Here is a 72,089-nt window from a genome sequence, read left to right on the forward strand (position 1 = left end):
TCATTGAGCCATGTCAGAAGAACATTGTGACAAATACAAGATTTTTCTGGGTTTCTTGAAGGAACACAAGCTTTGCCCTGCAAAGAATAGAATCCAGCTCTCAAGAGGAAGCTGGGAAATTACTACCCAGTACCCACTGGGCCTTGCTTGATTTAGGAGTTAGAATATTTTCTATCACAGAGGTTGCTTGGCATAAGCACTGTTATTTTAAGGATAGCCTCCATCTTACAAGAAGGTATTTTAACTTAGACACCTTGTGTTTTAAGAACTGTTTTCCTAGGGGTTGGAGGTGAGGTTCAATTCTTACTCAGATGAGTAAGAATGGTTTTTCTGAGTTTTTGCTTTTTACAGTTATCTAGGTTTTAGTTATTGCTCAGGTAAATTTTTAAACACATTCAAACTAGCTAATTGCACAGATTGTGAAACTAAGTTCTGACTAATCAGAACAAAGGGCAGTGACATATTAGGCATAAAATGCGGATGGCCTTCTGGTTCAGAGTACTTGCTTACTTGGCTTCCTGTATAAGAGAACTTTGTCTTGCTGAGTTCAAGTTGGTGTCTTTATTCTTACATGTGTGACATCTCAATCTCTCAACATATTTTCAAAACTTTTAGGACCCATCTGGGATTTTTTGGCATTGACTAAGAGGATTAAAGAAAGTTTTTGTTTAGGAGGAGACATGGTCTACTGCCCAACCTCAGCAGCCTCCAGGTCTGGTTGATATTGGACCTGCAATTCAAGGTTAATCGGGAATGTGAGGAAGAAACCACAACAGGGACCTCAATAACTCATGACCCTATGTATGCCAAGACAGGAATAATGAGACTACAAGAACTGAGCTTTTCAGTGGCCAAGTGTATGTATGACTGAACATATGTCCAAGGAAAGAAGCTAGACAAGACACTGTCTCATTATTTGATTCTCCAACTAGGGAAAAAAATGTTGGAGGTTGCGGCAGCAGTCTCATTCCAGATGAGAAATCTCAGTAGCAGAGGTCTGTATGAAAGGGGACACAAGAAACTTCCAATTAGGGAAGTTCAATATGGACCTGCTCAAAATGAGTAGAGGGGTAGACAAAGAAGAATGAGGAAGGAGAATACCTTCATAATCATCCATGTATATCTTCTAAGGAAACAAGGATAAGGGTGGCTTGCAAGGGTTGGAGGAGATAGTGAAAGGAGTGATATGGATTTGGATGCTGTAAAGAACATAAATTGATTGGACCAGGTCCTGAATGATATCCACTTTTTTTCTGCCAGTCCAGTTCAGTCCCTGAAGGTCAATAAATCTATTGGGATAGGTCAAGCTAGGACATGAGGGAAACCAACTTGATTAGGGTAGGCTAGGACAGAATAGGAAGGCCCCAAAGGACAGCAATTCAATTGGGCCAGGCTATTTTAGACTCTGAAGATCAACAATTGTATTGGGCCAAAGCATTCTAGGTCCTCAAGAGCAATAACTTTGTTGTATTAGCCAGGGAAGGTCAGATACCGAAAGACAACCCTATTGGGCCAGTTTAGGCCAGGTCAGTCCCTAAAGGGTGACAACTTAATTGGGCAAACACAGGCTCTGACGGACTAAAACTAGATTGAAGGATGACAACTATTGAGCCTGGCCAAGTCCTGAAGACTAACAAGTAGATTGTAGAAAGTAAAGCACCACAAAACAATAATAAGGTAGGGAATGTGGATATTTTTCAAGGTCCCATTAAGAAGAAGAAATTTATATGGAACCACAAAAGATTCTGAATAGACAAAGCAAATCTGGGTAACAACAGTGATGAAGTTATAATTTCAGTCCTCAAACATTTCTACAGAACTATAATAACAAAACAGCTTTGTGCTGAAGCCCAATGGAATAGACTAGAATGTCCACAATTAAACCCATACACTCACATCCATCTGATATTTAACAAAGAAACCAAAAGTATGTGTTGGAAAAAAAAGTAAGTTCCCCCCAAATTGGTGTTGAGAAACCTGGATATCCAAATGTAGAAAACACAGATTGTGGGCTGGGAAGGTGGCTCAGTGGTAGAGCACTTGCCTTGCATGCCTGAGGTCCTGGGTTCAATTCCTCAGCACCACATAAGCAAAAAGAAAACAGAGATAGTGATTCAAAATGGATCAAAGACCTCAACATAATCACTGAGACCTTAAAACTATTATAGAAAAGACTAAGAGAAACATTAGGATTTCTTGACAGTCAGGGACTTTGGATTTTCAGGAGCACCAATTAGAAATGAAATAGACAAATAGGATGGCACCAAAACAAAAAGACTCTGCAATGCAAAAGAAAAAAAGACAGCCTGAAATATGGTATTAAAATCTTTACCAGCTTTGCTTTACAGGATATTAGACAAGGGCTTAATATGCAGAATATGTAAGGAGTTTAAGAAATTAATCCCAAATCAATAATTTAATTAATAAATGTCAAGGAGCTAAATAGAGGTTTCTTGGAAATAAGCATGAGGAAATTCTCAGCATCCCTGGTCAAAAAGAAAATGTAAATCAAAACAGCATTAAGATTCCATCTCACCCTAATACGATTGGCCATCAGCAAGAATACAAACAAAGCTGGTGGGAATGTGGGGAAAAGAAACATTATTATATTGTTGGTAGGAATGTAACGTAGTGCAACTGCTTTAGAAGGAAGTTTGGAGATTTCTTAATCACTAAACATAGAAGTACACACTATGTTCCATCAATACCACTCTTGGGTATCCATCCAGAATATTACCCAGAATAGAACGGGTTGGATATGCTTGTTAGGTAAATTCAATTGGTAGCTGAGTAAAGAGAGTAGCAAGTGGTATTCAGGCAAGGGAAAGTTTTATTTGCAGGGTGCCTCTTTGTCAAATTGGAAGCCTATGCAGCAGGAATAAAAAAGGGTGGAACCACAGTCAGGCCAGACTTACCAAGGCCAGGGGTGGAAGAAGGTATAGCCACACCGGATACAGATGTGACCTGAGCAAGGGGAAATGCTTAAGTTAACCAAAGTTACAGAAAGTGCCTTAGCTTTTGCAAATCCAAAGCAATCTTTTACCAGGAATCAGCTGCATGTGATGGAGGCAAGCAAAACTCCAGTCTACTTTTACCATGGTGGAGGTATTCAACATGGTCTAGGCAGGAGTGAGGCCTGTCTTCCAGGTTGGAAGAGATGTACTGGATCTGGACTGCATGTAGACTGGCTGGCACTGAACTCCAAAACTAAACTGAACAGACATCAGAAATCTCAAACAATTTAAGACAAATAATTTGATTACAATGACAGATAACATGTTTACACAGACAGACACACACATACACATACACACTGAATACATTAAGTATTACAGCATCCAAAAATGAATGACAGTACTACTGTGACATTATTTTGTCTAATATCTAGAACCATGTGGTTGGTAGTAGAATACTCAACACCAAACAAAAAGGCAAAACTTAAAACCTAAAATTTTGGACAACAATGTTTAGACATCTTTGCTAACAAAGCACATCAGATGGTTGGGCCTCAGTTACCAGGGCCAGTAAAGAGGCAGCAAAAAATGGGTGGAGGAGTAGTAAGCTTTTTGGAAGGTTAAGGGTCAGATGAGACCAAACTCTTAACCCACCATGTGGCCAAGATGGTGAACTCGAGATGGCAAATTTCTGAAAAAGTGCACAGAAAACCTGAACAAATAGAAACTCTGACAATTTTCAAAGCTAGCATAGCTAACTTTTGAGAGGGCACCTTGAGGGGGGACCCCGGGACCCAGCGTGCTTCTCCCTCTTCAGGGCACAAGCCAAAACATTGTAGAAAAGAGAAAGGGAGAGCTAGGGAAAGTTGGACAGGATTGACAGAGAGAGAGCTAAGAGAACCTGAAAGTCAACAGATTTCTGAGCATTTACCATTGCAGTGGCAAAAACTGTTGAAATCTGAGAATGGCATAAAAGTTAGGTATTCTGGCTTTCCAGGGAGCACAAGAGGCATTTCAAAGAGGTTTCACAGCTAAGGCTTGACTTGCAGCACCCCATTAAATGTGTAGGAGAGTCAGTCTGGTGAATGAAGGAGAGCTGACCAGGCAGAAGCATCATGCTGACTTCCCCCAGAGCTGTCTAGAGAGAAATGGCCAAGCCCCAAAAACCAAGTGTCCTCGGCTCCAGAGGTGACCAGCCTTTTGACTAAAGGCAATTGGAGCTCTCTGGTGTGGCACGAGTCTGGACAGAGACTGAGCAACAGAACCGTAGAGAGTATTTTCATTCACAATTCAGCTGTGCTCTTCTCATTATTGGCATCCAGGAAAGCCATTGATATCTGAGAGTTAATTTTATACCCTGCTATTTTGGCAAAGTTTCTGATCAACTCAGGTAATGGGAGTACAGTCTATGGGGCTCTTTAAATACAATATCATGTCATCTGCAAAGATGGAGAGTTTTACTTCATCCTTCTCTATTTGGATCCCCTTTATGTTTTCATCTTGTCTTATTGCTGTAGCTAGGCATTCTAATACTAGGTTGAAGAGGAATGGGGAGTGTGCACACCCTTGTCTCGTTCCTGAATTTAGAGGAAATGGCTTTAACTCTTTGCCCGTAAGTATAGTGCTGGCTATAGGTTTGTCATTTATACCCTTTAGTGTCTTGAGAAATGTTCTATGGGTTCCCAGATTTTCCAGAGCCTTCATCCTAAAGGGGTATTGGATCTTGTCAAATGCTTTTTCTGCATCTATTGAGATAACCATGTGGTTTTGATCCTTGCTCTTGCTGATGTGATGAATCATATTAATTGTTTTGAGCATATTGAACCAGATTTTCATCCCTGTTTGATCCATGGTGTGATTCTTTTGATGAGTTGTTGAAGTCTATTAACCAAGATTTTGTTGAGAAGTTTTACGTCAATATTCATTAAACAAATGGGTGTATAGTTCTCTTTCTTTGATGAGTCCCTGCCTGGATATGGGGTGAGGGTTATGCTGGTTTCATAAGTAGAGTGTGGTAGTGAATTTTTGCTTTCCATTTCATTAAAGAGATAGAAAAATATTGTTGTGAGTTCTGCCTTGAAGGCCATGTAGAATTAAGCTGTAAATCCATGTGGTCCTGGATATTTCTTGGCTAAGAGGTCTTTTATTGCTGCTTCTATTTCGATGCTTGATATGGGGCTTTTAAGTTGTTTTAAATTATCTTGGTTTAGTTTGGGCATACCATTATTTGCTAAAAATTTGTCCATATCTTTCAGGTTCTTAAATCTATTAGTGTAAAGGTTTGAGAAGTATCCCCTTATTATATTTTAAATCTTGGCTGTTTCAGTAGTGATGTTTCCATTCTCATCATTGAGTTTGTTTATTTGGGTGTGTTCTCCTTTTTTGCTCACAAGATTTGCTAAGGGTCTGTCAATTTTATTAATATTTTTCAAAGAACCAACTCTTTGTTTTGTTAATTCTTTCTATAGTTTTTTGGACTCTACTTCATTTAATTCAGATTTAATTTTAATTATTTGTTTCTGTCTACTGGATTGGGGTTTAGCTTGTTGTTCTTTATCAAGGAGCTTTAGATGCCTCATTAAATTGTTGGTTTCAGATATTTCCAATTTCTTGATGTAGGAACTCAGAGCTATAAACTTGCCTTTGGGTACTGCCTTGGCTGTGTCTCAAAGGAGCTGGTAATTTGTGTGACCATTTTTGTTGAATATCATAAACATTTGAATTTCCTTTCTAATCTCTTCCATGACCCATTAATGGTTCAACAGTGTGTTGTTCAGCCTCCATGTGTTACAGGATTTTCTTTGGTGGCTTTTGGTGTTGAATTCTAATTTAACTCCCTTGTAGTCTGAGAGAATTCAGGGTATCATTTTGATGTTTCTGAATTTGGACATATTTGCTTTCTGGCCTAGAATGTGGTCTATTTTGGAGAATATTCCATGTGCTGCTGAGAAGATGGTGTTATCTGATGCTGCTTGGTGAGATACTCTGTAGATGCCCATTAAGTCTAGTTAATCTATGCAGATTTTAATATCTGAGGTTTCTCTGTTCTGTTTTTCCCAGGTTGATCAATCTAGTGGGGATAGTGGTGTACTAATGTCCCCCACAATTAATGTCTTTGTATCAAAGTGATATTTGAGGGAAAGTAGTGTTTCTTGGATAAATTTTGGTGCTCAATTATTTGGTAAGCAGATGTTTAGAATCGTAATATCCTATTCAAGGTGAGATCTCTTAATTAGCATATAGTGACCTTCTTTATCAGTTCTCCTTGATTTTAATTTGAATTCTATTTTATCTAATATTAGGATTGCAACTCCTACGTGTTTATAAGGGTCATTTGCTTGATATATTCCAGCCTTTCACTTTCAGATTTGGTTTATTTTTGTGGGCAAGGTGTGTCTCTTGAAGACAGCAGATAGAAGGATCTTGCTTTTGGACCCAACTGGACAATCTATGTCGTTTAATTGGAGAGGTAAGACCATTAATATTAAGGGTTAGAACTGAGAGGTGTTTGTCTGCCCCTACATTTGCATCCATATTTGGGGAGGAAACTGCCTTGGATGCTCTTGTTGTTATTATGTATTTCTCTGTTTGTGGACCGGTTCATTGCCTATAATCTGTTCTTGTTGAATGTCTTTGAGGATTTTTTGGAGAGTTGGTTTGGTAGAGATATATTACTTCAGATTTTCCTTTCTGTGGAAGGTTTTCATTTGTCCTCCTTCTATGAATGAGAGCTTAGCTTGGTATATTATTCTTGGTTGGTAGTTATTTGACTTTGGAGTGTGGCATACCTTTTCCAGGCCATCCTTCCTTTATGGTGTCTGCTGAGAAGTCTGAGGTAATTCTGATTGGGTTACATTTATATGTGATTGTTCTTTTCTCCCTGACAGTTTTAAGAATCCTTTCTTTAGTGGCTGTTGAGCTGGGAGGGATTATAATGTGGCTGTGGGATGACCTGTTCTGGTCTTGTCTATTTGTGGTTCTAAAGGCATCTTGTATCTGGATGGGCCTAACCTTTTGTATATTTGAGAACTTCTCTGCTAGGATTCTGCTAATTTCTAATCCACTGGCTTTCCTCTCCAGGCCCTCTTGTATACATATTATTCTCAAATTAGGATTTCTGAATGTATCCTGTATTCCTCCAGTGATCTGTAATGCTTCTTAGTTTTGTTATGAATAATTGTGTGCTCTTTTTCTATGCACTCTAAACTGTCTTCAGCCTCTGATATTCTTTCTTCAGCCTCCACCATTCTACTTTGAAGGCTTTTTACTTCAGTGTCTATCACCTTTGCTGCTTGCTGTTCTTTCTTAAAAGTGGCCTGCTCCTTATTAAGGTTTTCTTTTAAGTCTTGAACAGATTGCTTTACCTGCTGGAGTTGATCCTCAGACTTTTCTTTACACTACTCAATCTGGATTCCTATCTTTTTAATAGCTTCTTTCTTCCTCTGCTGGAGTTCCTTTATCTTTATATTTGTAGAGGCCATGAAGTCATCTATAGCCTATGGTTGGCCTCATTGCATTTTCTGATAACCCTATGCAGGGTGTCCAATTTTTCATAGAGCAGGTTTACCAGCCATACTTTTAATCTATCATGAGCATTATCCTCTAGGTCATTCTAGGGCTGCTCTGTAGCTTGTTTATGTGGAGATGGTGTTTGGATTTGTCGATTGGCCATGTTGCTTGTGTTTTGGTGGTTAACTCTACCCATTTGGAGACAAGAACCACACTGGTGCGATGTAAAACAGTCTTTTTTATTTTGACCAGAGCCAACCTGGTGCTGTGTAGATGTATAGATCTTAGGGTTTCACAGTTATGTGTATGTGTTTTCCCATTTAGCTCTCTTTTTCTTTGCTTAGAGAGGGATATTGTGGCTTTGGGGTCGAAATTATGTTGCAACTTTTGAGACAACCTGGGTATGGCTGAAAAGTAGTTTTCTCCTTAGAGTTAACAAGAAGGGTCCCTTGTACTCAAAATAGTCAAATGGAACCAATTTTGTGGTCAAATATAGAACCAACTGTAAGTTGAGTCTGATATAAACCATTAGGGATCAATGGGCTGGAGCAGATGGAGAAGTGAAGAGTTAGGATTGGAGAGATATGAATTCAAATTCAGAAGAGAACTTGGGTATAATGATAGTAGAGGGGTAAGGACAGATTAGTGGAGGGAGATAGGTAGATAGATAGATAGATAGATAGATAGATAGATAGATAGATAGATAGAGTTGGTAGGAGAATATAGACCTTGTTACTAAGTATAAGAGGTGGAAATGAATTCAAAGAAAGGTTATGTAGGTAGTAGCTTAGAGATCTAGATGAAGGTAAGAAAAAGAAGTTATATATAAATGTATTTGGGAGATTTGCTGAGATTAGAGAAAGATTGTTCTGATATTATTGGAGAATCGCTGAATCTAAGTTAACTCCTGTAATTATTGTTTACACACACAGAAGGAGACCTTACTTTGTGTATAGAACTAGGCAGGGTAGCTCTGATGACATAGTAGTATAATTTGGAGAGAAAGGAGAAGGGGAGAGTGAGAGGAAAAGACAGAAGGAAAAAAATCTTACAAATTAGGAGATTGGAAAATGAAGAAAAAACAAATAAAAATGACAAATAGAAGCTTTAAGTGGAATAGCAAATCCTAAATCACAATACACATAAGGAACACATAGAAATAAAAACAAACAACAAATGATCAGGTATAAAAACTAACAAAACAGGGCTGGGAAAGTGGCTAAGTGGTAGAGTGCTTGCCTCACATGCATGAGGCCCTGGGTTTAATTCCTCAGCATCTCATAAGCAGAAAAAATGCTGGAAGTGGTGCTGTGGCTCAAGTGGTAGAGCACTAGCCTTGAGCTGAAGAGCTGAGGTACAGTGCCCAGGCCAAGAGTTCAGCCCCCATGACAAACAAACAAACAAACAAAAAACCCACAAACGAGAATAAAAAAACTAAAAAATAGGTTTTTTGGGTTCATTGGGGGAGCTTTAGTCTTCCCATAGTCCTCAAAACAGATTTCTGATAGAACCTTGTATGCCTTGCTGTAGTCCACTTTCCTTGTGGCTTGGTTGGGAACAGATGGCCTTTTGATCGGGGAGGCTACCTGCTATCTACAGTCCCACTCTCAGGCCTGATGGAAGGGAGTTTGGGGGGTTTCTGGTTTGTAGATTGCTATCATACGCCTGGAATTGTATTCCCAGGCTTTCCCTGGTAGCCACAGGAACCTTAGGAACAAAGCTTATGTCCGTGTTCTGTTCTGGAATGATCCCTCCCTTTTGGAAGGGGGTTTGGGTCAGAGGGCTTTGGAATCCCACAGGAAATTGCCTCCCAGGGAGTGGACCCAGTTGGGTTACTCACAAGGTCTGTAGCTGCTGGTGTGCTGGACCCAGAGCCTGTGCTGTGGTGGGTTGGATGGAATTGGCAGGTTCTCATTCAGAGGGTCTGGGTGTTGGCAGGTGCAGGTGGGCAGGGGAGGGAGGTGCGGCTCTGCTGATGCTGAAGGGTCTCCTCTGTGGCGGCGTGGGGAGTCCTGGCACTGGGAGGACAAGGTAGAGGTTCGAGGAGCACGCTGGTGTGGACTGCAGCAGGGGGAGGCATGCTGGTCTGCAGCAGAGGTGTTGGGAGGTGGCCGCTGGTTGGAAGCCTTGGGTGTGGCTTCCTGGGGCTGCTAGGTGTATTTGCAGAGATGACTGTAGCAGTTTGGTGGTGCCTCAACTGTGAGAGCCTGGGGTCTCTCTATGGTTGTCTCTTATGTCAAGTTCTTTTCTGCCTTTTCAGTGAGTACTTGCCTCAAAATGTTATCTAGAATGACTAGTGTATTTGTTCTGAATAGTATCTAGCCATTAAAAATAAATGGTAATCAAGACCAAATACATAGGATGAGGAGATAGCAGGAGAGATAGCAAGACATGTGTAGTATCATTTTTATAGTTCAAAGAAAGGGTTAGTGATACTATAGTTCAAGGATCACACATGCAGTTCAAGGTTTGAAGTAGGAGAACAAAGAAGAACAGACTCTGTAAAAGACACAATTTAGATATGAAAACTGGGCTATTTAAAGAAGTCAATAGACTGTGTGAAAAATCCTAGAATCCAAAAATAACATATCCAACAGACACAAGTTTAGTTCAACAATGTCCTCAGCAAAACACCTGAGAGGGATCCAAAAATCTCTGATTTGGACCTGAAGTGAATAATTTTTTCTAATTCACTAACTGTATACAAATGGGGTTGGAATTTGAAAACCGTTTGTAGTCATCATCCCATGCTTTATAGAGAATACATATGGAAAGAAAGATCAAGATGCAGACCTGTGCTTCTTCCGTTGTTGTGATAGCCAGACTCTTTCTATTGAACTGACTGGTACCATTTTCCATATTTCATAGTCCATCCTGTAGTGGGATTATTTCAATCTCACAAATGTTTGCTAATTTTTGTTTTTTGTTCTCATCTTTATTTTTGACTAAGTAATAAATGAGTATCATACTAAACACATACACAGCAGGAGAACCCTACTAGTATCAGACAGACAGGTATTCCTAGTTGTCTGCCAAAAAACATATGCCTTTGTATATATTTTGGCACAGGGGCAAACTACCACATAATGCTCAAATGGAGCACAGGCTTCTGCATTTAACAGCTTGTGACATAACTCTCTAGATTTCTTTTTTGAAGCCTCTCAATAGTGTGTACATATATACATATATATACAGAGATTTTTAAAATTTATTTTTGCCAAGTGAAATTCAAAAATTATTGGATACATGATTCTATAGCACTTATAGTCTAAGATTTTTCTTTACTGCTATTTAACTGTTAAGGGGCTGGTGCCACTATGATATATATAAGTTGGACTCTAAAACACGGTTGGAGCTTTTGCTCTCTAATTGATCAATCTTTTAATTTTCTAGAATTTCCTTGGTTATCTTGCTCATAATTTTTTATTATTACGTTTAAGTAGTTGTACAAAGGAATAGTTTCTGAGCATAATATATCTTGAGCAATGTCACCCCTTCCAACATTCTCATCCTCCTTTTTCTACCCAGCCCTTCTCTCACTCTTCTTAATTTTATAGGAAATACATTGGATTCTTGACTGCATTCTCCCTCTATTCTCTTCATTAAGCTACCCCTCTTCCTCTTGACCCCACACTTTTGAGTACACAAAACTTGGTGTTTAATTTTGCTGAACTTTGGGTTTTGTCTGTCTAGGGAATTGAAATATTTGTCATCTGACATGTAAACATTAAAATATTCTTCCAGAAAATTTGTGTTATGTACATCTTTGAATAACAGCATATTGACATACTGACAGGAATCATCTACATTTTGATTTTATCAATCTAAAAATTAAGTCTTTTAGTGATACTTTAAAGAGGTGTTCTGAGTTTTTCTGACTTTCATTCTACAGTATTTCATTACTTTTCATTTACCTTTTTATGAAAAACTTTCTACTTAAAATATTTTATTATCTTTAATTTTGATGTGTTACAGAGGCTAGTATTTCTTCCAATATGTCCTCTAATCATCTTATTAGTTACACTAATAGGACTAATATTAAGTTCAGGTTTTATACATCAGGCCCTGATATAGTCATTACTTTTTTCATTTCCATTGAGATATTAATAGCCTATGTACCTTTTGTTTTTGACATATTTAAACTCAATATTTATTGTTGTTATTAAGGAGTTGTACAAAGAAGTTATAGTTCCACAATTCCGATTATGAGTACAATGGATCTTAGGTAATATCCACCCTTCCTTCACTTTCCCCTTATTTTTTCCTCTGGTCCCTACCCAAAAGTACATCATTCATTTTTAATATAATGTTTGTTAAATACCATAACTACATTTGCTCATCATCCCTCCATTCCTGTGTTCCCTTTTTGTTTTCATCTTTTTAAAAAAATAGCATGATATCAATTTTAAAATTAAGATTCAGAAAAAATGGCCTTCTTTATTACTTCCTAATAGAAATCCTGAGTCTATTTTGTTTTGTTGACACTGATGTAAAAAGCACCAAGAGTTGCACCCCATGGCATCCTTTTTTTGATTGTTTCAAACTCCTTTCTCAGTGAATGCATCTCGGTATCCATATGCTCATATTCCCTTATAAATCTTTCTTTAAGCATTTCTTCTTGAATCCACAAAATGAAAAAGTAAACCCTGAAAATAAAACTTACTGAATATCAAGAATTTTCCCTTAACAACCCTAGGAGCTAAGGATGTCGCTCTCTCTCTCTGTCTGTTTCTCTCTCTCTCTCTCTCTCTCTCTCTCTCTCTCTCTCTCTCTTTCCCCACACTCCACCACAGTGTTTTTGACACATTTGTCTAATGTTTCCTCCTGATTCATGGGTAGTAAGAACATATGTGCTCCTAGCTCCCTGCGATTCTCTCAGGAAGGTGGGAGGAGCTGGCAAAGGCAGGCTCACAAGTATCCTTGTGATATATCCCAGGCCCCATCCAGACTCACCTTCAGCTTGTGTTCCAGCTTCTTTTCCTGATCTCTTATCAGATTAAAAAAAACTCTCTTTCCCTTTCCATCTTCTCCTGTAGTTGGGCCATATTTTCCTTGTAGCTTTTCTCTTGGGCCTCCATCTTTTGCTGCTGCTCCTTCTGTTCCTGTCTTAGCACCTCCTTCTCCTTCTCAGCTGCTTCCTTTGCATCCCGCTCAGCTATTCCACATTGGTTTTAGAGAAGAAAAACAACAAGAATCAAGCTATAATCCTCACCTCCTGGGCTCAGGAAGAAATTGTCTCTGAATTTTTCCAGCGATCAAACCCAGGCACATGTGAGAATGACATGGAAATGTGCTGCCACACTGGCTATGAGTAGACCTGACCTATTATTTTTCAGATTTAGCATCTTGTACATTCCAGTGTAGAACAGGAAGCTCCTTTCATAAAGATCTTCATGTCCATCAGTTAAGGTTTTCAGGAACCCACTCCCTCTTCTGAAAGCGTTACCTTGCCCAGTACCTGCTATGGCCTTCACTCCATCAGTGAGAGCTTTGTCTGACTGTAGGATCAATTTTTCTATAGCATCCTGGGACTGCAGGAATGTCTGGAGAACCTCATTTGCCTAGGAGACCAATAAACAAGTGGAATATGTCAAAGAACAAAAGTTTATTCTGTTGTTGCAGAAATTATTTCCCTCTAAATCCTGTAAAATTTCACTTGTCTTCAAGATTCCTCTGTGTCTGTTCCTTCTTGAACCATAATAGCAAAGCAAATCTCTCTTGTTGTGCTTAGAAACATTTTATAGCAGCCTCTGCCCTAGCTCTCCAGTTTTTTTTTTATTTACTGTGGGGCTTGAACTAATGACCTGTCTTCTCCTGACCTTTGTGCTCAAGACTAGCACTATACCATTTTGAACCACAATGCCACATCCGGTATTCTAGTGGTTAATTGGAGACAACAGTACCACAGACATTCCTGGTGGCTATGAACTGCAATCCTCAGATCTCAGCCTGCTGCATAGCTAGGATTATAGGCATGAGACTCCAGCACCCAACTTCCAGCTCTTTTTTTTGAAACAGAGAAATCCATTGCTATTCCAGGATATCAATGGGATTTACATGTACCTAAAATGTATAGCCTATGTCTGGGCACTGGTGGCTCAGACCTATAAATCATAGCTAGTCAGGCATTCTCATTTGAAACAAACCCAGATAGAAAAATACACAAGGATCTATCTCCAAAATAACCAAGAAAAAAACAAACTAAAAGCATGGGTCAAATGTGAGTGCACCAGACAAGCAAGCGAGCTGAACAAATAGGAATCTTAAGCTCAAAACCCCGTACTAAAATAAATGAATAAATAGATGGATAGATAGATTGATAGATAGATTGATAAACTAATACCCCTACATTCTATTCTTCTACCAAGATACCTGTGTTCTTCTTTTAAACTACATGGAATCTTCTTAAAATTCATCTTGACTTTCATTCTACTCTTGGAGAAATCTTTCGTGAGCTAACTCCAGAGTTCTATATGGCTATCTTATGAACAGTCTACCAGGTTTCCTGACTAAAGGCTCTAGGTATTTGCAACTTGTTAGCTTCCCTATGCCTCACATATCTCAGCTACAAAACTTGGATAATGTTAGTAGTAATTTATAGGATATTTCTGAAATTCGAATTATACTTGTTCAAGTAGGATGAAATTACAGGTGCCTGAATATTCATGATATAAAATAGGGTGTTGAAATTGAGACATAGTGGTACATACTTCTAATCATAACATTGTGGAGGCTGAAATGGAAGTGATATGAGTTGGAACCATCCTTAACTACATGAAACAGCTTGAGTTAAATCAAACAAAAAGAAAAACCCAAAATGAACCATAACATATAATTTTGAATATGTGTGAGCATTATTAACACTCATATTGTTACCATATTAATCCCATCATTATTTTTACTTGGTGTCCATGCCAGCATGACATACCTTATCTTGTTAAATTCAATTTGCTACTTGGTCTGAGGCAAGACTGTCAGTTTCTTGTGAATAGACCAAAGAGGTATCTTTAATTTTTAAATCTCATCAACATGACTAAGAACCAATTGCATAATTTGATCCATGAAAAAATTCTACTCTATCTGGGAGTTTCAGGTTTAAGAATAAATAATGTTAGATATAGAAGGAAAAATGCAGACTTTCTTCTCACAAGTGATTCTGTGTTCTTTAATAATGAGTTTTTCTGACTAACTGCAATTCATCCCCTTATTCCTCACCTTCACCCCTGTCCTGGAAACTAGCTTGTAGTCCTGTTCAACCTTCTTCTTGCCTTTCAAGTAGAGATTATGCCCTCCAGGTATAGAGAAAGTGCCATTGGAAATGCTTTCCATGAAAGACTGGGAAATTTTCTTGAGCTCCATCTGGCAGTATTTGACAGAAGCATCTTCATTCTGCTGGATGAAATCTTCCTTCTTTCTCTTTATGGTGTTCTGTTAAGACCATAGGAATACAGAACAAAGAAGATATTAGAAAGAAAGTCTATGGTGATCTACCTGGAGAAAGTAAGGTGAAGGCCTGAGTACACATTGGGACAGAAAAAACTGTCTGAGTAATATTGGTAAGTCCCTGAACATTCTGGGAGCCAGGCTCATTCTCTGTAAAATGATGGGATTCAATCACAGTACCCTCATAATTCTTTTAACAGCCCAGTGATGAACAACAATAAAGCCATAAAATAAACAATGGCAAGTGGAACGTGGCAAAAAGGACAGTTACCTTAGGATGTGGGTTGCAAGGATAAAAATGCATACATTAAAAAGTATGCAATTATCACGGAAGTTTCTCATATGTTCATACTTTTGGAAACATTCATTAATTCACACAATGCACATATAGGCACATATAAAAAGTGCTTTGTTGTGCTTTTATCCCAACAGCAACTTGATTGTAGAGCCTGAAGTTATGACCTCATTTGAATGCCCTGAGCAGAGCACTTGTGGGCTTATCCAACATCCACACACTATACTTACGATAAACAGAATAGTATGTCATATGTCCATAATGGTATATCATAAATATATAAATGCAATTTGGCTTTTTTTTAATGCTGTTCGTGGGGCTTGAACTCTGGGCTCTGTTCCTGAGCTTTATGCTCAAGGCTAGCACCATTTGTGTCACACCTCCACTTCTAGACTTTGGCTGTTTAATTGAAGATAAAAGTGTCATGGGCTTTCCTACCCAGATTCGCTTTGAACCATGATCTCAGATCTCAGTCTTCTGAGTAGGTAGGATTACTGTATGAGCTACTGGTGCCTGGGTTTTTTACTTGCCAACCATATTGTAATTTATTATGCAACAATAAAAGACAAATGTCTGGTACCCATCAGCCTATAGGAATACTCACACTCATAAATTCCAGGCTCTTAAAAGTACAGATAGGAAATGATCCATAGGATTAAAATGATGAACATAAGCATTGTGTGAAAAGGGGAAGATGTCATGAAAGGCAGACCAGGAGCAGACATGGTACCATTAGATCCTTTTGAAACTCCCACTTGTCATCCTTGAATGATAACTCCATGAAGACTGCGATGGCTTCTCTCTCACAGGCCGCATGCACATCCAACAGCTCCTGGAGGTCCTCAGTGGGGAGCCTCAATTGCTGAGCCATATGCTGGCTACTTTAGTGGTTGGCTGCCTTCTGCACAGCTGCTGAGTTCTCACGATGGGCCAGGGTAGTCACAGCGTTCTCCAAACATGGCACTGCTCCACTGTTTATAGCACTGAAATAAGTCTCCACCAGAGTCCCCAGTCCTGGATGAGCCCAATAATTTAAGGATAAACGTTAAGCTACACTTCTGGTTTATTCTAAAATTAGCATTCTGAAAAACATTAAGACTTTAAACAACTTGCACACTTTTTGGTGATATCATGGCTTGAACTCAGGGCCTTGAGCTTACTAAGCAACTGCTATATGAATAGAACCACACTACCAACACTTTTTGCTTTTTATCCAGTCCCATGGCTTGAACTCAGGGTCTGGGCACTGTCCCTGAGCTTCTTTTGTTCAAGGTTACCACTCTACCCCTTCAGCCATAGTGCTACTTCTACCTTTTTCTGTTTATGTTTTGCTGAGCAATCAAGCCCAGGGAATCATGCATGCTAGCCAAGCACTCTACCACTACACCACATTCCTAGCCCCCTTTTGCTTTGATATTATTTTAAGGATAGCATCCTTTGTATATACCTGTGCTATCATGAATTGTGAGCCTCCTATTTATGCTTTCTGCATATGTGTGTTAACAGACACAAGCCACCATGCCTAGTTACTGATTGAGGTAGCTTCTTGATGAGTTTTTGCCCTACAGTACCCCAATTTATTATCTTCCCAATCACTGATTCCTGAGTAGCTGATATGAAATTTCTTTATCTTATTTGACAAAGTCTACTTCTGGTAGCACTGTTTTTCCTATTCATTATTTTTCTTCAGGCTCTTAAATCACACATTACAATTAAATCATGATAACTACCAATATGATCAGTATATTGTCCAGAGAATTCAATATAAAGTTAAAAAAAAGAGCAGATGACACAAGGAAAGTGAATGAAGTTTACAAATGAAAACAATTATCTAACTTTTGGAACACAATTCTAAATAAGAATGAAATTCTGCATATACAGTTAACAAGAATTTCATGACAGAACCACTTCTTTTTTAATACACACAGACACACACAGACACAGACACAGACACAGACACACACACACACTCACATACACACACACAGACACACACACACACACACAGACACACACACATATATATATTAGTCTAAAAATACTCTCCAGAGTACTTACAGTTACATGAGTAAGGTAATTAGTACATTTCCTATCAAGTATTATTATCTCCTCATCCCTTTCCTCTCCACCAACTCCAACTCATAGCTCCCACCAGTGAAGTTGTAAAGTTCATGTTCAATATAATATCTTGTATATCTCATTGCTACAATAGGTCAACCTGTATCCTTATTTCAGGGCATCGGAATCAAACACAGTGAAAATAGGGGTTATAATATGGGGGAAGAACATAAAAAGAAACAAAAAAAATCACCTGGTACATTATAAATACATTAAAAACAACAGCAAGGAAGATAAAAACCACTTGTGTCCGTATCTTGGGGTTCATTTCCCTTAGCATCATCTTATATGGTCATATGTACATATCTTTTGACCTTTTCTGCTTGTCCTAGACATATACTATTTGTTGAAAATAAGGGACACCATGGGACCTATGTTTCTTTGGGCCTGACTTACTTCACTTAATATATATTTTCCAATTCTTTCCATTTCCTAACAAATGGGGAAATGTTATTTTTTTGATGGAGGCATAGAATTCATATATATATATATCACATTTTTCTTGATCCATTCATCCACTGAGGGTATCTGGGTTGGTTTCAAATCTTAACTATGGTGAATAATACTGTGAAAAACATAGTTGTGCTGGTAGCTTTGGTTGGCCTTGTTTGTGATTATTTGGGTAGAGGGCCCAATAGTGGGATTGCTGGGTCATAGGGGAGCTCTATGTGGAGTCTTCTGAGGAAACACCATACTGCTTTCCAAAGTGGTTGAACAAGGTAACACTCCCACTAACAATGCAGTAGGGCCACATCCCCTCCAGCATCTGTTGTTATTAATGTTCATGATTATAGTCATTCTAACTGGGGTGAGGTGGAATCTCAATGTTGTTTTGATTTGTATTTCTTTTATGGCTAGAGAGGTTGAGCATTTCTTCATGTGTCTATTGACCATTCTTATTTCCTCTTCAGAGAAGTTTCTCTTTAACTCTTTAGCCCAGTTATTGCTTTCTCTTCAGATCTTATAAATCTTTTGCCTTTTACTAAAGCCACTTCTGTAGCTAGGATTTAACTGAATTTTGATTTTAAACTTCCAATGAACCTTTAGGAACTTGGCATCTTATTTTCTTCATACCTACTTTAAATACATACAGAACACTTGTCCAAGTTACTTAACCTACAATACAGGTATTAATCTTTAGAATCAATCAGCTCTTACATAATCAGAGGAATAGCCTCTTAAGATATATTCTATCTCGGTGAAGCTTCATGTAGAGAGACAATAATTAGAAAAGATGAAATCATATGAAAGCATAAACTAATATTTTTATATGCTTAAATGCAAACATGTAATAAAAGCTTTATTTCAGGGAATTAAGTACAGAGGTAAGTCCAGGAGCAAAGAACACTCAAGTTTCCCAGTGACAATAATTCCCTCTCTTAAGGTCTTGGGTTTTGCATTGGCAAAGATGTAGGAACAGAAGTTTTTGGATTGTACTTGGAAAGTGAAATCCAGCAGGTCTTCTGGCAAGCCTTCAATATAAGCTAAGAGGTTTTTTTCTTTTGTATATCGATCAAAGACAAAACATTTGCGTTTTGGGAAGAAATGCCTGATACACTCCCTAAGCAAGTTGGCATACTGGATTTTCAAACTCCTACCTGCAAATAAAAGGAAAAAATGGATTGTTGGAAGGGCAGCCATCAGGCAAGGGGTTGAGTATTTTCATTTCCAGAGATTTTACCTCATTGTCTTAAAATCTCCTTCAGCCTAATCATATGATACTTCATTGCAAACCGACCTTGTGCACAGAGGCAAAAGACAACAAGTAATTGAAGGTTAGGCATCTATCTGTCCACAAATGGGGGAAATTGATTAACCTTCCTAGTTCTGGTGAAAGTCTCATGAGTTAAGAATTTAACAAATGTTTATTGGGTGACTAGTGAAGCAAAATGGTTTGAAGCAATTTTCTGATTCTACTGTATCACTGTCAGAAATGAAATGTAAGGCTTAAAATTATACTAGCAAAGGATAAGATGCTACTGGAAAAATGTTGCAAAGAAGATACATAATATCCAACTGTTACAAACATACACACACACACACACACACACTCACACACACATATAAGAACCTCCCACAAATTGATTAAAGACTACTTTCACTGAATTTTTTTAATTTTTATTTTTACTGTGAAAATACCATACAGAGGGGTTAAAATTACATGGACAAGGTTCACTGAAAATTTTGAAGAGTAAAGTTAACTTAGATATAGAGTGGAGATCTTTAGCGTAGGACTGTTCACTGGAATACTAAAACTGGTTTCTATTCGAGAGCTTGTTTAACTTCCAGCTTATCCTCTGCCATCTTCCTCTGGACCCTACAGTGGAGATCTCTTAATTCTCTAAATTACGGAATGAGGCTTTACAGAGACAATGTAAACACTTGCTGCATAAGAATTAATCCATAAATGTGGAAAGACTGGATAAAATAATATTAAAAATATTGATAATCTTTTGAAATGCCTAAAACACCCCACTTTGATAATATGGTACATTGAAAAAGTGTGAAATATTTAATTCATTAAATATAAAGCTGACAAAGAAGAGAGTCATATTACAGGGAAGGTAAATACAAGATTGACAAAAGAAATATCAGGGCTTTTCTTAAGTCTTCACTGCATGATATTCTTCCATTGAGGAATGTCAATGAGCTAGATACTAGTAAAATATAATGTAGAAAATAACTATGATTTAAAAATTGACCCATTTTATTAAATATAATTCTATGCTAAAAAATTTAAATTTTTATTACATTAAGCACTTACTTAAAAAAACTTAATAGGAAGTAAAGCTGTGGCTCAAATGGTAGAGCGCTCGCCTTGAGCTGAAGAGCTCCGGAACAATGCCCAAGGCCAGAGTTCAAGCCTTACAACTGACAAAAAAACAAACAAAAAAATTAAAACTTAATGTATGGACTTTTCAATATCATAGGATGGATTATGATAGGGACAATTTTTCTTTTGGGGGGGGGGGTCCAGTGGTGGTCTCTGGGCCTGGGTGCTGTCCCTCAGCTCTTCAGCTCAAGGTTAGTGCTCTACCACTTGAGCCACAGCACCACTTCCCGCTTTTTTTTCTGCTTATGTGGTGCTGAGGAATCAAACCCAGGGCCTCATGCATGCAAGGCAAGTGCTCTACCACTGAGCCACCTTGCCAGCCTGAGGGATAATTCTTCATGGTGTAAAGTGGGCTTAAATAATTTGATCCAGTATTTATGCCCTTGTTAGTGATTTTATATTCTACTTGAAGATTTTCAAATAATAACTCTATAACAAGCATAGAAGTCTCTGTGGGTTTACAAATAGTTCAGATGAAAAACCAAAACATCTTCTAAAACATACTTTCTGAATATTTTATTTCTATATGATTCTGTAGACAAAATATTTCATTAGAACAACATATTTTAAATGTTCAGGTACAACATATTAGAATTGTTGGTGTTTATTTTTAAACTTCAAGTTGTTATGACATATAATCCATGAGAACTGACACAATTCTCTAAAACATTTGCTTACATGTACCGTTTCATTAAATGCTCTCTTGAAATACATTTAACTTCTTTAGATATGAGAATTCTTTTCATATACAATACTAGAGGACTATAAAGTAGAAATAGAAGCCGGGCACTGGTGGCTCACGCCTGTAATCCTAGCTACTCAGGAGGCTGAGATCTGAGGATCACGGTTCAAAGCCAGGCCGGGCAGGAGACCGTGAGACTCCTATCTCCAATAAACCACCAGAAAACCGGAAGTGGCGCTGTAGCTCAAGTGGTAGAGCACTCGCCTTGAGCTGAAGAGCTGAGGGACAGTGCCCAGGCCTAGAGTTCAAGCCCCACGACCGACCAAAAAAAAAAAAGTAGAAATAGAGTCATTACATTTTTTAAAAAACCAGTCGCCTTTCAATAATCAGTGTATCATATTATAGCATACACACCCAATGGTGACTGAACCTTCCCTGCCCCCCGCCCCTGCCCGGGGGCCTCCCTCTGATACCTGGAATAAACTTTAAGGTATTCTCTAGATATTCATCCTCTGTGATGGACTGGCCATTTAACTTCAGCTCCAGAATGAAATCCCGAACAGCCCAGACAAAGTCTGGAAAGAAACTCACAAATTCATCACAGTCATCCATTTCATCAGATTTCTTAGTGGACTTTGCCCTGGTTATCTCTCTTAGTTCAGTTACATAGCTGAGATCTTAGCTAAGGAATGAAAAGTACAATACATCATAAACAAGTTTCAGATCTCACCTACAAATCCATTGATAATATTCCATTTTGTGTAATGTACCCTTCCTCAACCAGGAAAACCGAGTTACTTAAAGAAACAGGGTTAGCACTTTGGAAAGCAGCATGGAAGTTCCTCAAAAGACTACACATAGAGCTCCCTATGACCCAGCAATCCCACTTTTGGGCATTTACCCAAAAGATCACAATCAAGGCCATATTAAGGATACCAGCACAACTGTTTATTGCAGCATTATTTACCATAGCTAAGATATGGAACCAAACCAGATGCCCCTCAGTAGATGAATGGATCAAGAAAATGCGATATATATATATACATACATATATATATATATGAATTATGAATTTTATGCCTCCCCTCAGAAAGAATGACATTGCCCCATTTATTAGGAGATGGAAAGACTTGGTAAAAATTATATGAAGTGAAGTAAGCCAGGCCCAAAGAAACATAGGTCCCATGGTTTCCCTTATCTGCATCAAATAGCATATGTCTAGGACAAGCAGAAAACGTCAAACACTATGTACATATGACCATAAAAGATGATGGTAAGCAAAATGAACCCCAAGATAGAGATAAAAATATATTTTTTCTTTCTTGCTATTGTTTTTAACGTATTTATAATATACTATGTGATTTTTTTGGTTTCTTTATACATTTCCCCCCCACAGTATAACCCTTGTTTTCATTGTATTTGATTCCGATGCCCTGCATCTTGTATATACATTTCTCTAATTTGGGGAGGGGAAGGGAACAACCAAAATGCTTCAGTAAGGATACAGGTTGACCCATTGTAACAATGAGATGTAGAAGACACTACGTTGAAAAATGAACTTTACAATTTAGGTGGAGGGATAGGGGGAGTGTAGTTGTGAGGGAAGCAGTGGTAGGGGGAACAATGGAGGAGGCAACAATGATTAATAGGAAATGTATTCATTAACTTGCTCACCCTCTGTACAGTATCTTTACAATTAAAAACAAAGAATTAACAAAGTAATAAAAGAAGAGCTATAAAATAAAAATAAAAAAAGAAACAGGGTTATCATTTTCCTAAACTCAATACAGCATGACTATTCTTTCCCAGGAAGGATACTACACCTGCTCCAGTGCTTGCTGGTTGATGGTTTCCATACTGTTGTAGACAAAGGTGCTGCTGAGTAGAATGGACAAGGCAAAGATCCATGAATCATTCTTAGGATTACCCTAGAGAACACATGAGAGCAAGGGACAGTGAAGTTTACTTGTGTCATTCTTTCATTTATAGTTCATTTAGGACTACAGTTGAAATAGAGAATACAAAGAAGGCCAAAATTGAAAAACATATCCTAAGTTTTGGGGCTAGGAAGGTGGCTCAGTAGTAGAGTGCTTGCCTTGCATGAAAGCGTCACTGGGTTCAATTTCTCAGCACCACATCAGCAGAAAAAGCTGGAAGTGGCATTGTGGCTCAAGTGGTAGAGTGCTCGCCCTGAGCTGAAGAGCTCAGAGACAGCACCCAGGCCCAGAGTTCAAGCACCATGACAGACCAACAAAAAAAAAAACAAAAAACCTAAGTTTTTACTTCCTCTTCATCATTAACAGTGATTTTCCTCAGGTCTTGGTTTCCTTCGAGTGAAGGTATTGTCAATGTGCATAAAATAGTTTCTACAGCAACTATATACAGGAGACCACAATATTTTTTTAAAAAAACATCATATATACTGTATATAAATAAATGCAACATATGTGCATATGTATACAAGATGATCATCTCTGCCAATAATACATTAAATTTTATTATGTGAGAGAAAATTGACCATTTTAATAAGTTGGAAAAATGCTTTACACATGTGAGTGTCTCACTGGGATAATACCTGTTGTTTCAATGTGCTTCATTTATTTAAACAGCTGAAAGAAGTAGAGATTAAAAGATCATACACATGGTAAAACTAATAGTAGACACATGAGAAATATTATAAAGTATAAGCCATACATATGTATCACATAATCATATCATTTGGCCGAAGCAGTGAGCATGTGTAAAGGGCTGAAAGATAGAGCCAGAATCAAGATTCAGGATGAGATGGATCATGAAGTATAGAAAAATAGAACTATGTACTACTCAATTCCCATCAAGTTACAGAGGAAGTGAGTAATTCTAGACAAAAAGCAATTTATACTATGATATTAGATTCAAACTCCTCTTGGCTTCATAAGTGAGTCCATACCCCTAGGACCCATATACCTAAATTATATGGCCACTTTTGGACATCTATAGCACCTGTACTGGTTATACAAAATGTGTGTTGGCTCTTGAATTAGGTCTTTCCCTTTTACTGATGGATCTACAGAATATAGGATAGGGACATAGAATTGACATCTTAAGTGAATATTTACTACATTGTATCATACTTTCAGCTGCAAATAAAATTTCACCATAATAAAGACAACAAACTGAAAGAACTCTCAATATCCAAAGATGGAACAAAGCAAAAACAAGGTATAGGGACCAGAGTCCAGCTCAGTGGTAAGCCTATAACTAGTATGTATGCAAGGCTCTTCTTTGTTCAATCCCCAATACCTTGCAGAAAAGCGTAAATCAATGTATAAATAGAATTTCTTTTATACTGATATGACTGCATAAATGAGCAGCTGACAGAGTAGAGGAAAACCCTTCTTTACAGAAGATGTAAATGCTACCTGTGTCACAGGTAGAGTTTAATATCACTACCATCTCACATTAAGATATCTATAATAGGTTGAGGTTGTAGCACAATTGTAGAACACTGTCTAGGATGCACAAAACCCTGACTTTGATGCCGAAGAGTAATAAAAAAAAAAAAAAAAAAGAAAGAATGGGCTAGACCTAGTGACCCACTTCCAAAAAACAGAGTCAGAAAAAAGAAAGTTTTTTAAAGAATATTAATACAACAAAATATTAGGGTTTATCAGAGTAATGCAAAGCAACAATTTAGCCTCAATTCATAACTGGATTTGTAGTTTAGGGAACTGAAGTAAGCAGTGGATGTTTAATTAAGGTGATACATGGTAAGTTAAAAAACACAACCAAAGGAGAATCCTCTCCAATTTTGATTTACCTTCTCCACATCACCCAGACCCTCAGTGTCCAGAAGGACCAAGGTGAAATTTGGTTTCGTTGGGTGAGTCACACACGACATCCAGATGCCTTTTGTTTGAGACCACACTGTTCTGCCGACAGGGAAACCTGTAACCAAAGGGAAAAAAATATATGGGTGTGTTTTAAGTTCTGAGAATCTAATATTATGAGATATTATAAGATAATGAGCTAATAGAGATAATGTAAAATATAAAGAAGGGAGCCTTCATAAGCAGAGGAAAAATAGAACTAGGGACAGATTTTCTAGAAATCAAGGACCAAATAAAATGACCTTATTTAAGAAAATCACCCACACTGATCAAGATGCACTCCATTCATAAACTGGTATTTTTTAATGGCAATGTCTTTGTAGAATGACTTGAAGATAAGAAAAATGAAAAAAAAAATAAATTAGGGGGGCCGGGACCAGGCCTGGGGATCCGGCGCCTGAGCAACACAACCAACTCCTCCCAACTGAAGTCAGAAGCTGAACTTATGCCTCAGCAGAGGGGAGAGAAACAGGGAACAGCACCACCCTGTAAAGCATGCCTGTGACAACAAAAGACCCGGGGGCTCAGGACAAAAGAAGCCTGAACCCCACTGGAATTTGACCCATATATTCTAGGCTGGGAATTGGAGAACACAGGCCACCAGCACCTGATAGTAGGCAGGGGCTCAGGCTGGTAATGTGGCTCAGCAGTAGAGTGCTTGTCTTGGGTGCATGAGGCCCTGGATCTGATTCCTCAGCACCACATAAGCAGAAAGGGCCAGAAGTGGCGCTGTGGCTCAAATGGTAGGGTGCCAGCCTTGAGCTGAAGAGCTGAGGGACAGCGCCCAACCCAGAGTTCAAGCCCACAACCAGCCAAAAAACCCCATCAGGAGCCCATAGCAGACTCTAGCATCTGGGAGAGTGCATCCAGCACATCCGATCTTGCCAAGAGCACCTGTAGGAGCAAACAGGTGCAGTCTAGGCTGCTCAACCCTTCCAAAGTCGGTAACGGCCAGTAATCTACAGTAGAGAGCTGAGAACCCTATGTGGGTCAGACCAGCAGCTAGAGGTTGGCCCCCAACAGAAAAAGATCAGGTACAGACTCTCTCTACCAATACAGAAACAGCAACCAAACAAAGATAGACACCTATTGACCAAAACAAAATTTCAGATTAGTCTCCAATATCCCTGAATCCCCATGTGAAAATCACAGAGAAAAATTACAAGGTTTATCAACACCCAGGGTAGCAAGCTATCCACAATACCCAGCAACCACCCAGGGGAGAACCCCAGGGGGAGTAAAGCAGGAATGGAAGACAGAAGCTACATCCAAGAGATGCTGGATGCAATGACTCAAGAAATAAAGCCAGAAATAGACCAGAAATTGAAAGGACACAGGGTCGAAATATCAAAAGAGATGCAGGATATGAAACACGAGGTACATGCAAAAATAGAGGCAGCCCACAGGTCACTAAGAGGTGAGATCAGTATTTTGAGAACCAACATCGAATCCATAAATGAGTACATTTCCTCCATACAAATCACAATGGAAGCCACAGTTAACAGAGTGAATGAAATGGAATGTACAGTGTCAGATACAGAAGACAGAATACACCAACTGGACCAAAAAATGACAGATATGGGAAAATCACTTAAATTATGCTAAAGGGAAATTCAAGAGCAAGTACATGGTGTCACGAAATTTAACCTTCGTATAATTGGAGTGGATGAAGGTGAGGAATATCAAAGCAAGGGAGTGCAACACCTATTCAACAAGATAATCCGTGAAAATTTTCCCCATCTCAAAAAAGAACATCTTACCTACATAACAGAAGCATATAGAACACCTAACAAGCAAGATCCCAGGAGAAACACTTCTAGACACATTATAGTAACAATGATAGATCTGAACTATAAGGAAACAATCTTGCATGCAGCAAAAATGAAGAAGGAACTATACTACAATGGGAAAAAATTAGAATCACTGCTGATCTCTCCACACAAACACTAAATGCAAGAAAGGCCTAGGAAAGTACCATACAAGCCCTGAGAGCCAATGACTGCCAACCCAGATTGATATACCTGGCAAAGCTAGCATTTACATTCAATGGAGAACTGAAACATTTTAATAGCAAAGAAAAACTAAATGAATACATAAACATTTAGCCAGCATTACAAAGAATACTAAGAGGGGGAACACAACCTGAAGAAAGCAACCAAGAACTGGGACCTGCACCCAGACTGGAATTACTAGAAGTCTAACTGAACAAGCACAGAAGGAAAGGAAAGAAGAAAAACTGAGGAAAACAGAGAATGACAGGGACCACAATGCATCTCTCTGTACTATCTCTTAATATTAATGGGCTTAATTCGCCAATCAAAAGAAAATGAACTGCAGGTTGGATCAGAAAACATGACTCATCCATCTCTTGCATTCAGGAGACCCACTTCTCAGTCAAACACACAAACAAACTCAGAGTGAAGGGGTGGAAAAGGATCTACCAATCAAATGCCCCCAGTAAGAAAGCAGCTGTAGCTATCCTGATATCTAACAAAATAAACTTTTCATTAAAATCAATACAAATAGACAAGGACAGACACTACATATTAATAAAGGGAACAACCCAAGAGGAGGATATTACCACCATCAACTTATATGCCCCAAACATTGGTGCACCCAAATATGTTAAGCAAATACTCTCAAACTTACAGAATAAAATAGATCCCAATCCCAATATGATAATACTAGGAGATTTAACACCACACTCTCACCAAAGGACAAGTCTACTAACCAGAGGATTGGCAAAGAAGCTACCGAATTAAGTGAGGCCATACTTCAAGATTAACAAACTCACAGCTACCGAGTATTTCACCCTAAAACAACACAGTACACATTCTTCTCAGCAGCTCATGGAACTTTCTCCAAAATAGACCACATCATAGTTCATGCAAGGAATGTAAGCAAGTACAAGGGGATTGACATAATCCCCTGTATCCTATCTGACCACAGTAGAATCAAGCTAGTTCTCCATAACAAAGCATACCGCAGAAATCACTCTAATACATGGAAATAGAACAGCACCCTTCTTAGCAATACCTGGGTAATGGAAGAGATCAAAGAAGAAATAAAAAATTTCCTACAACTCAATGAAAATGAAAACACCTCACAAAGAAACTTTGGGACACAGCAAAAGCAGTCCTGAGGGGCAAATTTATTGCCCTCAGTGCCCACATCAAGAAAATAGAGAAAGACCAAGTAAATAATCTCATGTTGCAATTAAAACAGCTAGAAAATCATGAAAAAATGGAACCTAAAGTTACGAGACAGGGCCAGATAACCAAACTAAGAGCAGAGATTAATGAATTAGGGAATCGGAGAACCATAGCCAAAATTAATTAATAAAGTTATACTCTCTAAAGGAAGAAAACCTGGCAGAAATGGGTGCATTTTTAGAGAAATACAAGCAAAGAAGAAGCAAATCAATTAAATAAGTGAATATCCTACAACGAGATACAGGAAGCAATCAGAAGATTTCCAACAAAAAAAAAGTTCAGGACCAGACTGATTCACAGCATAATTCTATAACACCTTTAAAGAAGAACAATACCCATACACCTCAAGTTCTTCAGAGAAACAGAGAAGGAGGGAGCTATCCCAAACTCATTCTACAAAGCCAATATCATACTCATCCCCAAACCAAAGACCCAACCAAAAAAGAGAATTGCAGGCCAATTTCCTTGAGGAACACAGATGCAAGGATCCTTAACAAGATTCTAGCTAGCAGAATCCAGAAGCACATAAAAAAAATCATACACGATGACCAGGTAGGCTTCATCCCAGAGACACAGGGATTGTTTAACATACGTAAGTCAATAAATGTAATCCAACACATCAACAGAGCCAAGGTCAAGAATCACATGATTATCTCCACAGATGCAGAAAAGGCCTTTGATAAAATTCAACATTCGTTCATGCTAAAAGCTCTAGAGAATTAGGAATAGAAGGAACAATCTTAAAACAATGAAAGCCATTTATGAAAGACCAATAGCCAATATCATACTTAATGGGGAAAAGCTACAACCAATTCTCTTAAAATCAGGAACAAGGCAAGGATGCCCACTGTCTCCACACCTCTTCAATATAGTCCTGGAACCCTTAGCCAGGGCAATAAGGCAAGAAAAAGACATTAAAGGGATCTACATAGGGAAAAAAGAAGTTAACCTATCCCTTTTTGCAGATGACATGATACTATACATTCGTAATCCCAAAAACTCCATCCCCAAACTCTTGGAAATCATAAATCACTTCGGCAAAATAGCAGGATACAAAATAAACCCACAAAAATCAGTTGCCTTCCTGTACACTGACAATGTACAAGTAGAAAGGGAAATAAAGGGAGCAACCCCACTCACAATAACCTCTCCCAAAATAAAATATTTAGGAATTAACCTAACCAAAGGTGTAACAGAACTATTTAATGAAAACTATAAAAAGTCAAAGAAAGAAATTGCAGAAGACACTAGGAAAAGGAAAGACCTCCCATGCTCTTGGATAGGCAGTCTTCATATAGTGAAAATGGCAAAACTGCCAAAATTAATATAAAAATTCAATGCAATTCCTATTAAAATCCCAATGACGTACATCTCTGAAATGCAGAAAACAGTCCAAAAATTCATATGGAACAACAAATGACCTAGAATAGCCAAAAAAATTCTAAGGAATAAAGACAACTAAAAGACTAATAGTGTACCCCAGCCTATCACCATGCACCAACATCAACTCAAAATGGATTAAAGACCTTAACATTAAACCTGAATCTCTGAAACTACTGCAGGATAGAGTAGGAAATACACTTGAACTTATAGGCACAGGAAGGAACTTCCTGAACAGAGTCTCAGGGTCAAAACAAATTGGAGAGAGACTGTACAATAAATAAAATAAAAAGCTTAAAATAAAAAGCTTCTGCACAGCTAAAGCTATCGCAACCAAGCTAGAAAGACAACCAACTAATTAGGAATAAATATTTACCAGCAATATATCAGTATATACAGAGAAGTCAAGAAACTAATCCCTCCCAAACCTAACAAACCAATTACTAAATGGGCAAGAGAACTAAAGAGAGACTTCTCAGATGAAGAGATAAAAATGGCAAAGAAACACATGAGGCAATGTTCACCATCCCTGGTTATGAAGGAAAAGCAAATAAAGACAACCCTGAGATATCACCTTACCCCAGTCAGAATTTTCCACATCCACAAGTCAGCCAACCACAAATGCTGGAGGGGATGCAGAGAAAGAGGAACCCTATTACACTGCTGGTGGGAATGTACACTTACACAACCACTTTGGAAAGCAATCTAGAGGGTCCTCAGAAAACTGAAGAATGACCTCCCTTATGACCCAGTCATACCACTTCTAGGCTTCTACCCTGAAAAACAGGAACCAGTATACAAGGACACATGCACCTCCATGTTTATTGCAGCATTGTTCACAATAATGGCATTTGCAGGGAAATGCATGGAGCTAGCAGAAATCATGTTGAACGAGGTAAGCCAAGAGCAAAGAGACAAATGGAACATGGTCTCCCGATAAGTGGATGCTAAATCCAAAATGTTAGGTGATAGAACAAAATTAACAGGACTTAAGAAACAAAGAACTTCCACTAATCTGGTGGAACCACTACTAAATAACTCCATGCTGTTGATCACAGGTATGGTGTATATGTGTACGCCATTATATGTTATAGAGTATGATAGACAATTTGCTCCAGGAAAGGTAGAATGAATTTGTGACTTTAAATAAGCATCACTATCCCACAATACTGTGAAATTTGGGAAATTATGTAATCACTTAATCACAATAATAATTTTAAAAATCCACCAGAAAACTAGAAGGGGCGCTATGGCTCAAGTGGTAGAGCATGAGCCTTGAGCTGAATTGCTCAGGGACAGCTCCCAGGCCTAGAGCTCAAGCCCCACGACTGACAAAAAAAAAAAAAGCAGGGGGAGAGATCTTTCCATGCGATTGTTACTAACATATTTATAAGATTATGTCTTTGTTGCTTTGTATGTCCCTCCCTCAAGGTATAACCCCTGCTTTCATTATATGTGATGTTGGTGCATGTGGAGGGGAAGGGAAAAAAACAAATTGTTAAAACAGGGATACAAGAGGACTCATTGCAACAATGAGAAGTACAATTCGTTATGTGGAAAATGAACTTTACAACTTTCGTGGGGGGTATGGGGGGGAGGATGCAAAGGGATGGCAAGGGGAAACAAAGGAAGAGGTTACGATGCTTGATAAGAAATGTACTCATTATCTTGCCCATGTAATTGTATTTCACAATGAAAAAATACGTTTATAAAAAAACTATACATATTAGTATAGTATAATACTATATAGTATATATCTAATACAGTATATATAATTATTGCATATAAAATATATACTATATAAAATAGTATTTATAGCACATATACTATATAGTATATATACTATATATTATTTATACTACTATAATATTCATTATACATACTAATACTACACCATAAGTTCTATGACAATTACAATAATAAAACCAGTATTATTAGTAAAAAAAAAAGAATAAATTAAAATGAAATGAAAATCACCTGCATTTAACAAAATAAGGAATACAAATGACAGTATGGGAAACAATTTTTGTACCTTATTTATAAGGCCTTTAGTTTGTAATTATAGACTCACAATATTAGTAAAAATTATAAAGCATCCTTTTTTCTAGAAAATGAAATTTTTACAGCTTTCTTTATATCTCACAATCTTCCTTCATTTCACTTTTATAAACAAAGCATACAGTGTGACATTTGCATTGATTCTACAGCCTTAATAAAATTATGTCAGTGGGAGGAAGGAAATAATCACAGGAACTGAGTACGTAAGATTGTAAGGTTAGATTGCATCAGAATACTATTCTTTAAGGTCACTAAACACAATAAGGAAAATTCCTGTTTTTTACAGGAGTAGGGTGAGATCTTATGAGTGTGGATTTAAAATAATAAGCTTTCATGTCAATCTTAATAAAGATTGCAAGTTTTTCCCTTAGCAGGAGTCAGATTCTTCTTGATAGTACAACAAGCATGATTACCTTGCATTATCAATGATCCCAGCAAATGGCTCCTGTCCTAGAAAACACTCACCTTGTTTGTGTCCTGCCAGGCGGTTCATCACGTAGGATTTTCCTATACGATACATTCCTACAATGGCCACCACCACCACAGGTTGTGTAATTGCTTCAAGAGCTTTGACTGCTTCGGGGTTCACCATCAGCTGCTCTTTCTCATTTTTCCACTAGACAAATGGGGGCCATCACAGTGGATTTTGATACCAAGTTAACCTGCACCCCCCAAAAAAAAAGAAGTAGAAGAAAGAATAAAAGATTAATAGAATACAGATCTAGTGGCAACCCCAGGAGTAAGTACAATCTCACTTATAGAATGTGTGTTAAGCTCTTTTTACAAAATTAATTTATTTTTAATACATTTTTATCTTTTAGTTACAATACAAAGGGGTTTCAATTCAACATGTCAGTTGTGAGGACAATGCATCTTGAGAAATATCACCCCTCCTTCATTGTTCTCCATGTCTCCCAACCCCACTCATCCCTTCAATTTTAAACATAACAACTCCTGGCCAAAATATATCACTGTCATAGGTACCATCCTATCAGTAAGGGGAAAGCTAGTCTAACTCTTTTTCAAGGTCATCTCTTAGATGATTCATCATTACATAATAACTCTGCTCACAATCTGTTTGATAAAAACTAAATCTCCAATCACAAAGAAGGCTAAAAACATTTTGCCTTTCTAGTCGTCTGTTAATTATCTAGATTAATGCAAATGTTTTATTACAGTGGAAAAAAAGAAGAACATAAATTGGAAGATGAAAGGTGTTCCAGAGTAACCCTGAGGATCTCAAAAATCTTATAATATGCTGGTATAAATAGAGAGCATACCACTATGGCAGCATAAGAATGGAAATACCATGATGGTTACATGAACAAGATATTAGTAGAGTAAAATAAGGATGAACTAAAATAGAGTATAACATGACCAATGGAATAGAATTGAAAACCCAGAAATGAACCCACAGACCTACAGCCATCTATCTTCGAAAAGGAAGATAAAAATTTAGAATGGAAGAACAACATCCTCTTCAGTAAATGGTGCTGGCAAACTTGGTTAATCATTTGTAGAAAACTAAAGTTAGATCCTTATATATCACCCTGTACCAGAATCAACTCCAAATGGATCAAAAACCTCAGAGTCAAAACTGACACTCTGAAAACATTATAAGACAGAATAGGAGAAACACTAGGTCTCCTTGGTGCAGGCTGAAATTTTCTTAAAAGAGACCCAGAAACACAACAAATCAAAGAAAGGTTGAAGAAATGGCATTACATGAAATTTCAGAGCTTCTGCTTGGCAGAGGACATGGCTAGCAATATCAATAGAAAGCCCACGGATTGGGAGAAGATCTTCACTAGCCATACACAGACAAGGGTCTCATATCTAAAATATACCTGGAACTCAAAAACTTAAGTCCCCCAACAACAAATCATCAAAGAAGCAACTGCCCTATAAATAAATGGGCTAAGGAATCAAGAAGAAACTTCTCTGAAGAGGAAAGAAGGATGGCCAATAGAGACATGAAGAAATGCTCAACCTCCCTAGCCATAAAAGAAATGCAAATCAAAACTATATTGAGATAACACCTCACCCAGTTAGAATGGCTAGAATCAAGAACTCTAATAACAACAGATGCTGGAGGGGATGTGGACAGAAGGAAACCTTACTATTTTGTTGGAGGGAGTGTAAACTTGTTCAACCACTTTGGAAAGCAGTATGGAGGTTCCTCAAAAGACACCACATAGAGCTCCCCTATGAACCAGCAATCCCACTTTTGGGCATTTACCCAAATGATCATAAAGAAGACCATACTAAATCTTCCAGCACAACTATCTTCATTGCAGCATTATTTACCATAGCTAAGATATGGAACCAACCCAAATGCCCCTCAGTAGATGGATGGATCAAGAAAATGTGATATATATACACAATGAAATTCTACGCCTCCATCAGAAAGAATGACATTGCCCCATGTGTTAGGAAATGGAAAGACTTGGAAAAAATTATATTAAGTGAAGTAAGCCAGACCCAAAGAAACATAGGTCCCATGGTTTCCCTTATTTGCAATATCTAATATATGGCTGAGTCAAGCAGAAAAGGTCAGATAAGGTGATGTTAGGGAAATGAACTCTAAGATATGTATTCAAATGTTCTTTTTTCTTTCATGCGATTGTTTCTAACACATTTATAAGAATATTTCTTTGTTGCTTTGTATGTCCCTCCCCCACAGTATAACCCCTGCTTTCACTGTATTTGGTATCGGTATAATTTGTGGAGGGGAAGGGGAAAAACAAATCATTTAAATAAGGATACAGGTGGACCCATTGCAACAATGAGATGTACAAGTCGTTATGTAGAAAATGAATTTTACAACTTTGGTGCGGAGTGGTGGGGGGAGCGGGGAGGATTGGGTGGGAGTAGAAGCGGATGGGAAGGGATGAGAAGGGTAAACAAAGGAGGGGGCTACAATGCTTGATAAGAAATGTACTCATTATCTTGCCCATGTAATTAAAACATCTCTGTACAGTATTTTCACAATAAAAAATAAAATAAAAAGTAAAAAAAGAAATAAACAGAAAAAAGAAAGAAAAAAAAGAAAATGTGGTATATATGCACAATGAAATTCTATGCCTCCATCAGAAAGAATGATATGTCCCCATTAGTTAATAGATGGAAAGACTTGGACAAAATTATATGAAGTGAAGTAAGCTAGGTCCAAAGAATCATAAATCCCATGGTTTCCATTATTTGCAATTACTAGTATATGTCTGATTCAAGCAGAAAAGGTCAGATAAGTTGATGTTAGGGGAATGAACCCCAAGATAAGTATTCAAATGTTTTTTGTTTTTTTCTTTTCATGCAATTGTTTCTTACATATTTATAAGATGATTTCTTTGTTGCTTTGTATGTCCCTTCTCCGCAGTATAACCCCTATTTTCACTGTATTTGATGTAGGTATAATTTGTGGTGGGAAAGGGAAAAAACAAATTGTTTAAAAAGGGAAACTGTGAAATCATTGCAACAATGAGATGTACCAGTTGTTATGTTGAAAAATGAACTTTACAACTTTGGTGGGGGGGATGGGGATAGGGTAAGGAGGGGTCTGAGAAGGGGTGGAAAGAAGAAACAAAGGAGGAAGCAACAATGCTTGATAAGAAATGTACTCATTATCTTGCCCATGTAATTGTAACCCCTCTGTACAGTACTTCCACAACAACCAAAAAAGAATATAACATGAGTCAAAATAATTCTAATAAAATTATGCAAATTAGAGTACCAGAATTTCAGAGCCATATTTTCAGTAACGGATTTTATGCAGTGTATCACAAACATTACTACCTCTTGTCATTAGAAATTCTACAATTGGTTTTGAAGTATTTAAATACTACATAGTATTGTGGGATATGTCAAATCATAACTATTATATAAACTTCAGTATGTACCAGGGTGAGAAGAGTGAAATTCTAAATGAGTAAGGTACTGGCTTTTGGGTAGATTCAGTTCCATGGCTCCCAGCCAAGAGTCAGTTTGAATATGAAGGAGACAAGGATCCATGGGAATAAAGAAAGGGGCTTCCTGTGAGGAGCAAGAGTAGGCAGGAGAGAAGCAGTGGAAAGATGCTGCAAGCAGGACCCATGGAGGATGAATGGGGAAACAGGAATCCAGAGCCAACGGAGATGCCACAGCAAAGATTCAGAAGACAGTCTTCCAGGGGTCAAACCCCAGGGTTCCCATCATTTACTCACTATCAGACCTGGAAGGAGAACCTGCCTCTGTACACCTTCATTATCTTGTCAACAGTATAAATAAAACTAGTCCTGCCTGATTCACTACGGTACAGGTTAAGGAAATCAATATTTTAAAAAAAAAGTAGTCCAATTGACTCAGCAGCAGGTACACCATGAACTAGTGCACATGGACAGCATGAAGATGGGCAAGCCAGGCACTGAGGTTGCAAATGGACTAGTGAAGACTACTTTTGCTCTCAGCTTTTCCAATTCCAGGCAGCTACCCTCTGGGAAACATCTGAGAACTGAGAGTAATGGTGAAGTTGGGGCAAGAGAGAGCTGGAAGGAGCGACCCTCCAGCAGTGACTCTGCTGGGGTTTGGGGCTAGGGTTTGGTCCCTCAGTGCCAGGAGGGAATTAAGGTCCCCTGAGGCAGAGGAGGGTAGGTGTCCCATGCAGTGCTCTCTGATGCAGTCCATGCTGGACGCCTGAGGAAGAGCAGCTTTTCCTGTGTATGCTTTGGTAAGGTTCACCACCCCATGGCTGCCTGGGGACTGAAGGAGCCCTAGGAGCTGAACTACCAGAAGCAGTCTGGAGGGTCACACACCATGGAGCTTCCCATGTCCTCCCATTCCACTGCTGCCTTAACCTCTGTCCCCTCCCCGACATCCTACCCAGCCCACTCCCAGCTAGTAAAATAGCTATGGACCTAGCTCCCTGTTTGCTGATCCTCAAGGAAATAGCACACCAAAGACCATGTTTCTCCACAGAACTCACGTCTTTGTGGGCTCTGTAGTCAGGAGACAAATTCTCAGCTGCCTTAGCTCTGAGTTCTTCTGTCTGGCTAGTGAGGAAAGCACTGCTCTTAGAAGCTGAGCATCAAATCGTATAAGGCAGCCTGCCAAGTAAGTGTTGGGCAAGAGGAACAGTGAAATGAAACTGTATTTATGTGTTTCTGAGGTAATCAGAGAGCTTTAGCACAGTTCCTAGTTAGTCAGAGGATCAACTTTATGAGCAAAGGGAGGAAAAGTCCAATGTTCTGCATCAGCTTCTCAAACCGAAAACCAAGCAAATAATAAAAACCAAGCAGACAGTCAAAGATCACTGGTATTTATTCAGGAAGAACAGGGCACCATAATGGAAATATGCTGCTATGTGAAGCACAGGAGTAGTAAAAGAACTTGAGATATGATGAGGTTTGGTTTTAAAACAACAAACAAAAACGTTTTCTTTCACCCACATAAAATGGCATAAAATATGCCATATATTGGGATAACATGTAATGTTTGTTTCGGTTTTAGACTCTATTTGAAATTGAAAGGCTATTATGGTATACACTACAAAGTAGCATTCATTACTAAGATCATCTACCAAGCTGAATAATACTCTTTGAGGGGTCCACTAATTCCTACCAGATGGGAATATGGTCATGTGTGTAAAAACATGTAGAGAATAACCCTAGAAAGAATATTTATTGAAATTCTCTATGCTAAAAATATTCAAGTGTTAACAGCAAATATAATGGGGCATTTTGGAAATTCCTTCAGCAGTAAAAATTAGCAACAACATCTTACTCTAAGCAACATGATCAGCATCACGATCAAAATGTAGACTAGTATGAGCTGGACATAGTAGGATACATATTGTACACTATATATGGCAATCTAATATCTAATATTAGAAGTCAGAACTGTTGGATATCTAGGCCTCAGGCCAACATAGATAGAACTATAAGCCTAAAAACAAGACTCTTACTCAGGTCCTCACAAAAGATGTTCTGATCCTGAAATTGCTTGTCATTGTGTCCAACAGGGATTTGAACTCAGCTTCACCCTAAATAAAAAACTAGAAAAGATTCGTCCATTTTGCATCTCTTCTCTAGTGCTCTACCTTTCTCAGCCTGCCAGCTGATGTTTTGATAAATGATAATGATTAGATTTATCCCATGAGATTTCATAAAAAGTTTATTTCAGGGCTTATTTCTCAACACAGATTGAGTCTCCGCTTGCCTCTAATAAAAGCAACTGAAAGTAAAAGCAGAACAGAGTTTCCTGGAACTAGGAGTAATATCCAGAAGTCAGCTGCTTTCCTTTCTCACTAAGAATAGCCACTGTGTACATCAAGAAACAAAACACTATTCCAAGGAAATCATTTGTGAATTTTACTTACATAAGAATGGGATTTCTTCCTACTAAAGAAGCTTTCCCAAGTCAATTTATTTGTTGTCTAAAGGTAAATATGTAGATATTCACTAAAAATGAATTAATTTTTAGTGTGATTTCAGTGATGAAAAATGTTTATAAATCCACAATGATTAAATCATAGAGATATATACTATAATTTTTTGCGATATTGCAAGCTCATTGAAGGAATTAATGATTGTTTTTATTTCACTAGTTTTGCATACTAGAACTATTTTCTATGAAGTGGTTTATAGTCATAGAAATAAACCTTCTTTCATTTTCAAAAGGCAATGATTAGCTGGGTGGTGATGTCTCAAGATCAATATATCCTAAGTACTCAGGAGCCTGAGATCTAAGGATCATGGTTCAAAGCTGGCCCAGGCAGAAAAGTCCCTATGAGACCCTTATCTCCAATAAACCACTAAAAAACTAGAAGTGGCACTGTGGCTCAATTGGTAGAGTGCTAGCTTTTAGTAGAAACAGGCTCAGGGACAGTGCCCAGCCCTGATTTCAAGTCCCACAAATGCCCAAAAAGAGTGATGATTGATTTCAGGAAGCAATTTCTTGGTAACTTCTATGTATTGAAAAATACTGTGTATGAATGTGTGTGTGTATATCTTGAGTGTCAGAACTGGGAATCTTCTCTTTCCAGGAACACATGTATATCACAAAAGCCATGCCTCCAGACTGATTTCTTTCTTCTTCTTTTTGACTATTTTGATTATCTTTGCACAGTTGTATAAAGGTGCTGCCCTTCACTGAAGTGATTGATGAATACAGGTCATCTTCATCAATGTCACCCCTTTCAAGACTCTCACCCATGCCTTTCACCTCAGCCCTTCCCTCACTCATCTTCAGTTTAGGTCATGTGTTGAATTTGTTGCCATGTAATACAAATGTATGTGTACAATGTATCTTGATCTGGGTCATCACTTCAAATTCTTCATCTCCTTCAACCCACCCCTTCTCTTACATTTCTCAATTCTGTGGAGTCTCTGGCCCCCAGAGCCAGCGTGAATAGCAATCCTACTGTTGGGTCCACTTTCAGGAGCACAAAAGACCACCAGAGACTGTAATCATTGTAAAATCAAAAGAATCTATGAGACTTATCTCCAATTAACTATGAAAATTGGGAAGCAAAGGTATGGCTTCAGTGGTATAGTGCCAATCTTTAGTGAAAAAGCTAAGGGATAGTAACCAGTCCCTAGGACCAAGCACACATAAGTGTGTGTGTGCACCCGTGCACGCACACACACACACACACACACACAAGTATTCTAAGCTAGGGAGGTTATCAGTGGTAGAGGCTTGCCTGGCATATGCAAAGATCAGAGGTTGAACTCAGCACAGGGGGAAATAATTACAGTACTTTCTACTAAAATTTTCATATTCAAATCATAAGACAGTAAATAAAATATCAGAAAGAACATAGACAGTTTAGGGACACAAGTTTTGAAAACTAATGTGTATGAAGATTTAGTTGATTGCAGTGGCTTGAGCTTTTGTAAATCTCAAGTGTTCTGAGAATGTTTCCTTTCTTTTTTTGGAGGGGGGGTTAATACTAGAGATTAAATACAGGGTCTCTACTTGAATGGCTAGAATTCTACCATCTGAGTTATCACTATCCTCCAGCCTTGATAAAAGATGTTTTCAATACTTGAGAAAAGCAGGTGCCAGTGGCTCATATCTGTAATCCTAGGTACTAAAGAGGCAGAGATTGATGGGTTACAGTTTGAAGCTAGCCTGGATAGGAAAGTTCTTGAGACTTTTATCTCTAATTAACTAAGCAAAAGCCAAAAAAATTGGGATGATTGTCAAATAGAGCTCTAGGCTTGAGGAACAAATCCTCAAGGACAGTACCCAGGCATTAGTTCTTGCTCAGGAATTGGCACACACACACAGACACACACAAAGACACAGACACACACACACACACACGAAAATAAACTTACAAATTCCACTATTATTTTATCTATCATACAAGTAAATATTCTGTTTTAGATCTGGGCTATAGTTTTAGACTCTGATATTATCTTACTGTTTTTATCATCTTTAAACCAGACCAGTTCCTACTGCCTTGTAGGAGGTGCTCAGTTCAAACATTATTTTCATCTTGAAGATTTGGAGGCTGAAAACTGGCTTTTACCAAGCCAGTAACAGTAGAGAAAATATGAAAATTAAGGTTGGAACAAGCTGGCACTGATAGCTCACATTTGCAATCCTAGCTTCTCAAGAGCCTGAATCTGGAAGATTAGGGTTCCAGCCCAGGCAAAAAGTCTGTGAGACTTTTCCTCCAATTCATCAGCAAAATGGTGACTACAGGCTTGTCTCAGTGGTAAAGCACCAGCTGTGAGGATAAGAGCTGAGCAAACACAAGGATCTGTGTTCAAGCAACATTACTTTGGGGTTGGGACATGTGAAAATGTTTAACATCATTTGTCAATGAGAAACAAAACACTACAAGAGGCTCAGAGAAATATTGATGGTTTTCACAAATGGAGATAAGAATGATAATTTCAAGATGCCACTTGATCTTTGTTCTCAGCCCCTTTACGAATAGTATTATCAGAGTGCCAACTCTAAGGTGAGCTTTAAGTCAACTTTATCACAAACCAATGAACACAACACAAAATACAATGTACTCACACTTTTCCATGAAAATTCTTCCTAGTTTCTAACGTGGATTCACAGGTTCTGCCAGGTAAATTAATGGAAGCAAAAGTAGCTCTTAGGCAGGTAATTTTAATCTGAACTGGGGTTAACTTCAGATCCTGTCACACTTCAGCAACACAGGCCCAGAAATATTGGAGCCCTTGTCTTTGCTTGGCAAGAAGGAACCGTCTCCTGTTCTCTCCTGTTTATTTCCCCCTGCAAAGAGTTTATTGAACAAATAAAAGCCACACAGGAGAGTGAGCAGGGGAACCAACAAATTGGTTGTCCATAAGTGCTTAATTTTTTCCCCCTGTGAACCCAGAGAACTAAAGGAAGGAAAACTGGGACAGGGGAGCAGGGCATTTGTTGCATCTTTTATGTTTCTGTGTTATATATTATAAATCATATTTAAAGAAAAGATAAATAACCAAAAAAGAATACTCATACCATTGTAAGAAGCTCAGAAAAAAACACATTCCCCAAGCAAGAACATTTCCAAGTATTTGCAGATCTCAGACAAATCCACTAATTAGGCAATGGTCAGTTCTCAGGGCCATGCAAAGTGGATGCTGTGAATTTCCACCTGATACTAGGAAAGCAGAACACAAGGGAGGACATTTTGTTGCTCATGACAACACTGAAGCAGCTCAACACCTCCACACTCCCACAGATTTCTGGTGCACCTTTTCTGTCCTTAAAGGAAAGAAAGTGTGTGTGTGCACATGCCCAGACTGTGATCCTCTGCCCAAGCTCTTTGGGAATAGGCAGGAAGGAAGCAGCCTGTAGAGGGGATGACCATGTAGGAGATGAGACATAGGTATCAACAAATAATTCTAGCCTGATCAATGGCTAAATCAAGGTTTGGAGAAAACAAGTGAATTTTCTAGAACACCTTTCTTTGCCTTTCTGTGAGTCTTCTTTATTGGGCTGCAAGCTACCCACAAGTAAGTATGCATCCTGTTGCCATGCTTTTGGCTGAAGCTTGAAGCTTGCACAAGTTGTGGGGTCAGTGGTGCTCAATAAATGAAGAATGTTTTCCAGGGATTTAATCTGAGTTAAGCCCAACAATATGTTAGTTACTTACCTCAACACCTGGGCCTTGTTGAACAGAAACAATGTTGTCTTTTGCTGTAACTAGAATTTCACTTTGGTGGACATTTTGAGATGTTTTTAATTTTAATTTTTAATTTTTTTGACTTTTTAACCAGTACTGGGACTTGAACTCAGAGGACCTTATAGTCTGTTTGCCTTTTTCCCTCAAGGCTGGTTCGATCACTTGAACCATTCCTCTACTTTAAGCATTGTGCTGGTTGAGATAAGAATCTTTACTGACTTTTCTACCTGGGCTGACTTCAAACCTCATTTCTTGAATTTTAGCCTTCTGAGTAGCTAGGATCACAAGTATGAGCCACCAGTGCCAAGTCATTACTTTGGAATTTTTAAATTCTTGCTATGTATTCCAGGTTTGCTTGGAACTCATAATTCTACCTGCTGAGATTACAGGTATGTACCACCACAGGTACCTTCCTTATATGTTTTAACCTGCTATATTTATAAAAAGAATAAAATTAGCACAGCTAACTGGCCCTACCCCATCCCCACTTATCACTATCTACAGGCACTGGGGCCAAAGCCTCCCTCCTCCAACAGATGGTTCTTGCCATTGCAGCTCCCACACCTCAAGCTAACTTACCTAGTTGAAGGGTGGCTTCACTTGTCCCCATTACAAACAGACTTGGGACAATGTATTACCTGCAGAAAGTTCACTTGGGAGGAATGACTGTCGAGAGCCCATCCCAGTGGAGGAAAAGTTACCTTCAACTGTAGCCACAATGGTCAGTCCCTTCCTCATCTCTGTCCTCCGTGAGAGCCTGTCTCACAAGGGCAGGGCAATTGCTGTCAGGCATTGAGGTACTTTACTGGGTCAGGGAAAGCTATAGGTGATCTGCTGAGCTAATCCTCTATTCCTTTACTTTATACCCCATTTTCACTGATCTACATGTTCAGCTCAAAGCCATAAGTGAATTATAGCCTCAGCCTCAATCAGGTAGGCACCTTCTATGTTAAGATGTTGAGAGACTGTGACTAATCTCAGGGATGGTCAGGGCTATAAGAGGAAAGTCTGAAGTTGCTTGAAAGCGCATACAAATGATTACTTAGTGGAATGATGGGGGATGTGGAAGGCCTACCTGAGGTATCAAGTTGTTCATGGAGAGGTTAGACCATGTGGGACAAGGTGTTCTCAGTTTCCTATAGGGAGTTTCCTTCAGATTGGTATCATTAAGCCATGTCAGAACAACATTGTGACAAATATAAGACTTTTCTGGGTTTCTTGAAGGAACACAAACTTTTTCCAGCAGAGATAGAATCCAGCTCTCAGGAGGAAGCTGGAGAATTACTACCCAGTACCCACTGGGCCTTGCTTGATTTACAAATTAGAATGTTTTCTATCACAGAGATATAAGCACTGTTACTTTAAGGATAGCCTCCATCTTACAAGAAGGTATTATAATTTAGCCACATTGTATCGTAAGAATTGTTTTCTTAAGGGTTGGAGGTGTGGTGCAATTCTTATTCAGCTGACTAAGAATGGTTTTTCTGAGTTTTTGCTTGTTACAGGTATCCTGGGTTTATTTACTTTACCAGGTAAAATTTTAAACGCTTTCAAACTAGCTAATTACACAGATTGTAAAACTAAGTTCTGACCAATCAGAACACAGGGAAGTGACACCTTAGGAGGAAACTGTACATGGCCTTCTGGTTCAGGGTACTTGCTTACTTGGCTTCCTGTCTAAGTGAATTTTGTCTTGCTGAGTTCATGTTGGTGTCTTTATTCCTATGTGTGTGACACCCCAATCTCTCAACATATTTCCAACAATTTTGGGACCCATGTGGGATTTTTTTTGGCATTGACTAAGAGGACCAAAGAAAGCTTTTGTTTAGGAGGAGACATGTTCGACTGCCCAACCTCAGCAACCTCAAAGTCTGGCTGACATTGGACCTGAAATTCAAGTTTAATCAGGAATGTGAGGAAGGGGACAGAACAGGGACCTCAATAACTCATGGCCCCATGTATGCCAAGGCAGGAAAAATGAGACTACAAAAACTGAGCTTTTCAGTGGCAAAGTGTATGTATGACAGAGCATATGACCAAGGAAAGAAGCTAGACAAGACACTGTCTCATGATCTGATTCTCCAATTAGGGAAAACAAAATGTTGGAGGTTGAGGCAGCAGTCTTCTACCACATGAGAAATCTCAGTAGCAGAGGGTCAATATGAAAGGGGCACACAAGAAACTTCCAATTAGGAAAATTGAATATGGACCTGCTCAAAATGAGTAGAGGGGTAGACAAAGAAGAATGGGGAAGGAGAATACCTTCATAATCATCCATGGATATCTTCTAAGCAAACAAGGATAAGGGTGGCTTGCGAGGGATGGAGGAGATAGTGAAAGGAGTGATATGGATTTGGATTTTCTAAAGAACATAAATTGATTGGACCAGATCCTGAATGATATCTACTTTTTTTCTGCCAGTCTACTTCAGTCCCTGAATGCCAATAAATCAATTAGGACATGAAGGAAAACAACTTGATTGACTTAGGCTAGTATGGGTTCCAAAGGGCAGCAACTCAATTGGCCAATCTATTTTAGACTCTGAAGATTAATAATTGTATTGGGCAAGAACATTCTAGGTCCTCTAGAGCAATAACTTGGTTGTACTGGCCAGGGAAAGTCAGATACTGAAAGACAACTCTACTTGCCACTTTAGGTCATGTCAGTCCCTGAAGGATGACAACTTAATTGGGCAAGGACAGGCTGTGAAGGACAAAAACTAGATTGGAGGATGACAACTATTGAGCTTGGCCAAGTCCTAAAGGCTGAAAAATAGATTGTAAAAAGTAAAATAAGGAATAGGAAAGAAGCAAGCACCACAAAATAATAATAAAGTAGGGAATGTGGATATTTCTCAATGCCTCACTAAGAAAAAGAAATTCATATGGAACCACAAAAGGTACTGAATAGACAAAGCAAATCTGAGTAATAACAGTGCTGAAGTTATTATAAATTCTGTCCTCACCATAACAAAACAGCTTTGTGCTTCAGCTCAATGGAATAGACTAGAATATCCAGAATTACACCCATACACTCACATGCACCTGATATTTAACAAAGAAACCAGAAATATATGTTGGAAAAAAGACAGTTCCCCCCAAATTGGTGTTGAGAAACCTGGATATCCATACATAGAAAACAGAGATAGTGATTCAAAATGGATCAAAGACCTCAACATAAGACCTGAGACCTTAAAACTCCTATAGAAAAGACTAAGAGAAACATTAAGATTTCTTGGCAGTCAGGAACTTTGGATTTTCAGGAGCACAAAATGGAAAGGAAATAGACAAATAGGATGGCTTCAAACTAAAAAGACTCTGCAAGGCAAAAGACTACAAAGACAGCCTGCAATGTGGTATAAGATCTTTAACAGCTTTGTCTTTACTGGATATTAGACAAGGACTTAATATTCAAAATATGCAAGGAGTTTAAGAAATTAATCCCAAATCAATAACCTAATTAATAAATGGCCAAGGAGCTAATTACAGGCTTCTTGGAAATAAGAATGGCCAAAAAACACTTGTGGAAATTCTCAACATCCCTGGTCAAAAAGAAAACACAAATCAAAACAGCATGGAGATTCCATTTCACCCTAATAAGATTGGCTGTCAGCAAGAATACAAACAATGCTGGTGGGAATGTGGGGAAAAGAAACACTATTATATTGTTGGTAGGAATGTAATGTAGTGCAATTGCTTTAGAAGGAATTTTGGAGATTCCTTAAGCACTAAACATAGAAGTACACACTATGTTCCATCAATACCACTCTTGGGTATCCATCCAGAATATTACCCAGAATAGAATGGGTTAGGATAGCTGATTAAAGACAGTAGCAAGTGGTATTCAGGCAAGGGAAAGGTTTAATGTAGGCCACCTCTTGTCAAATTGGAAGCCTATGCAGCAGGAATAAAAAAGGGTGGAACCACAGCCAGGGCAGACTTATCAAGGCCAGGGGTGGAAGAAGGTGTGGCTACACCAGATACAGGTGTGACCTGAGCAGGGGGGAAATGGCTGCCTCCAAGTGTGTCAGTTACCTAGGTGACACAGGTACTGGGTGGAGACTTAACCAAGAAGAGGGATGATTCTCCTCTGCTTTCCCAGGGGGGAACTTACATTCTATCATGAAATAGGGTGCAGATTATCTCTGGTTACTTCCTACTGACAAGGGGCATCAACATTAGGGGTAAAAGGCTAAGATGTGGTCCACTCTGGGAGAAGGCAGCAGGCAGCAGATGGCCCTTGGTGGGTATGAGTCCTTAGATGAAGTCTGGAAGAGGCAAGTCTCTTGGATGAAGTCTGGAGAAGTCTCATGAGGCATTGATGGACTGAAAAAAATACTAAAGAGAAAATAAATGGCAAGAGGAAGAACTTGGAGCTGAAAATTGTCTCCTGCATTCCAGGCTGTCCTGGAGTTGGTGGAAATGTCCCTAGCTACTTCTCACATCTGGCAAGCAGGTAGGGAGAACATCAGGTAACAAAGGCAAGAATGCAAATTCCTGTCCAATTAAAAGGTATACAGGTATGGACATTAGATGGGCAGTCTTCTTACTTCTATTGACCTCCCAGCTCTGGTTAAGAAAGGGCAGGCACAAAGTGGCTGATGAGATATCATGTCCTCTTACTCCTCTCCATGGTGCCTTGTTCCCCAAACAGGCTTAGTCTAGGTGCTCGTTGCTGAAATGGCTTGTCACAGTTGCTATTCACAGAGGTTTGAACTCATGGCCTGGGCACTGTCCCTCAGTACTTCTGCTCAAGGTTGCTGGTTAGAGATAAGAGTCTTATGCCTGCTTCAGCCTGGCTCTTCCCAGGTTAGTTGGGAGATGGATTCTTAAGGATTTTTCAGCCCGGGTTGGCTTTGAACTGCAATCTTTGCCATAAAAACTTTTATTATTTCCAATTAAAGCAACAAGGAGATCAAGTAGAATAAGTAGAGCTTACCTGGTAATTATCAAAAATTGACCAACACATATTTTGCAATGACAAAACTTGTTAGATGTGATTAGAATTTTAGCAAGATATACTATTGGTTTATTTCTGGTAACACTAACAGTGCCTAAGTTAACCAAAGTTACAGAAAGAGTCTTAGCTTTTGCAAATCCAAAGCAATCTTTTACCAGGAATCAGCTGCGTGTGATCGTGGCAAGCAAGACTCCAGTCTACTTTTACCATGGTGGAGGTAGTCAACATGGTCTAGGCAGGAGTGAGTCCTGTCTTCCAGGTTGGAAGAGATGGACTGGATCTGGACTGCATGTAGACTGCCTGGCACTTAACTCCAAATCTAAACTGAACAAACATCAGAAATCTCAGACCATTTAAGCTGAATAACTTCATTACAATGCCAGATTACAAGTTTACACAGACAGACATACACACATACACATACACAATGTGTACATTAAGTATTACAGCATCCAAAAATGAATGATGGCCATACTGTGACAGTAGTACTACGATATTTTTTGCCCAATCTCTAGAACCACATGGTCAATAGCAGAATACACAACACCAAACAAAAAGGTAAAACTCAAAACCTAAAATTTTTGACAACAATGTTTAGACATCTTTGCTAGCAAAGCATATCTGATTGTTGGGCCTCAGTTACCAGGGCGTGTGAAGAAGCAGCAAAAAATGTGTGGAGGCGTACTAAGCTTTTTGGAAGGTTAAGGGTCAGATGAGACATAACCCTTAACCCACCATGTGGCCAAGATGGTGAACTCAAGATAGCAAATTTCTGAAAAAGTGCAAAGAAAACCTGAACAAATGGAAACTCTGACAATTTTCAAACCTAGAGTGGTTAGCCTTTGAGAGGGAAACTTGAGGGGGGAACCCAGGACCAAAACTTCTTCGCCCTCTTCAGGGCACAACCCAAAATATTGTAGAAAAGAGAAAGGGAGAGCTAGGGAAAGTTGAACATGATTGACAGAGAAAGAGCAAGGAGAGCCTGAAAGTCTACAGACTTCTGAGCATTTACCATTGCAGTGCCAAAAACTGTTGAAATCTGAGAATGCATAAAAGTTAGATGCTTTGACTCTCCAGGGAGCACAGGAGGCATTTCAAAGGGGTTTCACGGATCAAGCGTGATTCTCAGCACCCCATTAAATGTGTAGAGAGTCATTCTGGTGAGTGAAGAAGAGCTGACCAGGGAGAACCAGCATGCTGACTTCCCCCAAAGCTCTCTAGAGATAAATTGCCAAGCATCCCAAACCAAACATCCTCGGCTCCTGAGGTGACTGGGCTTTTGGATAAAGGCCATAGAAACTCTCTGTCATGGCACCATTCTGGACAGAGACTGAGCAACAGAGAACTGTAGAGAGTACTTTCACTCACCAGAATAGAGAAGTGGTGTGGACTCAGATGTGAAGGCCAGCAATGGTATTGGTGAAAAGTCTCACATGGTGTCTCAAGGCAGTTCTGTTCACAGAAAAGGGGTGGTTAGGAAATTCTAACATTTCCAATTCAAATGCCCAATCCGAGTCATAGCACCATATGTAAGATATATTAACTAGGTAGGTTTCATTAGGTAGCCAATGAAGAGAATACCACATGCTATTCAGGCAGGAGAAGAAGTTCATTTACCAAACTGCTTCCCCCACCATGCATGGTGGAGAGGCATGGCTGAAAAAGGAAAAAAGGGGACCACCCACCCCTGGGCCAAGACTTATCTAGGCCAGGGTCAGGAAGATGTGTGGCCAGATGGGGGAAAGATATGGCCACACTGGATCTGGATGTGACCTCAGATGGTCCAGGATGTGACCTAAGAAGAGGGGAAGGTGACAGCTTCCAGGTCTGCCAGTTACCTAGGTAACAGATACTGGGCAGAAACTTAGCCAAGAGGTAGGGAAATGTCCCTGTGCAGAACTTGCTAAGGTCACTTGCACTTCAATGTTCCCTGTTACACTAATCAATTTGCAATACTCAGTAGTTGCACTATTGCCAAGTTATTGGAAATGTCCAGATGTCCTACAATGGCTGAGTTTATCAGGAAAATATGGTTTATACATACAAGGAAAATATATTCATCTATGCGTTTCTCTCATATGTGAAAGTTAGATTTAAAATCTGGATATGTTTGGCAACATATACAGTGCTATATGCATATGTACAAACAAATTGAGGAAACGATGATATACTCAGCATAAGAATCTAATGGTGTAACTCTTTTAAATAATTAAGAAATGAATACCAGGAAGCTGAAATATGTTTTGTTTGGAAAGGATGGAAAGTAAAGAGAGGGCTTAGGAACAAAAGGTGAGCAAATACAACCATATATTCAATGTACTGTATATAAAAGATAACTACAAAAGTTAAGTATTTGCTTGGGATTGGAAGAGACAAGGAAAAAAACAGATGGGTGACAGTGGTCATGATATACTCAGAATCTGACTTGTGGAACTGAAACCCTTTGTACTTCAAATAAGAATTAAAATATACAAAAATATGTCAATATAAAGTATATAAATAACATATACTAAATGTGCAAATGTAGCTCTATGTAAGTAAATTAAAATATAAGAATACAAACATTGAAGTCAGGAGCCAGTGGCTCACCTTGTAATCCTAGATACTCAGGAGGCTGAGATCTGAGGATTGCAATTCAAAACCAGACCGGTCAGAAAAGTCAGTGAGACTCATCTCCAATTACCACAAAGAGTGACACTGTCGTTAAATCGTTAGAGTGCTAGCATTAGGCTGTAGAGCCCATGGACAGTGCCCAAGCCCAGACTTTAAGCCCCACAACTAACCAAAAAATAAATAATAATAATAATATAAAGATTTTAAAATGTAAATATAAAAACATAAACATAAACCTGAAAAAAGAAAGGAAAAATATAAGCTTTATAACTACTTAAAATCCTAATTACTAACTTATGTTTGTCTCCAGCTGGAGTTGTAACAAATTTCCACAAATTCAGTGGCTCAAAACAACAGAGCATTGTTATTTTGCTATGTAAATCAAGTTTATGAAGGAGAAACTAGAAGTCTGTGAGGTGAAATCAAGTTACTGAAAGGCTTTCTTTCATCATTTAGATTCCCTGGAAAATCAGTATTCTTTATATTACATTTAAAATTTAGTCATTTAAATGGTAGGGTCTGGTGGCTCACTCCTGTAATCCTGACTACTCGGGAGGCTGAGAGCTGGCAATCAAGGTTCACAGGCAATGACCAGCAGAAGCCTCTCATGAGACCCTTATCTCTGATTACCCACCAGAAAAACAGAAGTGGCATTGAAGCTCAAAGTAGTAGAACACTAGATTTGAGCAACAGAGCTCAGGCAAGCACTCAAGCCCTGAGTTCAAGCCCCATGACTAACAACAAAAAAAATGAGTTCATTTTACAATAGTTAATATAACTGATACAAGTGATATTCTTTCAGTTTAGTTTGTCAGAGTCCTCAGTAAAATAGCTGAGAGGGATCCAAAATCTCTGAGTTGGACCTGAAGAGAATGATTTCTTCTTTTTTTGGGGGGGGTGGGCAGGGTCCTGGGCTTTGTCCCTCAGCTCTTCAGCTCAAGGGTAGCACTCTACCACTTGAGCCACAGCGCTACTTCCGGGTATTTTGTTTTTGCTTATGTGGTGCTGAGGAATTGAACCCAGGGCCTCACGCATGCAAGGCAAGCGCTCTACCACTGAGATACCTTCCCAGCCCCAAGAGAATGATTTCTTCTAATTCATTAACTTTATACATTGGGGTTGGAATTTGAAAACCATTTGTAGCCATCATCCCAGGCTTTATAGAGAATACATATGGAAAGAAAGGCCAGGATGTAGACCTGTGCTCCTTCGGTTGTTGTGATAGCCACACTCTTCCTGTTGAACTGACTGGTGCCATTTTCCACAGCATTAATAATCCATCCTGTAGCAGGATTATTTCAATCCCGAAAATGTTTGCTAATTTTTGTTTTCTGTTCTCATCTTTATTTCTTTTTGACTAATAAGTCAGCATCATACTAAACATATACATGGCAGGAGAACCGTACTAATACCAGACAGACAGGTATATCCAATTGTCTGCTAGAAAACATTTGCCTTTGTATATATTTTGGCACAGGGGCAATTTACCACATAATTTTGAAATGGAGCACAGGCTTCTGCATTTAACACTTTGATATACAAGTGGACATCACATTACCACTTTTACCGGTAATGAGAAAGTAATTCCTGTTCCCCCAAATCTTTGCCAACCCAGGGTCAAATCAAAACCAAAATTTGATATTCCTGCCTGATCTATACTGGGCACTGGCATCTCAGAAATTTGTTTTGCACAACTCATTTGCAATGAAGCTTCAATTCCTTCTTACATATTTGTTCAGTTATTTCAAGGTGGATGTTCTTTATAGCACTGATTTTTAAAATTACTATCTTTATTTTATTATCTAAAGACATAACTCTCTAGATTTCTTTTTTGAAGCCTCTCCATAGTGTGGTTATTTACACACACACACACACACACACACACACACACACACACACACACACACACACCAATACAGAGAGAGTTTTAAATTTGTTTTGGCCAAATAGAATTTGAAATTCATTGCATGCATGATTCTACAATACCTATACACCTAGATTTTGTTTTTTACTTCTATGGAAATGTTCAGAGGCTGGTGCCACTATGCTAGAACATGGTTGGAGCTTTTGCTCTCTAATTGATCCATCTTTTCATTTTCTAGAATTTCCTTGGTTGTTTTGTTCATACTTTTTCTTTTTATTATTATGTTTAAGTAGTTGTACAAAGAAGCAGTTTCTGAACAAATATATCTTGATCAATGTCACCCTCTTTTTCTTATTCTTTTCTCATCCTCCTTTTTTTACCCCCCTTCTCTTATTCTTTTTTAATTTTGTGGTTATACATTACATCCTTGATGGCATTCTCCCTCTCTTCTCCTGTTCATTAATGTACTCCACGTCCCCTTCACCCCACCACTTTTGAGTTCACAATTCTTGGGGTTTTATTTTGCTGAATTTTGGGTTTTTCCTCTCGAGGGAATTTTAGTATTTGTAATCTGACATATAAAATGTTAAAATATACTTCCTGAAGATTTGTGTTACCTATTTCTTTGAATCACAGTATATTGACATGATGATTTAGGAATCATCTACATTTTGATCCTATCAATCTAAAATTAATATTTTAGTAATAATTAAAAGTATTCTTCTGATTTTATTCTAGAGTACTTCATGTATCTTTTTAGGAACAATATTTTACTTAAAATTTTTTATTATCATTCATTTTGATATATTCCATAGGCTAGTATTTTCTTTCAGTATGTCTTCTAATCAGCTTATTAGGTACACTAATATGACTGATATTAAGTTCAGGTTTTGTACAGCAGGCCCTGATATATTCAACCTACGTTTTTTATTTCTATTGAGATAAGCAATAGTCTATATATTTTTGTTTTTAATAGTTATAAACTGAATTTTTATTGTTGTTGTTAAGGAGTTGTACAAATGTGTCAGAGTTCCATAACTCAGGTTATGAGAACAATGGTTCTTGGGTAATGTTCCCCCTTCCTTCACTTTCCACCTATTTTTTCTTCTAGTCCCCACCGAACATTACATTGTTCATTTTTAATATAATGTATGTTAAATATAATGACTGCATTTACTCATAATCCCTCCATTCATGTGTACCCTTGTTGTTTTGACCTTTTTAGAAAATAGCATGATATCAACTTCAAAGTTAAGATTCAGACAAAAGAATGGCTTCTTTATTAATTCTTAAAAGAAATCTGGAGTCTATTTCATTGTGTAGTATACCCCTTTCAAAAAGGCACCAAGTAACTTAAGATAAGGATGTGGCCCTGCTATGAGAAGCACATCACCCAGGCCACCCAATAATTTTCCACCCCATAGCTTCTCTTTCTTGGTTGTTTTAATCTCCTCTTTCAGTTGATGTATTTCTGTACCAATATCTTCATATTTATTTTTAAATCCTTCTTTAAGCATTTCTTCTTGAATCTACAAAATGAAAAAGTAAACCTTGAAAATAAAACTTACTGAATATCAAGAGTTTTCCCTTAACAACCCTAGGAGCTAAGGATGTCCCTGTCTCTCTCTGTGTGTGTCTGTCTCTCTTTCCCCACAATACAGGACCACAATGTTCTTTGACGCATTTGTTTAATGTTTCCTCCTGATTCATGGGTAGTAAGAACATATGTGCTCCTAGCTCCCTGCGATTCTCTCAGGAAGGTGGGAGGAGCTGGCAAAGGCAGGCTCACAAGTATCCTTGTGATATATCCCAGGCCCCATCCAGACTCACCTTCAGCTTGTGTTCCAGCTTCTTTTCCTGATCTCTTATCACATTCTCTCTTTCCCTTTCCATCTTCTCCTGTAGTTGGGCCATATTTTCCTTGTAGCTTTTCTCTTGGGCCTCCATCTTTTGCTGCTGCTCCTTCTGTTCCTGTCTTAGCACCTCCTGCTCCTTCTCAGCTACTTCCTTATCAGCCCACTCAGCTATTCCACATTGGTTTTAGAGAAGAAAAACAACAAGAATCAAGCCTTAACCCTAACCCATTGGGATCAGAACCCAAACTGTCGCTGAATTTTTCCAGCGATCAAACTCAGGCACATGTGAGAATGACATGGAAATGTGCTGCCACACTGGCTATGACAAGACCTGACCTCTTATTTTTCAGATTTAGCATCTTGTACATTCCAGTGTAGAACAGGAAGCTCCTTTCATAAAGATGTTCATGTCCATCAGTTAAGGTTTTCAGGAACCAACCCCCTCCTCTGAAAGCATTACCTTCCCCAGTACCTGCTGTGGCCTTCATTCCATCAGTGAGAGCTTTGTCTGTCTGTAGGATCAATTTTTCTATAGAATCCTGGGACTGCAGGAAGGTCTGGAAAACCTCATTTGCCTAGGAAACCAATAAACAAGTGGAATATGTCAAACAACAAAAGTATATTCTCTTGTTGCAGAAATTATTTCCTTCAAATCCTGTAAAGTTTCAATTGTCTTCAAGATTCCTCTGTGTCTGTTCCTTCTTGAATCATAATAGCAAAGCCAATTTCTCTTGTAGTGCTTAGAAAAATTTTATAGCAGCCTCTGCCCTAGCTCTCCAGCCTGTTTTTCATTCATTGTGGGGCTTGAAATAACAGCCTGGCTGTTGTTCCTAATCTTTGTGCTCAAAAATATCACTCTACCATTTTGAAACACAGTGCTACTTCTATTTTTCTGGTGGTTAATTGGAGATAACAGTACCACATATTTTCTTGGTGGCTATGAATTGCATTCCTCAGATCTCAGCTTGCTGAGATTATACATATATATGAATATGTGTGTGTGTGTGTATGTGTGTGTGTGTATACTTGCTAGGATTATAGGCATGAGACAAAAGCACCCAGATTCAAGCTTTTTTTTCTTTTGCAACAGAGAAATCTATTGCTATTCCAGGATATCAATGAGATTTACATGTACCTAAAGTGTGTACTCTTTATCTGGGCACTGGTGGCTCATGCCTACAAATCATAACTAGTCAGATACTGAGATACAGCAGATCTCATTTGAAACAAGCCCAGACAGAAAAATTCATGAGTGGCTATCTCCAAAATAACCAGCAGAGAGCCTAACTAAAAGCGTGGGTCCAATGACAGCATACTACCTGAGCAAGTAGGAATCCCTAGGTTCAAAACCCAGTACCACAAAAATAAACACTATATGCCTACATTCTATTGTTCTACCAAGATACTTGCATTCTTTTATTTAAAATACAAGGAATCCTCTGATAATTCATCTTAACCTTCATTCTACTCTTAGAGAAATCTTTCCTGAGCTAACTCCAGAGTTCTGTATGGCTATCCTATGAACTGCATAACAGTTTTCCCGAGTACAGGCTCTAGGAATTTACAACTTATTAGCTTCCCTGTGCCTCATATTTCTCAACTACAAAACTTGGATAACATTAGTAGTAATTTATAGGATATTTCTGAAATTTAAATTATATTTGTCCAAGTAGCCTGAAATTACAGATTATTGAGTATTTATAATACAACATAGGGTGTCGAAATTGAGACATAGTGGTACATACTTCTAATCATAGCATTGTGGAAGCTGAAGTAGAAATGATATGAGTTGGAACCAGCTTAAGCTACATGAAACACCTTGAGTTAAATCAAACAAAAAGAATAAACCCAAAATGAAACATAGAATATGATTTTGCATATGTGTGAGCATTATTAACACTAATATTATTACCATATTAATCCCACCATTATTTTTTACTTGGTGTGCATGCCAGCATGACATGACATACCTTATCTTGTTAAATTCAAGTTACTATTTGTATCTGAGGCAAGTCTATCAGTTGTTTGTGAATAGAACAAAGGGTATATTTAATTTTTAAATCTAATCAACTTAAGAAAAAATTGCACAATTTGATCTATGAAAAAAATCCTATTCTATCTGGAAGTTCTGGAACTATCTGGAAGAATAATCAATTGTGAATATAGAAGGGAAAATGTAGATTTTCTTCTCACAAATGATTTTGTTTCCTTTAACAATGAGATTCCCATGCAAGTGCCAATGGTTCATGCCTCTAATCCAAGGTACTCAGGAGGCTGAAATCTGAGGATCACAGTTCAAAGCCTGCCAGGGCAGAAAAGTCCATGAAACTTATCTCCAAACGTCCACTAGGAAACTAGAAGTGGTGTTGTGGCTCAAGCAGTAGAGCACTTGCCTTGAGCTGAAGAGGGCAGGGACAAAGACCAAACCTAGAGTTGAAGCCCCACAACTAAGAAAATATAAATAAAGAAACAAATAAGTACGTAAATGAGATTCTCTGACTAACTGCAATTCATCCCCTTATTTCTCACCTTTACCCCTTTCCTGGGCACTAGCTTATAGTCCTGTTCAACCTTCTTCTTGGCTTCCAAGTAGTACTTATGCTCTCCAGGTATAGAGAAAGTGCCATTGGAAATGCTTTCCATGAAAGACTGGGAAATTTTCTTCAGCTCCTTCTGGCAGTATTTGCCAGATGCATCTTCATTCTGCAGGATGAAATCTTCCTTCTTTCTCTCTATGGTATTCTGTTAAGGCGATAGGAAGACAGTGCAATGAAGGCATTAGAAAGAAATTCTAGGTGATCTTCATGGAAGACGTAAGGTGAAGGCCTCAGAGCACATGGGGACAGGGGACGGAGCCATTACCACTTCTGAAAACTGTCTGAGTAATATTGGTAAGTCCCTGAACCTTCTGAGAGCCTGGATCATTCTCTGTAAAATGATGGGATTCAGTAACAAGCCCCACACAATTCTTTCAACAGCCCAGTGATGAACAACAATAAAGCCATAAAAGAAGCTATAGCAAGTGAATGTGTCTAAAAGGAGAGTAAGCTCAGGATGTGTGTTGCAAGGATGAAAAGGAATGCCTAAAAAGTTTGCAATATTTCTGAAGTTTTTCATATGCTCAAGGTTTTGGAACCATAAGAGTGTGAAGTGCTTTTATCCTGACAGATTGCAGAGTCAGAAGTTCTGACCTCATTTGGGTGCCTTGAGCAGAGCACTTGTTGACTTATCTAACATCCACACACTATAACTTATGATAAATAGGATGTATGGCATATATAGAGAGATATATATCAACTGTATGTTTTAAGTATATGATTGCATATGACATACAGAACCATAGGTCATATGTATACAATGGTATGGAAAATTTATAAATGCACATATGGTTTTTTAATGCTGTTCCTGGGGCTTGAACTCAGGGCCTGAGCTATTCCTGAGTTTTTTGATCAAGGCTAGCACCATTTGAGTCACAGCTCCACTTCTGGACTTTAGTTGTTTAACTGAAGATAAGAGTATCATGGGCTTTCCTACCCACTGGTGCCTGGGTATTTTACTTGCCAACCATATTGTAATTTATTATGCACCAATAAAAGATAGATGTCTGGCACACATCAGCCTGAAAATCCTCACACTCATAAAATTCCAGGCTCCTAATGTACAGATAGGAAATGATCCATTGGGTTAAAATGATGAGCAGAAGCATTGTCTCAAAAGGGGAAGACTTCAGAAAAGACAGACCAGGAGCAGACATGGTACCATTAGATCCTTTTGAAACTCCCACTTGTCATCCTTGAATGATAACTCCATGAAGATTGCGATGGCTTCTCTCTCACAGGCCTCATGCACATCCAAAAGCTCCTGGAGGTCCTCAGTGGGGAGCCTCAATTGCTGAGCCATGTGCTGGCTGTAATGGTTGGCTGCCTTCTGCACAGCTGCTGAGTTCTCACGCTGGGCCAGGGTAGTCACAGCGTTTTCCAAACATGGCACTGCTCCACTGTTGATAGCACTGACATAAGTCTCCACCAGAGTACCCAGGCCTGGATGAGCCCAGTAATTTAAGGAGAAACATCAAGATACACTTCTATTTTATTCTAAAATTAACATTGTGAAAAACATTAAGACTTTAAACAACTTTCACACTTTTTTTGATGATATCATGGCTGGAACGCAGGGCCTCACGCTTACTAAGCAAATGCTATATGAACAGAACCACACCACCAACACTTTTTGCTTTTTATCCAGTCCTGTGTCTTGAACTCTGGGCCTGGGCACTGTCCCTGAGCTTCTTTTGCTCAAGGCTAGCACTCTGCCTCTTGAGCCACAGCGCTACTTCTGCTTTTTTCTGTTTATGTTGTACTGAAGAACCAAATCCAGGGCTTCATGCATGCTAGGCAAGCACTCTGCCACTACAACACATTCCTAGCCCCACTTTTGCTTCTGATATTATTTTAAGGATAGCATCCTTTGTATATACCTGTGCTATCATGAATTGTGAGCCTCCTTTTTACTCTTTCTGCATATCTGTGTTAACAGACACAAGCCACCATGCCTAGTTACTGATTGAGGTAACTTCTTGCTAATTTTTTGCCCTGGATAACCTTAATTTATTATCTTCCCAATCACTGACTCCTGAGTAACTGATATGAAATTCTTTTATCGTATTTGACAAGGTCTATTTCTTCTGGCAGCACTGCTTTTTCCTTTTCATTTTTTCTTTCAGGCTCTTAATTCACACATTATAATTTAAATCACTAATAATCACCAGTATGATCAATGTGTCCTGTCTAGAGAATTCTATATAAAGTTTTTTTAAAAAGCAGATTACACAGGCAAAATGAATGAAGTTTACAAATGAAATAAATTGTCTAACTTTTGGGATCCAATTCTAAACATGAATGAAAATCTGCATGTTAATTTAAGAAGAACATCATGACAGAACTTAACATTATGTGTGCATGTTGTCCACATCCTGAAGCCACTTCTGTAGCTAGAATTTAACTGAATTTTGATTTTAAACTCCCAATGAACCTTTAGGAACTTGGCATCTTATATGCTTCATAACTAGTTTAAATTCACAAAATATTTTTCTATCCATACAGAACACTTTCCCAAGTGACTTAATCTAAAACACAGGAATTAATCTTTAGCATCAGTCGGCTCTTATATGATCAGTGAAATAGTTTTTAAGGTATATTCTATCTCAATAAAGCTCCATCAACACAAACAATAATTAGGAAATATGAAATTATATATATGAAGCATGAACAACTATTTTTCTATATGCTTAACAAATGCAAAAATGTAATCAAAGCATTTCTTAAGGGAATTAAGAAGAGAAGTAAATCCAGGAGCAAAGAAGACTCACGTTTCCCAGTGACAATAATTCCCTCTCTCAAGTTCTTGGGTTTTGTATTGGCAAAGATGTAGGAGCAAAAGTTTTTGGATTGCACTTGGAAATTGCAATTCAGCTGGTCTTCTGGCAAGTCTTCAATATGAATTAAGAGTTCTTTTTCTTTTGTAGGGCAATCAAAGACAAAACATTTGCGTTTTGGAAAGAAATGCCTAATGCACTCCCTAGGCAAGTTGGCATTTCGAATTTTTGGGTTCATGCCTATAAAAAATAAAAGGAATACAGTGAAATCAGGGGTTATACCATGGTGGAGGGACATAAAAAGAAACAAAGGAATCATCTTATAAATATGTTAGAAAAAATCACAAGAAAGAAAAAAATTGAATCCTTATCTTGGGTTCATTTCACCTAACATCAACTTGTCTGACAGTTTCTGCTTGTCTCAGTCATATACTAGTTATTGGGGGTGGTGTGGGGCTGTGGGGAGGGGGAAAGGGGAGGGGTTAGGAAGCGGAAACAAAGGAGGAGTCAACAATGCTTGATTAGAAATGTACTCATTTCTTTGCTCATGTAATTGTAACCCCTCTGTACTTGAACAATAAATTTGCACAATAAAAAATAAAATAAAAGGAAAGGAAAAAAGGAGATAATGGATATAACAAACCGGCATTTAAAAATGCAGTCATATATTAATAATATAGAGTAGCAAGCCCTAATTGTAACAGTTATAAATGAAAGTTGATCTCTAAGAAAAATTAAGATACTTGTCTATAGACAAAACACAAATTCAATAACACATTTTCAACATTTACAATAAAAACATAAAATGGAAAAATTGATCATTGGAAGGGCAGCCATCAGGCAAAGGGCTGAGTATTTTCAACCAACCCTGGCGATCAATGCAGTGACACATGTCACAGCCAAATCGCCCTCACATCCGAGGGGCTGAGTATTTTCATTGCCAGAGATTTTTACATCACTGTCTTAAAATCTCCTTAAAATGATACTTCATTGCAAACCAACCGTGTGCACAGAGGCAAAAGGCAACAAGTAATTGAAGATTAGGTATCTATCTGTCCACAAAAGGAGAAAATTGATTAGTATCCCTATTTCTGGCAAAACTCTCCTGAGTTAAGAATTTAACTAGTGAGTAGTGAAGCAAAATGGGTAGAAGCAGTTTTATGATTCTATTGTATCTTTGACAGAAATGAAATCTAAGACATAAAATAAAATTATATCAGCAAAGGGTAAGATGGTACTGGAGAAAATGATAGAAAGAAGATACATAATATTAAAGTCAGAACAAAAAAGCTGTTAGAAATATACAAATATCTGTATATATACAGATATACAAATATATCTGTATATATGTATACACACTCACAAGTATAAGTTCATACCACAAATTGCTTAAAGACTACTTTCACTGAAAATTTTGAAGAGTAAAATTAACTTAGATGTATTATGGATATCTCTTCATTCTCTAAATTAATCTATGAGGCTTTACAGAGACAATGTGAACAACTAGAGCAATGATCAATAAGCATTTTGTTTTTTCCCATCCCTCCTCAAATTAGAGAAGTGTACATACAAGATGCAGAGCACCGACATCAAATACAGTGAGAATAGCGGTTATACTGTGGGGCAGGAACATGCAAAAAAAAAACAAAAAATCACATGGTACATTATAAATACATTAGAAACAATAGCAAGAAAATAAAAACCACTTTGTATAAGACACTATGTTGACAAACAAACTTTACAATTTAGGCAGGGTGTGGGGAGTCGGTAGATAGAGGAGTGTAGTTGTGGAGGTGGGAGGGAAGGGATTATGGGGGGGAAAGGAGGAGGCAACAATGCTTGATAGGAAATGTACTTATTACCATACTCATGTAACTGTAACTGTCCTATAGAGTATTTGTACAATATAAAACATATAAAAATAAAAAAGAATTGGTCAATAAATGTTGAAAGACTGAATAAAATAATATCTAAAAATACTGATAGTCTTTTCAAGTGCCCCAAACATTCTACTTTGATAATATGTTCATTTAACAATTGTGAAATATATAATTCATTAAGTATGAGGATGACAAATGAACAGAGTGATATTATAGGGAAAGTAACTAAAAGATTGACAGCCTTATTCAAAAGAAATATCAGGGCTTTTTCTTAAGTATTCACTGTACAATATTCTTCCATTGAGGAACATCAATGAGCCAGATACTAGTAAAATACAATGTGGAAAATACTTTGATTTAAAAATTGACCCATTTTATTACATGTAATTCTATACTAACCAAATTTAAATTTTTTCACATGAAGCACTTACTTTAAAAAACTAGGAAGTGGCACTGTGGCTTAAGTGGTAGAGCACTCAGCTTGAGCTGAAGAACTCAGGGACAGTGCCCAGGCTGAGTTCAAGCCCAATGACCAACAAAAAACAAACAAAAAACCAAAATTAATAAATGGACCTTTCAACATTATAGGATGGATTATAATAGGGATAATTTTTCATGATGTTAATGGGCCTAAAATAATTTGATCTAGTATTTGTGCCCATTTTAGTGATTTTATATTCCACTTGAAAATTTCAAACGATAATGCCAGAACAAGCATAGAAGTGTCTGTAGATTTACTAATTGTTCAGATGAAAACCCAAAACGTCACAAAAAATAAAAATAAAAATTTTTTAAGAAGTATTTGTAAAGACAGAAAAAAAAGAAAACCCAAAACTTTTTCTACAACATATTTTGTTAATATTTTATTTGCATATGGTTCTGTTGATGAACTATTTCGCTAGATAATGTTATTTTAAATGTTCAGGTACAACATATTAGAAAGAATTGTTGGTTTTTATTTTGAAACTTTAGGTTTTATGACATATCATCTATGAGAATTGATAGAATTCTGTAAAACATTGGCCTACATGTAGTATTTCATAAAATGGTCTATTGAAATATATTTAGTTTTTTTAGATATGAGAATTGTTGTCATAAAAGATACTAGAGGACTATAAAGTGGAAATAGACATTACATTTTTAAGATGTAATTTTTAATAGAGTAAAAATGTAATTTTTTAAATAGAGTCGTATTTTTTAAAAACTAATCAGTTGCCTTTCAAAAATCAATGTTTCATATTGTAGCACAATCCAATCTCAAATAAGCATGCACATCCAATGCAGATTAAAAGGGCTTAGTATATACCATAACCCTACTGAACCCTTCCCCTTCCCAAGCCTACCTCTGATACCTGGAATAAGCTTTAAGGCATTCTCTAGATATTCATCCTCTGTGATGGGCTGGTCATCTAACTTCAGCTCCAGAATGAAATCCCGAACAACCCAAACAAAGTCTGGAAAGAAACTCACAAATTCATCAGAGTCATCCATTTCATCAGACTTCTTAGCGGACTTTGCCTTGATTAGCTCTGTTAGTTCAGTTACATAGCTGGGACCTTAGCTAAGGAATGAAAAGCACCATACACCATAAACAAGTTTCAGATCTCACCTACAAACTCATTGATAACATTCCATTTTGTGTAATGTACCCATCCTCAACCAGGAAAACTGAGTCACTTAAAGAAACAGAGTTAGTTGCCATTTTCCTAAACTCAATACAAGATGACTATTCTTTTCCAGGAAGGATACTGCAGCTGCTCCAGGGCTTGCTGGTTGATGGTTCCCATGCTGTTGTAGACAAAGGTGCTGCTGAGTAGAATGGACAAGGCAAAGATCCACGAGTCATTCTTAGGATCACACTAGAAAGCACATGAGAGCAAGGAACAGAGAAGTCTACTTGTTTCATTCTTTCATTTATTGTTTATTTAGGACTACAGTTGAAATAGAGAATACAAAGAAGACAAAGTTTATGAAAGTATCCTAAGTGTATACTTGCTTTTCATTAACAGTGATGTTCCTCAGGCCTTGGGTTCTTAGAGTGAATGATATTGTCAATGTGCATAAAATATTCTCTACAGCAACTACATACGATCATATATATTATATATAAACAAATGCAACATATATGCATCTATATGCATATAATTATCCCAGATGATCATCTCTGCCAATAAAACACTGAAATTTTATTGTGTGAGAGAAAATTGACCATTTTAGTAAATAGGAAAAAATGTTTTGCAGCTTCACACATATGAATGTCTCACTGGAATAATAGTTGTTGTTTCAATGTGCTTCATTTATTTAAAAAGCTGATAGAATGTTTAAGTAGAGATTAAAAGATCACACACATTGTAAAACAAATAGTAGACAAATGAGAAATATTATAAAGTATAAGTCATACATATGTATCACATAGTCATATCATTTGGCTGAAGCAGTGAGCATGTGTAAAGGGCTGAAAGATAAAGCAGAAACAATATTAAGGATGAGATGGATCATGAAGTATAGAAAAATAGAACTATGTACTCCTCAACTCCCACCAAACTACAAAGGAAATGAGTAATTCTAGACAAAAGCAATTTATACTATGGTAATAGATTTAAAGTACTCTTGGCCTCATAAATGAGTGCTGAGAGTCCATACCTCTAGGAAATAGTCTCTGAGTTATATAACTGGGTTATATGGACACTTCTGGACATCTATAGCACCTGTACTGGTTATACAAAATGTGTATTGGCTCCTGAACTAGGTCCTTACCTTTTACTGATGGATCTATAGAATATAGGATAGGGACTTAGAATTGGTATCTTTAGTGAATATTTACTACATTGTAACATACTCTCGGCTGCAGAGAAAATTTCACCATAACACGGACAACAAACTGAAAGAACGCTCAGTATCCAAAGATGCAACAAAGCAAAAACAAGGTATAGAGACCAGGGTCCAGCTCAGTGGTAAGCATATAACTAGTATGTATGCAAGGCTCTATTTTGTCCAATCCCCAATACCTTCCAGAAAAGCATAAATCAAAGCATAAATAGACTTTCTTTTCTACTGATATGAATGATTAATAAATGAGCAGCTGACAGAGTAGAGGAAAATTCTTCCTTATGGAAGATCTCCAAAAGCACATGTACATGCTCCCTTTGTCTGAGGTAGAATTTAATGTCACTGCCATCTCACATTAAGATATCTATACTAGATTAGGGTTGTAGCACATTGGTAGAACACTGTGTAGGATGTACAAAATCCTGATTTTGATGCCCAGGACTAATAAAAGAACAAAGAATGGGTAGACCTAGTGACCCACTTCCAAAAAACAGAGTCAGAAAAAGGGGGAAAGTTTTTTAAAAGAATAATAATACATCGAAATATTAGAGTTTATCAGAGTAATGCAAAGAGACAATTTACCCTTAATTCATAACTGGATTTGTAGTTGTAGGAGTTGAATTAAGCAATGGAAATTGAATTAAGATGACATATGGTAAGTTAAGAAATACAACCAAAGGAGAATTCTCCATGATTTTGATTTACCTTCTCCACATCACCCAGACCCTCAGTGTCCAGAAGGACCAAGGTGAAATTTGGTTTCGTTGGGTGAGTCACACACCACATCCAGATGCCTTTTGTTTGAGGTCTCACTGTACTGCCCAGCTGGAAACCTGCAACCAAAGAGAAAAATATTAATATAGGTGTGCTTTAAGTTCTGAGAATATCATACTGAGTCTGTCTTTCAAAATAATGAGCTAGAAGAGAAGATATAAAATATAATGCAGGGAGCCTTCATAGGCAAAGGATTGATAGAACTAGCAACAGATTTTCTGGAAATCAAGAAGGAGCAAATAAAATGACCTTATTTAAGGAAATCACTCACACTGATCAAGATGCACTGGAATCATGAACTGCTTTGTTGAATGATAATGCAATTGTGCAATGACTTGCAGATAATAAAATGAAAAAATAAATAAAAATATCACAAAAATCACCCTGCATTTAAAAAAATAATGAATACACATAACAGTATGGGAAACAATTTTACTACATTATTTATATGGGTTATAAAGTTAGTAAAAATTATAAAGCATCTTTTTTTTCTAGACAATGCAATTCTTACTGCTTTCCTTATATCTCAAAATCTTCCTTTATTTTGAAAGATTAAAAATTAGAGTTACATTTTACAATTGCTAACTGCTGATTTTGCTTCTGTAAACTTGCTTACGCACTGACCCTTCCCCTCCCTAAAAATAAGTAAAAAGATTCAGAGTCCAGATGCAGCCCCTGGACAAGGTCTGTGGTTAAAGATAAAGAACAAAAGAGTATGTTTTTCTAAGTTCTTGTTTGAAAATTCCCCAAATGGGACCCAAGATAAGGACCATCTGGTGAGTCCAGCAAACCACCCCACTAGATTTGCCCTGAGCCAACCATTTTACGAAGAGTGTTATAAAGTTTCCCGCATAGCAAAATGATTGCTGGAGTACACAGTGACTTGTAAATGGACCAATCCTGGGGCACCTGGTGTCATATGCTAATCCTGTGGTTTTTGTCTTTAAAAATGCCTGTAACCACTGCTCGGGGCTCTCTCCCTAGCTGAGGCAGAGAGTCCATTTGTGCAAATGCTGAATAAACTCCTCTTGCTTGTTGCATTTACTGGTGTGGAGTCTTGGTTTCTGGGGCGCCCTCCCATAGACGAAAGTATCCCACTGAGTCGGGGGTCTTTCAATTTCACTTTTATAAACAAAGCATATTAGGTGACATCTGCATTGATTCTACAGTCTTAACGAAATTATATCAGTGGGAGGAAGGAAATAATCAAAGGAACTGAGTAGGTAAGATTAGATTGCACCAGAATATTATTCTTGTAGGTCATTAAAGAGAATAAGGAAAATTCCTGTTGTTTACAGAAGTGTGATATCTTATGAGTATGGATTTAAAATGATAAGCTTTCATGTCAATCTTAATAAAGATTGAAAGTTTTTCCCTTAGCAGAAGTCAGATTCTTCTTGATGGTATAACAAGCATGATTACCATGCATTATCAATGATCCCAGCAAATGGCTCCTGTCTTAAGAAAGCACTCACTTTGGTTGTGTCCTGCCAGGCGGTTCATCAGGTAGGATTTTCCTGTACGATACATTCCTACAATGGCCACCACCACCACAGGTTGTGTAATCGCTTCAAGAACCTTGACTGCCTTGGGGTTCACCATCAGCTGCTCTTTTTCATTTTCCACTAGACAAATGGATTCTGATGCCATGTTAACCTGCACCCCCACCAAAAAAAAAAAGTAGAAGATTAATAGAATACAGATCTAGTGGCAACCCCAGGAGCAAGTACAATCTCACTTGTGTGTTAAGTTCTTTTTACAAAATTAATTTATGTTTTATACATTTTTATTATCTTTCAAATGCTATACACAGGGGTTTCAAGTCAACATGTGAGTTGTGAGGACAATGAATCTTGATCAACATCACCCTTCCTTCATTCTTCTCCATGTCTCCCAACCCCACTCATCCCCTCAATTTTGAACATAACAACTCCTGGCCAGAACAGCTCATTGTCATAGGTACCGTCCTATCAGTAAGGGAAAGGCAAGGCTACCTTTTTTTCAAGAACATCTCTTAGATGATTCATCATTGCATAATAACTGTGCTCACACACCTTAGTTCTTCCTTCCTTGATTTTTTCCTTCTTCCCTTTCTTTTTCTCTCCACTCCTTCCCCTCTTTCATTTTCTTTCTCTCTTCTCTCCTTCCCTTCCTATCTTTTTCTACTCCCTTCTCTCTGTTCTCTCCTCTTGTTTTTCTCCCCATGCTCCTCTGCTTCCTGTCTTTTCCCTATCTTTCCCCTGACTTCCTCTCTCTCCCTCGTCCCTTTTTCATCAATCTCTCTCTCTCTCTCGGCAACTTCCCTTTTCTCCCTATCTCTGCCTGTCCTTCCCCTTCTCACCTCCCCTACTCTTTCTCCCCCTCTCTTCTCTTTTTCTCTCCTTCTTTCTCCTTCTCCCCCATGTCTGATTGCAGTACAGGACTAAGATGGTGAGCATAGATGCTTTCAAATCCAAATTAAACAGGAGAAGAAGGTCATATACTGGATTAGTGGTCTCCAAAAGCTGTTGCCTGGGTTAGACCAAGATACAATTAAAACTATCCCAAACTGAGTTTATCTAAATAACACAAGCACACTGGGGTCTTACTATGGAGCTCACACACTTAAAAAATTATCTTTAAGAAGTTGCACAAGGAGTTTCAATTTCACATGTCAATTTGTGAGTACAATCATCTTGATCGAAGACACCCCTTTCATGCTTCTCCTCAAACCACCCATCTCCTTAGTTTACATGGTTCCATTTTCAGCTATGAATACTGAATATTATGACTGCATTGGCCCACCCTCGGCTCTCCGCCCACCCCACCCCCAACATCTTGACCTCATGTTCACATGTTCAGCTTCAACACAGTAAATTGTTTAAGGGAGTTAAACAGTTCAGAAGAGATCCTGGGCTGAGACCTTACAATTGACCTATCTTTGTTTGTAACATTAAAGAAATGTTGAAATAAAGAAATGAGAAAAGAAAGTAGTCAAAGCGGCTCAGCTGCAGGGAATCCATGAACTAGTGCACATGGACAGCATGAAGATGGGCAAGCCGTGCACTGAGGTTGCAAATGGACTAGTGAAGACTACTTTTGCTCTCAGCTTTTCCAACTCCAGGCAGCTACCGTCAGGGAAACGTCTGAGAACTGAGGGTAATGGTGAAGTTGGGGCAAGAGAGAGCTGGAAGGAGCGACCCTCCAGCAGTGACTCTGCTGGGGTTTGGAGTTAGGGTTTGGTCCCTCAGTGCCAGGAGGGAATTAAGGTCCCTTGAGGCAGAGGAGGGTAGGTGTTCCATGCAGGGCTCTCTGCTACAGTCTCTGCTGGACACCTGAGGAAGAGCAGCTCCTCCTGTGTATGCTTCGGTAAGGTCCACCACCCCATGGCTGCCTGGGGACTGAAGGAGCCTTATAAGGTGAATTTCCAGAAGCACTCTGGAAGGTCACACACCATGGAGCTTCCCATGTCCTCCCACTCCACTGCTGCTTAACCTCTGACCCCTTCCCAACACCCTATTCCACCCCCTAACCCCCACTAGTAAAATTGCTATGGACAGAGCTCCCTGTTGCTAATCCTCAAGGAATAGCCCACCAAAGACCATGTTTCTTCACAGAACTCACCTTTGTGTGGTTCTGTAGTCAGGAGACAAGTTCTCAGCAGCCTTAGCTCTGAGTTCTTCTGTCTGGCTAGTCAGGAAAGCACTCCTCTTAAAGCTGAGCATCAAATTGCATAAGGCAGCCTGCCAAGTAAATGTTGGACAAGAACAGTGAAAATGAAACTGTATTTATGTGTTTCTGAGGTAATCAGAGAGCTTTAGCACAGTTCTTAGTCAGAGGATCAACTTTGTGAGCAAAGGGAGGAAAGTTCCAATGTTCTGCATCAGCTTCTCAAACTGAAAACTTACAAAGAATAAAAACAAAACAGAACAGTCAAAGAACACTGGTATTTATTCAGAAATAGCACGGTATCATAATAGAAATATGCCTGCTATGTAAATAACAGGAGTAGTCAAAGAACTCGAGGAACAATGAGATTTGGTTTTAAGCCAAAAACAAATTTCTTTTACCCACATAAAATGGCATAAAATTTGCTGTATAATTTGAGTAACATGTAATGTGTGTTATTGGTTGAGAATCCAAATGAAACTAAAAGTCTATTATGGTATACACTAGAAAGTGGCATTCATTACTAAGATCATCTACCAAGCTCAATATTGCTCTTTGAGGAAGTCCATTAATTCCTACCAGATGGGAACGTGGTCATGTGCATGCAAACATGTAGGGAATAACCCTAGAAAGAATATTTATTGAAATTCTCTATGCTAAAAATATTCAAGTGTTAACAGCAAATATAATGGGCCATTTTGGAAATTCCTTCAGCACTAAAAATTAGCAACAACATCTTACTCTAAGCAACATGATCAACATCACGATCACAATGTAGATGAGTATGAACTGGACATAGTAGGGTACATATTATACGCTGTTTGTATATAGCAATCTAATATCTAATATTAGAAGTCAGAACTGTTGGACATCTAGGCCTCAGACCAACATCGATAGAACGATAAGCCTAAAAACAAGACTCTTACTCAGGTTCTCACAACACATGATCAGATCCTGAAATTACTTGTCATTGGGTCCAACAGGGGTTAAAACTCAGTTTAACCCTAAATAGAAAAACTAGAAAGGATTCATCCATTTTGCATCTCTTCTCTAGCGCTCTACCTTTCTCAGCCTGCCCACTGATGTTTTGATAAATGCTAATGATTAGGTTTATCCCATGAGTTTTCATAAAAAGATTATTTCAGGGCTTATTTCTCAACACAGATTGAGTCTCCACTTGCCTCTAATAAAAGCAACTGAAAGTAAAAGCAGAACAGAGTTTCCTGGAAATAGGAGTAATATCCAGAAGTCAGCTGTGTTCCTTCTCACTAAGAATAGCCACTGTTTACATCAACAAGCAAAACATTATTCCAAGAACAGTTGAAATCTTTTGTGAATTTTACTGACACAAGAATGAGATTTCTACCTACACAAAAAGCCTTCCCAAGTCAATTTATTTATTGTCTAAAGGTAAATATGGAGATATTCACTAAGAATGAATTAATTTTTAGTGTGATTTCATTGATGAAAAATGTTTATAAATCCACAATGATTAAACCATAGACATATATTTTAAATTTTAAAATATTGCTACTTCATTGAAGGAATTAATGATTGTTTTTTTTCACTGGCTTTGCATATTATAGCTATTTTCTATGAAGTGGTTTATAGTCATAGAAATAAACCTTCATTTTCAAAAGGCAATGATTAGCTGTGTGGTGATATCTTATGATAAGTATATCCTAAGTACTCAGGAGGCTGAGATCTAAGGATCATGATTCAAAGCTGGCCCAGGCAGAAAAATCCCTATGAGACTCCTATCTCCAATTAACCACTCAAACACTGGAAGTGGCCCTGTGGCTCTATTGGTAGAGTGCTAGCCTTCACTACAAACAGGCTCAGGGACAGTGCTCAACCCTGAGTTCAAGTCCCACATATGACCCAAAAAAGAGTAATGATTGATATCAAGAAGCAATTTCTTGGTAACTTCTATGTATTGAAAAATACTGTGTATGAATGTGTGTGTATATATTTTGAGTGTCAGACTGGGAATATTCTCTTTCCAGGAAGGCATGTATATCACAAAAGCCATGCCTCCAGACTGATTTCTTTCTTCTTCTTTTTGTCTATTTTGATTATCTTTGCATAGTTGTATAAAGGTGCTGCCCTTCACTGAAGCGGTTGATGAATACAGGTCATCTTCATCAATGTCACCCCTTTCAAGACTCTCACCCATGCCTTTCACCTCAGCCCTTCCCTCACTCATCTTCAGTTTAGGTCATGTGTTGGATTTGTTGCCATGTAATACAAATGTATGTGTACAATGTATCTTGATCTGGGTCATCACTTCAACATCTTCATCCTCCTTCAACCCACCCCTTCTCTTACATTTCTCAATTCGATGGAGCCTCTGGCCCCCAGAGCCAGCCTGAATAGCAATCCTATTGTTGGGTCCACTTTCAGGACCCCCAAAGACCACCAGAGACCTTAATCCTTGCAAAAGCAAAAGAGTCCTTTATTGTAAGCTGGAGCTGGACCTCCCTGCACACAGTCCCAGCTGGTTAAGCAGGAAGGCCCTGACCCCTGTTTTCTCATAGCTTTTATAATACAAAGTCAGTAAGCATGGGGTCTTTCTTCTGCTTATCTTAGGTTCTTTGCAACTATTTCTGTTTCTCTTGGGATTGGCTGACTCATACTGTGATTCTCAGCAAGCTCCAGGCTTTTCAAAGACTCAAGGAGTACCTTAAGATTAGAGTCACTCTGGCTGGGAATCACTCTGGCTGGCTCTTCTCTACCTAACTGAACACCTACCAGGGACACAGGGACACAGCATATGTCACCATGCCCAGTTTATTGCTGGAGATGAAGTTTAATCATGAACTCTTTGCTCAGGTTGAAGGAGCTAGAATCTTTTCTACCAAAGTAGTTCCTTGACATAAACACTGCCTCCATCTTACAAGAAAATACAGTCCAAGGTTTGAACCTCTTGTCAGAGGATTTTTTTTATTTTGAATATAATTTTATTGTTATTATTAAGGCTGTAAAGAGGGGTCACCACTCCATTGGTTAGGTAATGAGTATATTTCTTTCTTTCTTTCATATTTTGGACAATGTATTCTTCCTCTTAGAAAATGAGAGCTACCAAGTTAGGTACAGGTAGTTCATGTCTGAAATACTAGCTATTCAGAAGGCTGAGATCTGAGGTTCACAGTTTAAAGCCAGCCCAGGCAGGAGAGTCTATGAGACTTATCTAAATTAACTATAAAAATTGGGAAGCAAAGGTATGGCTTCAGTGGTAGAGTGCTAATCTTGAGTGAAAAAGCTATGGGATATTAACCAGTCCCTAGGTCCAAGCACACACACACACACACACACACACACCAAATATTCTAAGCTAGGGAGGTTATCAGTGGTAGAGGCTTGCCTGGCATATGCAAAGATCAGAGGTTGAACTCAGCACAGAGGGAAATAATTACTGTACTTTCTACTAAAATTTTCATATTCAAATATTGAGAGTAAATAAAATATCAGAAAGAACATAAACAGTTTAGGGACACAAGTTTTGAAAAGTAATGTGTATGAAGATTTAGTTGATCACAGTGGATTGAGCTTTTGTAAATCTGAAGTGTTCTGATAATGTTTCCTTTCTTTTTTTGGTGTGTGTGTGGGGTGGGGGGAGTTAGTACTAGAGATTAAATACAGAGTCTCTACTTGAATAGCTAGAATTCTACCATCTGAGTTATCACTGTCCCCCAGCATTGATAAAAGATATTTTCAATACTTGAAAAAAGCAGGTAACAGTGGCTCATACCTGTAATCCTATGTACTAAAGAGGCAGAAAATGGTGGGTCATAATTTGAAGCTAGCCTTGGTAGGAAAGTCCTTTAGACTTTTATCTCGAATTAACTAAGCAAAAGCCAAAAAACTTGGAGATGTTCATCAAGTAGAGCTCTAGGCTTGAGGAACAAATCCTCAAGGACAGTACCCAAGCGTGAGTTCATGCCCTGGAATTGACACACACACACACACACACACACACACACACACACGAAAATAAAACTTACAAATTCCACTGTTGTTTTATCTATCATACACGTAAATATTCTGTTTTAGATCTGGAATATAGTGCTAGACTCTGATAAGATATTATCTTACAGTTTATATCATCTTTAAACTAGATGAGTTCCTTCTCCTTTGTAGGAGGTTCTCAGTTCAAGCATGATTTTCATCTCTGAAGATTTGGAGGCTGATACCTGGCTTTTACCAAGCCAGTAACAGTAGAGAAAATGTGAAAATTTAAGGCTTGAACAAGCTGGCACTGATGGCTCACAATTGCAAACTCTGAAATCTGGAAGATTGGGGTTCCAGCCCAGGCAAAAAAGTCTGTGAGACTTTACCTCCAATTCATCAGCAAAATGGTGACTACAGGCTTGGCTCAGTGGTAAAGCACCAGCTGTGAGGCTAAGAGCTGGACAAACACAAGGATCTGTGTTCAAGCAACATTACCTTGGGGTTGGGACATGTGAAAATGTTTAACACCATTTGTTGATGAGAAACAAGACCCTACGAGAGGCTCAGAGCAATATTGATGGTTTTCACAAATGGAGATAAGAATGATGATTTCAAGATGCCACTCAATTGATCTTTGATCTCAATCCCTTCAGGAACAGTTTTATCAGAGTGCCAACTCTAAGGTGAGCTTTGAATCAAATTTATCACAAAACCACAGCACAACACAAAATACAATGTACTCACACAGTTCTATCACAATTCTTTCTAGTTTCTAACCTGGATTCAGATGTTCTGCCTGGAAAATTAATGGAAACAAAGTAGCTCATGGGCAGGTAATTTTAATGTGAACTGGGGGGTT

The 72,089-nt window shown here is 38.2% G+C and overlaps 2 protein-coding genes and 1 pseudogene across 2 annotated transcripts; 1 reads left to right on the top strand and 2 right to left on the bottom strand.

The window, feature by feature from the left end:
• Positions 1 to 9,295: 9,295 nt before the first annotated feature.
• Positions 9,296 to 31,988, bottom strand: LOC105991868 (guanylate-binding protein 4-like). The gene is given in 13 exon segments (XM_013024612.1): positions 9,296 to 9,613; positions 11,947 to 12,080; positions 12,413 to 12,461; positions 12,464 to 12,618; positions 12,922 to 13,024; positions 14,679 to 14,891; positions 15,932 to 16,215; positions 18,666 to 18,917; positions 21,308 to 21,504; positions 22,653 to 22,762; positions 24,634 to 24,761; positions 31,819 to 31,963; positions 31,965 to 31,988. Coding segments are annotated over 13 exon segments (2,112 nt in total).
• Positions 31,989 to 52,060: 20,072 nt separating this feature from the next.
• Positions 52,061 to 65,281, bottom strand: LOC105991908 (guanylate-binding protein 4-like). Its single transcript, XM_013024656.1, has 10 exons — positions 65,107 to 65,281; positions 63,563 to 63,690; positions 61,778 to 61,887; positions 61,381 to 61,577; positions 58,143 to 58,388; positions 56,534 to 56,814; positions 55,304 to 55,516; positions 53,247 to 53,349; positions 52,749 to 52,942; positions 52,061 to 52,447 (listed from the first exon to the last, which is right to left on the bottom strand). The coding sequence occupies exons 1-10, from the start codon at positions 65,279 to 65,281 to the stop codon at positions 52,226 to 52,228; spliced, it is 1,869 nt and encodes a 622-aa protein (XP_012880110.1). The 3' UTR covers positions 52,061 to 52,225.
• A 1,364-nt stretch (positions 65,282 to 66,645) lies between these two features.
• Positions 66,646 to 72,089, top strand: part of LOC105991869 — a 21,001-nt pseudogene continuing 15,557 nt past the window's right edge.

This window comes from Dipodomys ordii, unplaced genomic scaffold (assembly GCF_000151885.1).
Source record: "Dipodomys ordii isolate 6190 unplaced genomic scaffold, Dord_2.0 Scaffold78, whole genome shotgun sequence".
NCBI lineage: Eukaryota > Metazoa > Chordata > Mammalia > Rodentia > Heteromyidae > Dipodomys > Dipodomys ordii.

Coding starts and splice junctions, on each gene's coding strand:
- LOC105991908 (XM_013024656.1), bottom strand. CDS start 65,281: ATGGCATCAGAATCCATTTGTCTAGTGGAAAATGAAAAAGAGCAGCTG. Junction 63,691..65,106: donor CCTGGCAGGACACAACCAAA/GTGAGTGCTTTC, acceptor CTTTGGTTGCAG/GTTTCCAGCTGGGCAGTACA. Junction 52,448..52,748: donor AGCTGGAACACAAGCTGAAG/GTGAGTCTGGAT, acceptor TTCATTTTGTAG/ATTCAAGAAGAAATGCTTAA.